The sequence below is a fragment of the Abramis brama genome (assembly GCF_963993115.1).
Source record: "Abramis brama genome assembly, chromosome: 24".
NCBI lineage: Eukaryota > Metazoa > Chordata > Actinopteri > Cypriniformes > Leuciscidae > Abramis > Abramis brama.
Genome location: NC_139986.1, coordinates 952,741 through 1,024,829, shown reverse-complemented (window position 1 = coordinate 1,024,829; position 72,089 = coordinate 952,741). Strand labels below are relative to the sequence as shown.

The 72,089-nt window shown below is 41.7% G+C and overlaps 1 protein-coding gene across 1 annotated transcript; it reads left to right on the top strand.

Moving 5' to 3' along the window:
* The first annotated feature begins 29,192 nt into the window (after window positions 1-29,192).
* vopp1b (VOPP1 WW domain binding protein b) lies at window positions 29,193-67,833 on the top strand. Its single transcript, XM_084102081.1, has 5 exons — window positions 29,193-29,455; window positions 42,297-42,355; window positions 55,792-55,869; window positions 56,482-56,615; window positions 65,315-67,833. The coding sequence occupies exons 1-5, from the start codon at window positions 29,393-29,395 to the stop codon at window positions 65,521-65,523; spliced, it is 543 nt and encodes a 180-aa protein (XP_083958207.1). The 5' UTR covers window positions 29,193-29,392; the 3' UTR covers window positions 65,524-67,833.
* The last annotated feature ends 4,256 nt before the right edge of the window (window positions 67,834-72,089 follow it).

Sequence of the window (72,089 nt, the reverse complement as noted above, 5' to 3'; positions counted from 1 at the left end):
TTATCCCCTTGTCATTCATGTATTTAAAGCCCTGTTTGTCTTGTGTTCTTTGTGGATCAATGTTTTATGTCACGCCGCTTCTGTTCCCGTGTTTCCTGCCTAGCCTGTTCACTGTTTTGTATTGAGTCCTGGATATTGAACCCTGCCTGTCTTGACTTCGCTTTTGGATTACCCTAATAAAACTCATCTTACTGCACTTTGGATTTCACCTGCTTTCATCCGTGTGCGGTTCGTGACAGGTATATCTACTGTAACTGATCTATGGACAACATTTTCTGTGCAGGATTCCTGTGTTTTTAAGAGCTGAATGTCCCCAGTCTTTTTAACAAATTAATTTGCATGACTTTTTCAGTCGTTCTTGTTTTACTGAATAAGAGTAATGTTTTTTTTGTCTCCAAAATTTCTACCCGCGAAAATATTTTAGAGTTTATATTCATTCTAAAAATGCCCATGAAGATTTTATTAATTTAGGGGGTGAATTAAAATAATAAATTGTGTGATTTTCAGTTGTTTTAGCTTATTTCCAAGCTCATTTTGTCTTAAATTAAATCCTGTACAGTCAGGTAATTCATATAAATTATAAATATAAATGATATAAATAGAGCACTGAGTTAATGTGGCCACTGGGTGGCGCTCTTCTCCATCAGTTAGTGCAGATTCTGTGCAGTGTGTGAGTGTGTGTCAGTGTGTGTCAGTAAACCTGTGGTCATTTCTGGCTGATATCTGACACTGATAACAACTTACAGTTGATACTGGATTAAGAGCATTACTGTCGCTAGTTTGATTAATGGTTTTTATATGGCTGAATCAGGCTATTGGTGTCACAGAGTCAAGAGTGTGAAGGAACCAGGTGAAGTAAACACCTCATTAATATCTGTTATTGTGAGAGTGACACACACACACACACACTCACTCACTCACTCACTCACACACACACACACACACACACACACACTCTCACTCACTCACTCACACACACACACACACACTGACGCACGCACACACACACACACGCTCACTCACTCACACACGCACACACACTCTTTTCTGTCCTCTAGGTGGCGCACTTACACTTGCTGTGGAAGTTAAAATTATATTTCATGCTGTAAACAATATTCTCTCAAAGGTTTATGATAATCCAGAGAGTATTACAATGCACTTGAAAAACATTTAATTTCATCAAGCATACTTGAATGTGAATCTACATAAAATTAAAATAGAGCACAATATTCTCCAAATAAGCCAATATTTAGTTTTAACAGTTTCTTGTTGAAGATTGTTGCTGATTTTTCGAGGGTTTGAGATCCCAGCATTTACAGCATGAGTATAACATGTGAATATTGTTGTAGACATTGTATTGCTGAGTGTGTGTGCGTGCGTGTGTGTGTGTGTGTGGTAATTTTAAGAGCTTTTATTTTTCCTTACTGATGTTTGTCATCATTGTTGAGGTTTCTGTGCATCTATAATGTTGTTTCAGGCAATATATTCTCTTTGCAGTTTTAAAAATGTTTTGAACAAGAAATGTTTAGTTTGCTGATCGAGACTTTTGCATTTAGTGAACAAATGAGATCAGCTAAATGAGTATTAATTTGATTAAGTTAAGACCAGTGTTGGGAGTAACGCGTTACAAAAGTAATGTATTACAGAAACTTATTACTTTTTGCTGTAACGCAGTAGTGTAAGGCATTACTAATCAATTTTCAGAAATATTTTACTCGGTACATGTTCAGTAACGCTTGTGTTACAACACACTTTTAGCCCAAAATTTAATTGTTAAAAATAAAAAATAAAAAAAACGGGGGAAAAAACAGCCAGACCGCGAGACATTAACGAATGAAAAATGCCTAAGTTATTACATGTTCGTGGTCAGTCAATAGCCGCGTGTGGTGTCCAAGTTTGTAAATAACGACTAAATGACAGCTTCTGATATATTTGTATGGCGATTTATTTCATTCATCTCCCTCTTGCTGGTGTACCTTTGTATTGTGTGACATAGTCCAGTAAAAGCGTGTGTAGGGCAGGTTTAGCAGGAGTGCCGCGAGGCCTGATTTCAGTCTCTGTGATCGCGCTGGCCAGTGGAAAAGCGGCTAATAATGAGAATATGGTAGAAGACATTTGCGGGATGGACGTATGCGCATTACTCTGTTTGTTCTGTGTTTTCTTTCTAACCAGAGAGCAGTATGTTTTCTTTCGTTTTGAATTGTTCTGTTTAAAAGTAGACATGTCTGACTGTGAGGCAAGTAGACTCTGAGTTTCGGTTCATTTATGAGACGCGCTTCAATTCACGCGCGGGCGCCTCCATGCCCTGATTATCTCGTCTACTATATTTACTTCTTATTTATTAAATCCAAGCAATTGGTTGATGAAACATTGATTAAAATTAAGATACAATTAATACAAAATGAAATTCACTTTAAAGAAAGGCTTTGTGCTTTCTGTTTGAGGTCTCTGTGAAAGTTTTAAAGCAGTCTTTTAGTGCCGCTTTCAGAGCGCTCACGTCCGTAACTGAGAACTGACACGACCATTGTTTTTTCCTCATAAATGCGAACACGAAAAATAAAATAAAATAAAATAAAATAAAATGAATATATTATGTTCTGTGGAGAGCCAACCCTTCTTCATCCGGTGGGTAGTATTAATTTTGGTTTGCTTAGCGTAATTCACAGAATTACTAAAAAATATTTTGCTACTGTAGTAGTTTCTTTTAATAACCTTTTATAACGTGCGTCGTGGCGAGTGAAAGGATGACAACAGGTAAGTTGTTTGCATTTTAATAACAGCAGCTGCGTTGACAACAGGCTCCAACAACAACCAACCTCACCTATCACCAACCCTCCGCCTCTAAGCGGGCACTATTTAACCTTAGTATATGTGCACGGCACTATATACTACATCCTCCTTTCTTATAATAAACAAAAACAAAAGTTTATCTTTAGCAGATAAGATGTAAAATGTAGCTTAGCTGAAACAATATTTCAATGTGTATCAATCAGGGATATATTAAACTTAAACTGAACATGTCATTGCATATCTACTGTTTCCCCTTTTTTTTAATTTTTTTTTTATAAACACAACATAAGCCCAATATTGTATGCACTTATTGGCTTAACACATAGTCTCTGAATCTAACTGGAGGCCTAATAACTCGGCCGCTTCTGGTTTGACCCACTTGTGGAGGAGGAGAAGGCTCCATGCATGCAGTCTCATCAGCACCGGTAGGAGCATCTGGGGTGCTGTCTTGCTCATCATCGAGACTGTCCGGTTCAGTATACACCTGAATGTTGCTGGGTGTCTTCCTCAGGTGTCTCCTGTTGCGCCTGTACTGCTGTCCAGATGATGTCACTATGTCATAGGACCGTGGTTCAGCGCGTGTCGCCATGACAACAGCAGGACGCCATCCTCGTTCAGTTTGCATGTGAACAGTCCCACCTGGAAGTTTCTTTGTGCCTCTGTTGTAATAAGCACGCTGTCTTCGCTGGAGATCCTGAAGAGTAGAATGTGCATTAGTTGGTACTGCAGGTTGCAGCACTGTGCTTGAGCTGGGTAAAGTGCTTCTCAGGACCCTGCCCATAAGCAGTTGTGCTGGAGAATAGCCCATACCTGTGACAGGTGTGTTCCTGAGAGTTAGAAGTGCCAGAAATGGGTCAGTGTTGGTTTGTTTGGCCTTCTTTAACAGGTACTTAACAGTCTTTACTGTTCTCTCGGCCAGGCCATTTGACTGCGCATAGCCTGGGCTGGAGTGAGTTAGCTTAATTCCCCATGCTGTGGCAAACTTTCTAATTTCTTGGCTTGCAAAAGGCACATGGTCGCACACAATCTCTTTAGGTATTCCCACTCTGGCAAATACCGATTTCATCTTGTTAATGACTGTGTGTGCTGTCTTGTCTCTTATGTTTAGTACTTCTGGGTATTTGGAGAAATAATCTACAACCAGAAGAAATGACTGACCACTGATTTCAAATATGTCAGCTCCTACTTTCAGCCAAGGAAGCTCTGGGATTTCATGAGAGATCATCGGCTCCCTCTGGTGACGAGGTTGGAACTGCTGGCAAGTTGCACATTCCTCAACCATTTTTTCAATGTCTCTTGTCATACCTGGCCAATACCAGTGTACTCTGGCCAGAGCTTTGGTGCGCTGCATACCTTGGTGTGCGACATGCAGCCTCTGTAACATGTCTGACCTCATTTTACTCGGTAGAATAATTCTGTCTCCTGCAAACATTATTCCTTCTCTTATTGACACTGAGTGCCTAATAGGCCAGTAATGTATCACCTTTTTGTCGACTTGTTTTCTGTGATGTGGCCAGCCCTGCCTGTGAATGTCCAGCAACGTTTGCAATATGACGTCGTTTTGTGTCTCAAACTTTAACTGTGCCAGAGTCTCTGGGCTTAGGGCCTCTGTTGGCTCAAGAGCATAGATCACTTTTTCTTCAAAAATGTCACACTGACTCTGTTGCTCATGTGTAGTTGCTCGTGAGAGTGTGTCTGCGATCAGTAACTCTTTACCTGGCGTGTAGATTACATTCAGGTCGTAGCGTTGCAGCTGAAGTAGCATCCGCTGTAGTCTGGACGGAGCTGTTCCCAGTGGCTTTCTCAGGATCGTTTCCAAAGGTTTGTGATCCGACTGCACATTAACCTTGACTCCATAGGCGTACTGGTGAAAGCGCTTCACTGAAAACACGATAGCCAGAAGCTCCTTCTCTATCTGTGCATAGTTTTTCTCTGTGTCAGTTAGAGCTCTGGATGCATAGGCGATGGGATGTCCATCTTGCATTAGACATGCGCCTAAACCGTCCTTGGATGCATCTGCTTGTATCACGACAGCTTTCTTTGGGTCAAAGAATTTGAGAACAGGGGCTGTTACAAGCGCATTTTTTAGACTCTTTACAGCTTCCTCATGTTCGTGTTGCCATTGCCAAGCACTGTCCTTTCTCAGCAGCTGTCTCAGTGGCGCTGTGGCTGTCGCTTCTCCAGGTATGTACTGTGAGAGATACTTGATCATCCCAAGCATGCGTTGCAGAGCCGGTCTGTCTGTGGGTGATGGCATGTCAACTATTGCCTTAACTTTTGCATCGTCTACTTTAACACCCTCTGAGGTCACAACATGACCCATGTATTTAACACTGTTCACCTTGTATTGGATCTTCTCTTTGTTGAATTTGACGTTAGCCTCCTTTGCTCTAGTCATCACTTTTTGCAGTATTTCGTCATGTTCCTTTTCTGTGGATGCAGCGATAATCATGTCATCAGCAATTATGTGAACACCCGTGATGTCCCCAAATGTCTCGCAGTTGCGTTGCTGAAAAACTTCACTCGCCGACTTGATTCCAAATGGTAGGCGCTTAAACCTATAGCGCCCCCATGACGACTCCTTGTCCAGCTTTATTTGCCAATAGCCGTCTTTCTCATCCAGCACTGTGAAGATTTTCTTACCAGCTAGTTTACACAGCACCTCCTCTGCTGTGGGAATTGAATAATGCTGTCTCAAAATAGCTTTATTTAAGTCAGTAGGGTCTAGGCAAACCCTCAGCTTCTTCTTGTCTTTCTTTTCTGTGACTACAAGGCTATTGACCCATGTCGTTGGCTCAGTCACTTGTTCAACAACGTCTGCTTTTAGCAGGTCATCAAGCGTGTCTCTCAGTCTGTCCATAACTGCCAGTGGTATTTTCCTGCAGCCATGTATGACAGGAGTGACTGTAGGGTCAATGTGGATGTGATGTTCACCTGAGAACTCACCAAGTCCTTCAAAGACACTCGCATGTTGTTTTAGCAGCTCCTCTTTTGTAGTTGGGAACTTGACTGCGAGCGTGTCAATGTCCATCCTCTTTATCAGACCTAACGCTTCACATGCATCCTTGCCTAGGATAGCTGTGTCTGAGTGGTTTGACACATAGAACAGCAGGTTGGATTTGGTTTGGGCATTGGAGCACTCCAGTGAGACTGTCTCTTCTGGTTTCAGCTTAACTCCACCGTACGCCACCAACACAGTCTTTGTCGGTTTTAGTTGCAAGTTTATTCGTTTTTCACGCCTGGCTTTTCTCTTCAATGTTTTGTACACAGCCTGCAGTAGTACATTTGTTTCTGCTCCTGTGTCTAACTTAAACTTAACAGACATGTCTCCAGCATCTATGTCTGCATACCATGAATTGTCTCTTTTAGTGCTTATTTGGTCAATATTCACTGTCCCAATGAAAAGTGTGTCTATTTCTGAGCTCAAATCATGCATTTTCATCTTATGTGTTGCTTTTGTAGTCTCACACATCTTTGCGTAATGATTGAGCTTACCACACTTTCGGCACGAGACTCCAAATGCTGGGCAAAGCCTTGGTTGATGTGACTTTCCACAATTTCCTGCACATTTGATCCTTTATTTTCCTGCTGTCACTCTGGACTTGTAGTTTTCGTCCCTGTTTCCATTGTTGGTTGTCTTTACCTTTGGTTCTGTTCACTGCATGTATTGCTCTTTCTTTTGTTGTAGTACTCATTGCTTGTATTTGTGCTTTGGCAGTCTCCGCTGCTCTGCAGATGTCAATCGCCCTCTCCAGCGTGAGATCTGACTCTCTTAACAGCCTTTCTTTGAGCCGTGGATCATTCAAACTGAACACAATCTTGTCTCTGATCATGTCATTTTCTGATGCACCAAATTCACAGTCCTTGCTTTTCTGTCTCAACTCAGTCACATATTTCTCAATGGTGACTGACTCTGACATGGGATGAGCCCAAAACTGATGTCTTTCAAACACTGTGTTTTTCTTTGGCTGGCAGTATGCTTTAAATGCATATAAAATATCATCCACTGTTAGCTCTGCTTCATCCGCTTGTACAACGTCTAGTGTGTTGTATACCTCGAGAGCATCTTCTCCGAGTGCATGCAGTAAGATAGCTACCTGTACTTTAGCTTCCTTTCCATCAGCACCACTTGCAGTCATGTATATTTGAAAGCGCTGTTCCCATCTTCTCCAGTTTTCACTTATATTGCCTGTTAGCACCAGCGGGGACGGTAGTTTGAACTGTTCCATCTCTTCTCCGCTCTCGAGCGTAGCTGCCTGCTCGCTCACGCTAGCTTAGCCCTTAGCAAAAGTCCGTGTCTAACTTCGGCAAAATAAAAATAAATAAATAAAAAAAATCGGCGCACTGGACCAGCTTCTGACACCATGTAGTAGTTTCTTTTAATAACCTTTTATAACGTGCGTCGTGGCGAGTGAAAGGATGACAACAGGTAAGTTGTTTGCATTTTAATAACAGCAGCTGCGTTGACAACAGGCTCCAACAACAACCAACCTCACCTATCACCAACCCTCCGCCTCTAAGCGGGCACTATTTAACCTTAGTATATGTGCACGGCACTATATACTACAGCTATCTGTTACGTTCAGGTGTGTGTTGGTTGAAGCACAGATGAAGCAAGATCCAGTTGCAGCACACTTTATTAATTAGATTCTTAACTAGAACAAACTAGGACAAGAACACAGGACTCAGGAACAGAACAACCGAACGACAGCGTAACTGTAGACACTAAACAGTCAAACAAGAACTCACAAAGACAGGGCTGAAACACAGGGCTTAAATACAGGGGTAAACGAGCTAGACAGGATAACAAGGGGGCGTGGTTAATGGGAAACACCTGGGATGACTAATAGACAGACAGGGAACCACTAAACATGACAGGACACAAAACCACATCGTGACATAGCCCCCTCCCCTATTGGCGGCTCTTGACGCCCATAAAAACAACAAAAAGTTCAGGAGGGCGGTGAAGCGGAGGCGGTCTTGGGGGAGGGAACGGAGGGTCAGGCCCGTACTGGGAACCGGAACCAGGACACAGGCAAGGCGGGCCTGGGCCGTGGAGCGAGGGCGACCAGGGCGGAGCGGAGCAGGATGTGCAGGCGGCCAAGGCGAAGACCCCTCGGGCGGCCACGGCGGAGCAGTGCAGGTTGCCAGGGCGGAGCAGGCAGTGCAGGCGGCCAGGGGGGAGATGAACCTTCAGGCGGCCAGGGCGGAGACGACCCTTCAGGCGGCCAGGGCGGAGACGACCCTTCAGGCGGCCAGGGAGGAGACGGCCCTTCAGGTGGCCAGGGAGGAGACGGCCCTTCAGGCGGCCAGGGAGGAGACGACCATCCCTCGGACGGCAAGCACGGAGACGACCGTCCATCAGGTGGCCATGGCTGTGCTGGGAACTGTATCGGCGATGAGGGCTCTGGGCCGGACGGGACCAACGGCGAAGAGGGCCTTGAGCCGGGCAGGACCAGCGGCGAAGAGGGCCTTGAGCCGGGCAGGACCAGCGGCGAAGAGGGCCTTGAGCCGGGCAGGACCAGCGGCGAAGAGGGCTCTGAGCTGGACGGAACCAGCGGCGAAGAGGGCCTTGAGCTGGGCAGGGCCAGCGGCGAAGAGGGCTCTGAGCTGGACGGAACCAGCGGCGAAGAGGGCCTTGAGCTGGGCAGGACCAGTGGCGAAGAGGGCTCTGAGCTGGACGGAACCAGCGGCGAAGAGGGCTCTGAGCTGGACGGAACCAGCGGCGAAGAGGGCTCTGAGCTGGACGGAACCAGCGGCGAAGAGGGCTCTGAGCTGGACGGAACCAGCGGCGAAGGCTCTGTGCTGGACGGGACCAGCGGTGAAGAGGGAGTTGATTCGACTGTGCAGATGATTGGCTCTGGTTCTGGCGGGCAGGCGACTGGCTCTGGCGGGCAGGCGACTGGCTCTGGCTCTGCTGGACTGGCGTGGAGCGCTGGATCGGGGGACGTGACGTGAACAGTCTCTGGATCGGCGGACGTGAAGTGAACAGTCTCTGGCTCGGCAGGACTGACTTGAAGCTCTGGCTCGGCAGGACTGACGTGAAGCTCTGGCTCGGCAGGACTGACGTGAAGCTCTGGCTCGGCAGATGTGACAGGAACGGTCTTCCTGGCAGCACGTGCAGACATTAACGGAGGATCGGCCACGCTGGAGATCGGTCCTGTACGGCCATAGACCGATCTGGTGGCTGGCTTGATTGCTGGCAAGACGTGGAGCGCGGTCTGAGGAGACACTGCGGGTTCAGGGAGCTTCTTCTCCTCCTCGTAAACAAGGAACCGCTCCACAACAGGGCCAGGTCAACGTACCTTTCTAAAGACCCATGCGGATCAGGTTCGGGCATCAGAGACCGGAGTGGTTCCGATAATCCCCCGCGGAAGAAGATCATCAAGCACTGGGTGCTCATTTGTGCAAGATGTGCCAGCTCGAGGAATTCTGCGACATAATCCTCGAAGGCGCGATTCTCTTGGCGAAGACGGATGATCTGGACATCAGGACTCCAGGTAGGCATGGCTGCTGGATCTAGGTTTGGTGAGTTCTTCTGTTACGTTCAGGTGTGTGTTGGTTGAAGCACAGATGAAGCAAGATCCAGTTGCAGCACACTTTATTAATTAGATTCTTAACTAGAACAAACTAGGACAAGAACACAGGACTCAGGAACAGAACAACCAAACGACAGCGTAACTGTAGACACTAAACAGTCAAACAAGAACTCACAAAGACAGGGCTGAAACACGGGGCTTAAATACAGGGGTAAACGAGCTAGACAGGATAACAAGGGGGCGTGGATAATGGGAAACACCTGGGATGACTAATAGACAGACAGGGAACCACTAAACATGACAGGACACAAAACCACATCGTGACACTACCTAAAAGTTAAAGATTTTTTTTTGTGTCACGCATGCACGCATGTCTATTTCCCTCATATTAAATATAAAATGCATGTGTGTAGATTGATATTTTTCTAATCTTTATTAAGGGAGTAGCCTATGGATATATAAACAGTCGTTTCAATATATTGGTATTAAATGCATTTTCTGAGAATTTATATTTCACGTTTTTACAGCAAATGTCAGGTCCACGCTGGAATTGCTCAATTTTAAAGAATTTATTCTCAACTAGTTTTGTGGTGTAGGTCCGTATTTTATAATGTTAATTTCAAATAATACTAATAGTAATTTAAAGATGTGGTAGCTTTGGATCTGGACGGGAAGGATAACTCTGGGAATTGGAAGGGGAAGTTCTGCCTTCTCACACCGCGCACCGTGACACAGGTTCGTGGATCTGAGTGTCGCGGTTTCATATCACATATCTTTACAGCCCTAGTCATTTTAGAATGTTAAGTTCTACTTTTGTAGTTATTTTGGTGAAAGTAACTCAAAAGTAATACAGGAGTAATGTAACGCATTACAATTCTGAGACAGTAATATTGTAAGGTAAAGAATTACTTTTAAATAACAGTAACAAGTAATGTATAATGTATTACAGTTTGGAAGTAACTTGCACAACACTGGTTAAGACTAAGGGAACATGTTGCCTGGATTTTTTATATTTCTTCATTATTGCTGTTGGTTTATTGTGTTCTGTGGCAGTGATCTGCTTATTCATGCAGACTGTTTTTCTGGAGAAGAGCATATTCTGTCAAAAAAAGGGATTTAACAGTGAGATCCAGGGGAGATGAATATAAAAATCAGCCATTATTGGAGCACTAGTGCAGGTGTAGACAGCTTTACGCCAGCTTAGACTTAGCAAACTTTAATGTCCCCGAGAGGCAGTTTGTTGTACAGTACAGGCATATTGTCACATAATCCACAACACAAACATTATCCACATGCACAATGTCATAAATAAATAAATAAAACTACTTCACATTACTTCACATATATTCTCCAGTCATACCCCTCCCCACACCTTATTTGACTGGGTTATTGCCATGGGAATGAATGAGTTTTTGCTCGGTTGGTTCTCACCTTAGGAAATCTATATCTGCGGCCAGAAGAGAGAGGCTTGAACTCCACTGAGAGTGGATGGGTTGTATCCATGCAAACCTTGTCTGCCTTCCGTGCCAATCTGGTCAGATATAGTTGGTACAGGTCTACCTGTTAGTTACCAATGATTTTTCCACAGGTTTTAACAATCTTCTAGCCTGGGAAAACCCAGACGAACTTCTGGCAAATTTAGATTTGCTCTGCAAGTCAGTCTGGCCAATCTTTCCGAATCTTGGCACCAATCACAAACGTTGAGGCGGGCTTTCCACGATGACGATCGCTCTGATTGGTTTTAGGTCTATCCAGTTGCGCCTAGAGGCATTTGAGTGACATCCGTTGGTGACGCCCCCTTTGGAAATGGGCTGTGAATGAAGCTTCCCCAGACCCACTCTCAGTTACGACTGGGGTCTGGTGTCAACCAGGCTAACAATCTTCCCCAATTTGTTCCTATGGGTGATTTTTGAATGTCCATACCAGCATACAATACAGTAGGAGAGAATACTCTCAATAAAAGTTAAAATAATTAAGTTTCCTAAGAAAATAGAAACGTTGTTAGCCCTTTTTAAAAACGGCATCAGCACACTGATCCCAGGATAATTTATGGTCAATGATAAGACAGAGATATTTGTACTCTGTCACCATCTCTGTCTCCTCTCCTTTTATCAGAGTCGGAGTGGGTGAGGGAGCCCGTGTCTAAAATCAGAGACCAACTCTTTGGTCTTGGACGTATTCAAATGCAACTGGGAGGCTTTACACCAGCCAGCAAATTCATGCAACACTGGACCATGTTCAGTTTCATCTCGCTCCAGTAAACTAATCACAGCAGTATCATCTGCAAGTTTAATTATATGACGTCCAGGGTAACTACTGCGACAACAGTCAGTGTACAATATATATAGTAGTGGTGACAAAACGCTCCCAGTTGAAATGAAGCGGACCCCAGATATGAGTTCCCCACCCTTACTCTTTGTGGCCGCCCACTCAGGAAGTCCAAGATCCATTTAATTAGTGTTGAGTTTAGCTGGAAGTTGTCTCTTAGTCTGTTTGCTAAAATTTGTGGGTGGATTGTATTGAATGCTGATGAAAAGTCTGCAAATAAAACGCGCATGTGTTTTGCAACCCTCCAGGTGTGTATACAGATCATTTAAAAGCACTACAATGGCATCGTCCGTCCCCCTCCCAAATCTGTAGGATTAAGGGCATGTCTACAGGAGTTCATGATGTGTGTTTTAATGATCCGCTCAAGTGATTTAACTAAAAGAGAGGTGAGGGCAATGGGCCTATAATCCTTGGATGAGGATGGGTGGGAGACTTTGGGAAGGGAGTCACAACTGCTGTTTTCCAGAGCAGTGGATCCACCTGGGTGTTCATTGAGCGTTGGAAGAGGGAACAGAAAATGCCACTTAATTGGGCCACACAGTGCTTCAGCACACCTCCGATGTTATCTGGCCCTGGGCTTTTCCGTACGTTAGTCCTCTCAAACACTCGCTGGACCATCTCCTCCTTGATGATCTCCTCTACATCCCAGCATCGTCCATCACAATCTGTTGCCAGTCAGAGACATTATCACTGTCATTTATTTCAAAGTGGGTAAAATGTTCATTTAAGTTGTTGGCCAGAGCAAAAGATGCTGTGTCATCCATAAAGTCAATTGTTTTCCCTGTCTTAAAGGGAGCATTGGCCATCAACTTTATACCAGTCCATGCAGCCCTTGAATTCCGTGCAGTCAGGGTACTCTTGTACTGACACCTGGCCTTATCAGTCTCCTTATTGACCTTCCTTTCAGAGCCGGCCCGAGGCATAAGCGAACTAAGCCGCCACTCGCCCAATCTTTCACTCAGATTTTATTTTATTTTATTTTTTTTACATATTAATTAACTTAAACAAGTGACATGAATGAATTAATGACTAATTCAAGACAAGAAAATTCTGATTTCATGATCAATATACCTGCCTACAACTGCTGCTGTGTCTGCCAGTGTTTGAGTCATGCGCATAACCTCGCGTGCATAGACAATTTGTGCGCAAAGTCACGGTAATGTTAAGCCATGTCACAAAAATTTTATTTGATCAATGATTGATGATTGACATTTAAATCAATGATTTATCCTTTAAATTTAAGAATATTCAGAACAGAACAAGAATTAAAAAAATAACTATAAACAAGCCAAAACGAAATAATTTAAAGCGAAAGTAAAAGTAAGCGGCGTTGGGCTCACGTATCTCTCTCATTAGAATCAAAATGTTTCAACATTCGCGATGTATTTGGATGGTAAACTATTCTTTATTATAGCCTTTGTACTTCACTCGTGTTCCAATATCGACGGAAAAAATCATCCTTTTCACACACGCAAAAAAGTGCTTGGAAACATCGCAGTGGAGCGGAGCTTACGCTGAATGGTACAAATTGTATTACTGACTATTTAAACAGAGCAGCATAATTTTTATATGTTAGGTTGACTATTTTATTACGGCTATAATGAACAGGCTGCGATGTCAAGATTACAATGCAGGAATATGTTGTATGTGTGTGTATGTGCGCGCGAGCGTGTGTGTGTGTGTGTAAGGCGCGGGCGCGATCGAACAGTGGAAACATAAAAACAAACTCCGTCATGTTCATACAAAACGTTGGAGGATATTTTGCAAATAATTTATTTAATGTGTTTTGTGACAGTTTGTTTTCAGAAGTTTCAAAGAGTAAAAGTAAAAGAGTAAAAAGTTAAAACTTTTTATTTAAGTAGGCCTATCTATTTTTTATTAAGTATTTATTTTGTATTAATACATAACCTCATTGTATTAATTTATAATGTATAACATTATATCGTGACATTTGTGTCAATAATCATCAAACAGGTGACTCCGCATAGTGGGAGGGGGCCCCCAAATCAAATTCTGCTTAGGGCCCCCAAAAGGCTCGGGCCGGCACTGCTTGCTTTGCATATCTTTTCTGTTTTGTAAGCTTCCTGAAGCGAAGACTCTCTTTATCTCATTTAGTATGTCCTTTAGTTCTTTCGTCACCCACGGTTTATGTTTGGGTACACCTTGATGGTCTTAGTTGGAATGACCGCACTCACACAAAAGTCTATGTAGCCCGAGATAGCCTCTGTCTGTTCGTGCAAGTCAGCTGAAGAGTCATCCTTTCAACGTCTCTACACTGTCCTCAACCCACACCTGGATCTGCTTTTCCACAGGCTTAACCCTTTTCAAAACCTGTTATAAGTGGGTCTTAGAATGACAGTGTTGTGATCTAGGCCACCTAGGGGGGCCCTGGCACTGGATGAGTATGCCTTGGGGATGGAGCCATAGCATAAGTCGATGATTTTATTTTTTCGTGTTGGACAGGTGACATACTGCAAGTTTTTTTGAAGGTACAGTTATTAAAGTCCCCCATTATAAACTTGGGTGCATCTGGTGAAATTTCATCCAGTTCTTGGGTGGTATTAAAAATAATGTCTGCTGCCTTGTTTATGTCTGCTATTGGATGTATATAGACAACAGTCAGAAATATTTGTGGGAATTCACGGGGAATATACGAGGGGCGCATAGAAACTGATAAAATTTCAATATCAGAAGTGCAGATCTTTTTTCTTACCACAGATGTTTTGCACCATCTGACGCACACGCCCCCTCCGTGTTCCTTGCCTGTAGCTTTGCTGCATCGGTCCAAGCGTACTATACTAAATCTGTCAGGACAAATTTCGGAGTCTGGCATGGTATCATTAAGCCAAGTTTCAGAGAAGGCTAAGACACAGGCTTCCCTATATTCATGCAGATAACAAGTGTTTGCTCGCAACTCGTCTGCTTTTCTTTTTATTGATTGGACGTTTGAGAGAATGATAGTTGGAAGTGGAACTTTTGTTTTCCTCTTCCTGAGTCTTTGGCGCACTCCTCGCCTCTTCCCTCGTTTTCTCTCGTGTTCCCTGTCATTGAAAGTTCTTGTTATCTCCGTGAGTATGTTAACATCGGTATGATTCCAATCGCTCGCGTAGGCGCTCAGTTGTAAGAGAAAGTCTCTGTTGTAGCGTACATGTTACTCCGCGTTGCTGGCCGGTTCACTTGCCACGCTGATAACAAACAGTATCGACCCGACTATTAAAGCCAGCTCACATACGCGACTCATAGTGACTTACAGTAACGGTCTGTAAGAACAAACAAAAGGACGAGACAGACCGCCTGTACTGCTGGTTGCCACTATGTACTGCTAGCTTTACACCTGCTGCTTTACACCAGCTTTACACCCGCTTTACGCCAGCTTTATGCCAAATTTACGCCAGATTTACGCCATTTACAACAGCTTTACGCTATTTACACCAGCTTTACACCAGCTTTACGCCAACTTTATGCCAAATTTACGCCAGATTTACGCCATTTACAACAGCTTTACACCAGCTTTACGCCAGCTTTATGACAGCTTTACACCAGCTTTACGCCAGTTTTACGCCAGGTTTAAGAAAGCTTTACACCAGCTTTACACCAGCTTTACGCCATTTAGACCAGCTTTACGCCAGCTTTATGCCTGCTTTACGCAGCCCGTTCTCATCCCAAGGCGTCATAGTACTGACGCTGTTGACATTTCGTCTGCATCAAACGCACATGGCACCCTTTATCGTCAATATGAGACGCAGATAGATATGAGCCAGAAGGCGCCTCCTAGCGGTCTAACCCTAAACCTACCCCAGAACTAAACCTACCCATATCCTGTGCGTGTCATATTGACGCTAAAGGGTGCCATGTGCGTTCGATGTAGACGAAATGTCACAAGGGTCAGTATGTGACGTCCAAGGATGAGAATGCGTTGGCTTTACGCCAGGTTTAAGCCAACTTTACACCAGCTTTACACCAGCTTTACACCAGCTTTACGCCATTTACGCCAGCTTTACGCCAGCTTTTACACCAGCTTTACACCAGCTTTTAAAGAGTATATAATATAAAAGTATAAATATAAAATATAAATATAAAGAAAAATAAAGAAAAATATGAGAAATGTGGGTATGTTCAATATTTACATTATTAGAGAATTGTTATGGTGAACATTTACATTATTTAGAATTATAACGGTGAACCAAAAAGGACTAGAGGAATATATAGCAGCAAAGAATATTGCACATTGATTATTAAAAAGATAATGTTGCACAGAAACAGAGATATTGTAAGTTTAAAAACTAACTATGTGTCCGTGTATCAGGCACTTAGAAGGAGGAGTTATAAAGCTTGATGGCCACAGGCAGAAATGACTTCCTGTGACGCTCTGTGGTGCATTTTGGCAGAATAAGTCTTGCACTGAAAGTGCTCCTGAGTTTGAGCAGCACATCATGGAGTGGGTGTGATACATTGTCCAAGATGACATGTAGTTTGGACAGCATCCTCCTCTCTGACACCACTTTACTCCAGCTTTATACCAGCTTTATGCCAGCTTTACGCCATTTACACCAGCTTTACTCCAGCTTTACTCCAGCTTTACACTAGCTTTATGCCAGCTTTATGCCTGCTTTACACCAGCTTTACTCCAGCTTTACACTAGCTTTATGCCAGCTTTACAGCAGTTTTACGCCAGCTTTATGCCTGCTTTACACCAGCTTTACGCCAGCTTTACTCCAGCTTTACACTAGCTTTATGCCAGCTTTATGCCTGCTTTACACCAGCTTTACTCCAGCTTTACACTAGCTTTATGCCAGTTTTACACCAGTTTTATGCCAGCTTTACACCAGCTTTATGCCTGCTTTACACCAGCTTTACACCAGCTTTACGCCATTTACACCAGCTTTACACCAGCTTTATGCCTGCTTTACATCAGCTTTATGCCTGCTTTACGCCAGCTTTACACCAGCTTTATGCCTGCTTTACACCAGCTTTACGCCAGCTTTATGCCTGCTTTACGCCATTTACACCAGCTTTACGCCATTTACACCAGCTTTACTCCAGCTTTATGCCAGCTTTACACCAGCTTCTCTTCTCTTCTCTTCTCTTCTCTTCTCTTCTCTTCTCTTCTCTTCTCTTCTCTTCTCTTCTCTCCTCTTCTCTTCTCTCTCTTCTCTCTTCTCTTCTCTCTCTTCTCTCCTCTTCTCTTCTCTCTCTTCTCTCTTCTCTTCTCTCTCTTCTCTCTCTCTTCTCTTCTCTCTTCTCTTCTCTTCTCTTCTCTTCTCTCCTCTTCTCTCTCTTCTCTCTTCTCTTCTCTCTCTTCTCTCTCTCTTCTCTTCTCTTCTCTCTCTTCTCTCTTCTCTTCTCTCTCTTCTCTCTCTCTTCTCTTCTCTTCTCTACTCTTCTCTTCTCTCTCTCTCTCTCTCTCTCTCTCTTCTCTTCTCTTCTCTCTCTTCTCTTCTCTCTCTTCTCTTCTCTTCTCTTCTCTTCTCTTTAGCTGATGTTCTTTGACTTTTGTAGCTCAATTCCATACAGTATGATATCATTCATACACTCGTATCAGTTCTGTGACATGAATGTTCTGTTTTATACAGAGCATAAAAGTGTTAATCTTTTTTATTTCATGAACACAATATTGGTTGATTTGGCATAATCAAATCATTGTCATGAAAGTGGACATTAATAATGTTTTAGTTAACATGAAATGAACAATTAGATTTTTACTAACATTAACAATAATTAATGAATGCATATATTAGCCAAAGATCCTGTATTTACATGTTGTGGTGTCTTTCTGAGGGGTAAATGCTCGTTCTCTCGACACAGTGAGCATTATAACAGCGATGAACATCCTCCTCATGTAAAGCCGGTAAAGTGAAGAGTTCAGGCTTTCATTCAAAACCCTCTGAAAACCCTGCGTTAGATCTCCATCATGCTGTGAAATTGACGGTTGTCAATTGATGAATGTTTTAACAAGAAAATCGAATTATGGAATGCATCCTGAATCTCCTCATTCAATCGCCATGACAACCGGAACAACAGCATGACGGTGATACCTATGAAGGCTTTGTGTGTGTGTGTGTGTGTGTGTGTGTGTGTGTGTGTGTTACTGTCCCTGTTGAAGCAGAGATCTGGAGGAATCTGCTGTTTACATCACAAACACTGCTTTTGCATCAGTTTATCTCTCTATGCTTGAAATGTTCAGTCTAGCCCTGAAATATTTATAATTAATAATACTTAAATTCTAAAAGTCCCCCTGTAGTCAGTAATTGTATCCTTTAAAACTCATCTTTGATCACCAAAATGACATATTTAAATGTTTTTCATTGAAAAAATATTCTTCATGCCTTAAAATATCTTGAATGTAACTCGACACCCTTGCCTCATTTAGTATGTGCGGTTCTATGAATATGCAAATGAGCCCCGCCTCCACTCACTCACTCAGCTCAGAGATCCACTGGTTGACGATCACACGTTGATCTGATTGGTTACAAGGTAGTTTGTGACGTCAGAAACACCAGCGATTTCAAAGCGTGTTTTTGAGACTGTCTTTGGTTCACTGCAGTTTTAAGGAGAAAATACTCAGCAATGGAGTCGACTTATGAATTTACACATGGTTTGTCTTAAAGCAGATTAAAAACACCACATAGACACATAAACAACATTAAAAGCTGGATTTTTACCACAGGAGAAATAATAATTTCATAATCAATTGAAATTTACACATGGTTTGTCTTAAAGCAAATTAAAAACACCAACAACAAAAAAAGAACAAAGAAAGAAACACCCTCTCACTATCAACTGCCCCCCCCCAGCAGATTTCATAACATGTCTAAATATTTGTATGAACATATAAAGATTCAACAACTGAGACATAACTGGTACAAATTTGACATTTGATGAACAGAAAAGGAATAATGAGTCTCTGAAGAGCATCAGTGTTTCCAGTGGCTTTCGTTCAGCGGGTTAGGGTTAAAGCTTTTGTAACATTATGATTTTTATCATTGCATCATCTGTGAGGATCTCCAGGTAAATCTCCCAGCATGCACTGGACCCTGATCTCTATTATGTGAATGTCAATGGTGTGTTAAACGTGCCACACACACACACACACACAGGGCTGTCACTTCATGGGCTGAAAGTCATTTATATTGAAGGTGCACATTAGTTCTCGCTGTGACGCATTTCATGAATTATGAAACATGTATAAATGAAGTGCATAATGTGGTGTGTTGTTGTTTAAAATCAAGTACTGAACAATTTCCTGTACATTTTGACAAAGAATGACATTTTTAACGTGTTATAAACATGGTGTTGCCATCAGTTTCACTGTGTTTGACTACAGTAAACAACACCATTACGATCATCATAGGACATGATTCATCACGAGTCAGACTATATAACGCCTGGCGCTCACAGAGTTGGCAATGAAAGAAAATATAGACAGATTACTTGCAGTGGAAGCGGGGGAAATGGTTTAAAAGGGAGATTTAGAGTCATTTCAAAATGCTTTTGCTTCAAAGTGTAGAGTCAGCCTTTTCTGTGCGTATGGAAATAGGCCTTTCCATTCTATATGACAAGTCGAATGCCTAAGCTGTCAGATTATACAGAAGTAATTGCTGAATCCAGTTGTTGTTTAAGCCACTAAAAACAGCCTTTCAGGAATCTGAAATCTTGAATGATCAGTGAACGTTCTTCCAGATCTGAGCATTATATTGTTGGGATTTTACTTTGACTCACTGACACTCACAGCGTTCTACAGTCAGAAATGTTTGTTTTATGGTATTATGAATATATGCTACATATAAATGTTTCTGTAAGCACTTTAAATGGTTCTATGTGTTACAATTTACTAAAAAAAAACAAATATGACAAATGATATGGGATAATGAAGTCAACCAAATATCAAATAACCAACATTCAGTTCTCCCTGGATGGCATATTTAATTTAATTTAATTTAATTTTATTTTATTTTATTTTATTTTATTTTATTTTATTTTATTTTATTTTATTTTATTTTTAATTTATTTTATTTATTATTTACAAAACAGCGAATGTTTAAAGTGATCTCTGAACGTATACTGACAGTGAAACATTTTCCCTGCTTTAGGCCTACTGTATTTTAATATTTATATTATTTTTAATATTTTTTTAAGTGAGAAAAATTTAATAATAAAGTCATAAAAAATATTTAATAACACAAATGTAAGAATAGGAGTATTTTAGTGACGAAGAAATGGACCATTTTGTATTTATATACATAAGAGTAATTTATGCACAAAACTAATTTCAAGCATTTAAGATTTTTTTTACAGGAAACATTAATTTAAGTGTGTCCAAATGTTTGATTGATATTTATATAAAAAATCAAACAATGAGTGTTTGAATCATACTTTCATTCCTGAATGAGTCATTAAAGGCATGAATGTGCGGCTGGTTCCCGTGTTTTGAACACATCTTCCCCATGAGGAACACGAGCACCCACAGCTTACGGGACAGCTGGTTCTCTCCCAGTGGACCAGGATTGGAAATAGATTTCTGTTTCCACTAATGACTTTTTAGTTGTGGCAGGAGTGTTTGCGTCAGCTTCTCCGAGGAGCCTGAGTCAGCAAACATCGGGAAAAGCTTCCGAGAGTGTCCGGCTCATTCCCTGTCCACAACAGAAGCGTGTGTGTGATTATACTGGTGGATATTACAACACTTTCTGGTGCTCGGCTTGTGCAGTGTCCAACGGCACACACACATTACATTATTAGATAATTCATTGAAGAGTAACACTAGATCATCTTGTGGATTGGTATTAGTAGATTTGTTGTATTATGTGCTTGTGAAGACATTAATAATGCTGTCATATTAAGTTAATGATCATTTATTATGATAAATCGGCAGTAATGACATTCTCATGACCATTATTTGTATTCCCAGACCTCTCTGTTGTTCTGGTCTGTGTTTCCTCTCATAAGGAATGAACTGGTCAATAACCGGTGTGTTAATGGTTTCGTTGTGCTTCATTAGATTGGGCTTTTTTTATTGATAATTTTCACCGATTATGCATCTGTGCTTCTGGGCTAATGTCGTTCGTTGTGAATGGCAGTTTTGTAATCATATGGCATCAGTTTTGGGATGGTGTTATTATAATACGTTGCTGTATTGCAGTGCCGGGATGCAGAAGTAGACTATCCATTCCCATTTAGCCACTGCAGAGCAACAGCTCATTTACTCGAACGTTAATAACATTACTAATTCAGCAAACATTAATCAGATTGTCTTCTCAACCATTCAAGTAGAGGCTGTACTGTTGCTCTTTTTCTGTGACTCCTTTTAAGATTTACAGTGAATAAATTCCTGTCCCATTTCTCAATTGTTATTTTGTGAAGTGAATGATGTTTGACATTTACACGAGTGGTACAACTTATAGTAACTGACTCATTCTAAGGAGGCACACATAGGAGAAATGCTAAAATACACTGTGCTAAAATTGCTCAGGAAAGTAAAATACTTGCTCGTTGGGTCTAGGTCTGTTTTATCAAAAACTCAATCCTTTACCCTGCTTATTGAAAACTGTCCGGGTAATATTTCCACTCATTCACACCAGAACTCCACATTCACAGTATGTCACGTGGGTTTACTGAGACTGATTAGTGTATTCATCTGCATACTGCACAATTACATGTAAACCATAAAGTCAGGTGCCATTATAAAGACTATATCTTTAATGTTTGCTCCTCACAGAAAAGTTGTCAACGACAAGCTTTGACTTCAGCCTGATGGCACTTCAGTGGCCAGCTCTCTCTACAGTAAACCAGGTATGTATGGGTGCATTCACGCCATGTTGTAATTACCATAATTATGAGATTCCAGCTTGTAAAGAAGTGCTCCCGTTCTCGTAGAACTCGTAAGTGCATCCTGTACACTGGGAATTTTCTGAGAGCTCCTACTTTTACCACATGACCAGTGTACCGCCCTTCTGCTGCTGATTCATTTAGCCGTGGATAGTGTTGCCTGTAAAATGCATAATTCCCAGTCAGAGAACATGAACGGCTCAGAGTACAACGTCACATTTTTTCATCTCAGAATTACATTAATACGACACGGTGTGAATGCAGCATAAGACTTTGAGTATCTGACAACAGAATCATCTGACGTGATAATGTATTTGTCCATCTTTTTCTTCCTCTGTCAGGATGCAGCTGACAAGGACTCATACAGACAAACTCCAGTGAGAATCCTCTGCGTTGATCCAGAAAGTCCTCAGCTAAACCCATCTAGAGTCAGGATCGATTCGGAAGGATGTGTGGTGATGGATGAACTGACCAACCTCAGGCCTTCTGTGTCCTTTCCTCGACTGATTTACGCCCTGGACTACCCTCACTGTATGAAAAACAAGTGAAATTGTATTCAGTAGGTAATGCTCAGCCTGAGAAAAGGTGAGCTGGCACCCAAATTTAAATTGTGAACTCATGAGTGTGAACAAACCATATAGTTTTGGTGCAATTTGTTGTGATTCTGAGATCTGACTGTTCATATGCTTAGCAATACGCTAATTTGTTAAAACAAACTAGTTTTTCTTCTCATGTTTTATGAGGAAAATGTTTTTAGGGCATGGAAAATTCATGTTTTGTTGTATTTCAAATGAAAATTTGGAATTGAATCGAAATAAAACAGAAAATTGTATGAATGTGCATTTATTTGCTTTTATCTTAATTTTCTAGTTTAACAAATTAAAAACAAATCAATATATCAATATATATGACATATATTTTACTTAGTCTATTGAACTTAAATATACTATGTGTAATAACTGCAAAGTAATTGATATTACAAAACATTTTAAGTTAAATGAACTTTAATTTTTAAGTTACCATTGCTTAATTTTTTTAGGGCAACCTGTTTGCTCCAAATTTTTTAAGTAGATTCAGCTTGTCCGGGCTAACACCATGACTGTTTAAGAGACTTGGATAGATTTCCCCTCTTCTGAAGGATATACCCATAACGCAGGACTCAAGCACTGTGATGCTCTGTGTGGAGAGGTTTATAGCAACCCAGCCTCAGTGGAAAAACATGCCTTTGGCAACATTTCTGCTAAATAATAATATGTTGCTTTGTTCATGTGTCACAACACTTTAAAAATGAAATGTGCAGTGAGAGGCACTGAAAAAATGATCAGTTTTATCTGAAACAGATGAACGTGAATGTTTTATTACACTAGTTATTGTTCATATCATGGCGATTCAGAAATGTAACATCCGGAGAGCGGTGCTAAAATTGTATTTTTGAATGACGTAACTCCTTTGAATGATGTAACTACACTTATAGTGGTAACAAAAGCAAATGTGAGATAAAAACTTACAACATTTGTTAAAGGTACACTGTGTAGTTTTTTAGTATTTTATTAGCTAAAATCAATGTCTTTATTCATAAATATGTCTTCATTGGTGTAAAATTACCTCTGCCAATGATCTGACTTATCCTCGTAAGCAAAGAATTTCTTAACTCTATTTACATTGAGGCTTCCATGTCGTTCCGCCATTTTGAAAAACTATAATAGTAGAGAGGGACAAAAAGCACTAGCCTACCTCAACCCGTTTCCGTTCAGAGCCAGCGTCACGTGACTGAAACCAGCTGACACAGACACGGAGATCAGAGGCGCTGGTCACTGCCCCGGGACATCTGGAAGGCTGCACTGCACGGTACTTCATAATGCAGGATCATACTTTTTTTAATTGCTTGGTTGGCGAATTCATTATATAGGCAGCATAACAGTAGAACATGTATAGTTAAACTTATAGTTAAGCTTCTTACATAACGGCTACCGTAGTTGCAACACGCATTTGTAAAAGCGAGGCGCTAGAGAGCACTATTCGTTTGAATGCAAAATACAATTTCACCGCTAGATGGGAGAAATTCCTACACTGTACCTTTAAAGTGACCATGTCATCTTAGCTTGCTTCTACAAGTATTTGAGCTATTATTGTTTCACAAGAGTTGTTCCCCAGCGTTCCTCATTTCAAGTGCAATAGTAACGCTGAGTGCTCCCAGAGATGAGTGAAGGCAGGATCCATGTGCAGGAGAACTTTATTAAAATAATAACAATAACCAAAAATATAAAAAGTAAACCAAAATAAACATGAGAAAACCAGGGAGCAGAACTGAGAACATCAAAGAAACATCACCAGGACAACACCAGACAAAGAACATGAGAAACACTGAGGAGTATATACACATATATAAGGGCAGCATCTCTTCTCTGATGACGAGGGCGGGGCAACCTGTCACTCACATAAGATCAGCCAATAGCAAACCACAACCAGCCAACCAGCCAATCAATTCCCCACAGACACAATCAAGCCCTTTTTTATTCTTCCATGGAACATAAAAGAAGATATTTTGAGGAATGCCTGAAATGTTTTCTTACATACAATGAAAGTCAATGGGGTCCAAAACAATACTGGATGTGGGTCCCTCTGGACTGAAAACACTGCAGTCCGGGAAACACCGGTTTGTGTTGGGAATGCCTCATTTATCACCCTCTCAGATCAGTGTTGGGTTTAGGCCAGTCTTTGCTTGTCTATCTGGATCACTGCCTCAATCCCGCTGTTTCCCAACGCTAGAACTTCCCAATGTCAAACACCTCTGGTTTTTTGTAGAGTTTGTGAGAAATATCCTTACAGCTTGATATATACAGGCTTAATATTTCATGATTAAACCATATCACATGATGAATTTGAGTATTTTGAAATTGAGTTAGTGTTTTTTTTTTAACACTTTACAATAAGGTCTTATTTATTAACATTAATTATTGCATTAACTAACATGAACTAGCAATGAGCAATATATTTGCTGCCGTATTTATTAATCTTTGTTAATTTTAGTTAATAAAAATACAGCTGTTCATTGTTTGTTCATGTTAGTTTACAGAAATTAACATCAACTAAGATTAATAAATGCTGTAGAAGTACTATTCATTTTTAGTTCACGGTAACTTAAGTAGTTAACTAATGTTAACAAATGAAACCTTATTGTAAAGTATTGCCTTTTTTCCTACAAATGAAAAAACTATGTTCTAAAAAACATTTAGATAAAATTCCCATTAAGTTATAAAAACACTATTTCTGAGTTTAAAAAACGTTTCTTGGTTCATTCTTGGTAACGTGAACGTTAAGGGAACATTTTATAATTTTGCAAACATTATAAAAACACTACTTTTGAATATTCTCTAAACGTTCTGAAACAAGTGGTGATATTAAAAAAAAACGTTCCAAAGAAACATTTCAGGGAAAAAACAACATAAAAAATGTTTTATTAACGTTACTGAACGACGAGAGATCCTTGCCAGAATGTGAGCTAATGTTATTTAACATTATTAGCTCTAATATTTGGGCTAGAGACATTTTTGAATTTGTATTAATGTAAATAGATAATTAAAATCAAACACATATAAATCAAATATAATAACATTTAACGGCAGTTTTTAATCATATTTTCGACAGTTCAGGGCTCTCCTGGGCCTTTTCTGAAAGATAGAATTGCACAAACCCATCCATGGTATTCCATCATCCCCTGTTCAGAGAACAACAGCAGGGAACTGAGATTGTGCTTCATGACACACTATGACAGACAGTGAGGACATTCATTCACACACAACTAATTGGATTCTCTCAGCTTCTCTTCAAAACTCATGGCAACAGAACAAGACATTAGAGGTGGACTTCAGTTCGTCAACTGATCTCAACTCATTAGAGTCTTATAGTCATTAGTCCAGCTCCCCAATTAGGAGAAAGAACAACACACACACACTCACACACACTCTCTTGCTCTCAGTCCTTATTGTTTTGATAAGATCGGTTGCCGTGGTAACGGACACAGGTAAACACACCGGGGAGGCCGAGAGCCTTCATTCATGATCACTGTGACACATGATGAAAATAATAGCATGAAAACTGCAAAAGGTTGAATTGTGGCTAGAAACCAAAGTGGCAAAGTAACGTAAGGCTCTGTAGGGATACAAAAGATATTAATAAAAACATAATATCTGTTATGCATACAATAAGATAAGACATAATCCAAAACCCAATGCAATGTGTAGCACAGTACACTGCTTTTACAGACTGCTGTTGAATGCTGTGTGCGTGTGTGTGTGTGTGTGTGTGAATTGCATTAAATTGTGAAATTGTGCTAGATCTTAACTTTTCTAAAACCTTTTTTGTTGTTGTTGCATTGACTTCTAACCAACTGGTTCCCAGGTGATTTTTAGTGAATGTATGTCAGTTCCACTGAAGTTCACACATATGTCATTTATCAATAAGTTTAACATTCAACTTTTGACTACTTTTAAAAATATATTCAATAGGCTTTAATTACATCACAGTTTAATAACATGCTTGTATAGTCAGATGCAGGTAGCATTAGAGGTCATTCTCATCCTAGAATTTGATTGGACAGAAATCTGTGTAGTGCAGGATGAGTCATCAATACTTTTGGTCCCGAAAGAGAAAGGCTGTGAAAGCATTTAAGTGAATTTAGCCAGTATTTATGAGAACATTAGCATATCCTGAATGTATATAATCCCAAAGTTAAAATAGAAAGCGCCTGAAGGAGGGAACGGAGACATAACGTCGATATGACAATGTAATTGGGATCACTTCAGGGAGCCCTATCATCTTTGAGTGTCTACAGAACGAGCCAATGACCGTTGGTGTGCGTGAATCGCGTCATGCCCGTTGTACGTGGATGCCCGTAGAATCGAGACATGAAAGTATGCGTCCTTCAGGTCGATCGCTGCAAACCAATCTTGGGGATGGATGCACTTGAAAATGCATTTCTGCGTAAGCATCTTGAACGACAGCCTGTGAAAGGACCGGTTCAGGACACGCAGATCCAAGATTGGTCATAACCCACCGCCTTTCTTGGGTACAATGAAGTACGGGCTGTAGAAGCCGGTCTTCATATGGGCTGGAGGGACCGGCTCTATCGCATCCTTCGCCAGTAGGACTGCGTTCTCTACCTTGAGCACAGGGGCACTGTCCGCCAGAACATGGTGGACATGGGTGAATTAAATGCCCCTGAAGGCTGGGGGACGCCGGGCGAACTGATTCGCATAGCCGAGTCTGATAGTACAGATGAGCCAGCAAGACGGGCTGGGAAGCGCTAGCCAGGCTCCCAGACACCGTGCAAGCGGGACCAACGGCACCACAGACGTACCCGGGCAGCACGGCGGAATTCAGGGATCCGACTCGGATGAGGCATAGCGGCCCAGAGTGGGGTCTGAGTGTGTGGTGCAACACGTACCTGCTTCCGTCGAAGGGCAGAGTGAGTGTGCAGAGGCGTCAGTGTGTCTGGGACACAGCCACTGCTGCTCGCTGGCGATGAAAGAGGGGCCTGAGGGTGAACAAAAACAAAAGGAAATAAAAGATTCTCCGCCCGGCCCTTTATCGGGGGAAGGAGCAGCGCGTTCACCATCTCCTGAAGAGCAGTCCGATCCACCTCTGGGTCGCCCGTCTTAGGGTCGTTTGCACCTGCGCTTGCCTCCTGGTTTGGCAGCGGCATGGACAGGCGGGGTCGACTTCCTGCGGCTTGCTCCACGCTGAGACCTAGGTGGTTGCTGCTGCCGAAGTTTCACGGGAGCGAAGGACGCTGCAGAAGGTCGACTCGACGGTAACGAGCAGACGGAGGGTCTGCGGACGGGTGGGGGCAGCAGTGGTCCTCCGGGGCAGGATGTGTCGGATGGCCTCCGTCTGCTTCTGGGCGGCCGAGAACTGCTGGGTAAAGCTCTCGACCGTGTTGCCGAACAACCCAACCTGGGACAGAGGGGCATCCAGGAATCGATATTTATCGGTGTCCCACATATCGGCCAGGTTGATCCAAAGGTGGTGCTCCTGGACCACCAAGGTGGACATCGCCTGACCGATGGAACGTGCGGTTTCTTTCGTCGCATAGAGGGCGAGGTCAGTTGCCGCACAGAGCTCCCGGAGGAGAGATTGCCTCAGTGGAGAAGCTCTCACGGTAATCCTCAGATCACCCCCCGGAGGAGCTCTGGGTCAGAACCACCCTTGTGCATGTCCATGAGCGCCTGGGCCTGGTGGACCTGCAACGCCATGGCATGCAGGTCAGAAGCAGCCTGTCCACAGGCTTTGTTAGCCTTCTCCGTGAGACCGGACGAAAACTTACAAGCCTTGGACGGGAGGCGTGGATTCCCTGGCCAAGAGGAAGCGGATGCTGGACACAGCTGCATTGCAACGGCACGCTCCACCGGCAGGAGATGCACATACTCCTTGGCTGCTCCGCCGTCCAGGTTGGTGAGGAGGGAGGAGCCCATAGGCCGTAGTCTGGCACTATACGGTGCCGACCATGACCTAGTGAGCTCCTGCACCTCCGGGAAGAAAGGCACCGGGGCGGGCTGTGCTGAGAACCAGCACAGCCCGCCCCGACAAACCAATCATCCAAACGAGAAGGTTCGGGATGTGGTGGAGGGTTCCACGCAAGCCCGACCTTCTCAGCGACCCGGGAAAGCATAGCCGCCCATTCTGGATCGGACTCGGGCAATGCTACACTCCCCGAAAGAGGTAACGCAGCCGAATCCTCATCTCCAGAGGAGTGAAGCTCCCCCTCCAATGCTGCGACCGACATCTTATTGTCAGGAGGAGCCCCAAAAGACACGACTGGTCGTTCATGAGAAGGACCAGCATGTTCTTTTGGAAGCTCCAGTGGTGGCCGCGTTTGTGAGGCGTGAGGGGCCCACGGAGATTGCCTCGGTGGGGAAGCCCTCACGGTAATTCTCAGATCACCCTGGCTAAGCGCTGAAGTAGGCCTACTCTGCGGTGCAGAATAGACACTAGATCGGGGGATAGACGAGGGGACTGACACCGAACCGACACAAGCTCTCGCTGTAAAAACAGCAGTTGTTGAACAAACAAATATTTGCGGCCACTCGCTGCACGCGCCGTCACACCAACACCGTTTAGAGAGTCTTCAACACACAGTAGCAGTCTGTAGAGTTCGGAGATGAACAGGAAGCTTGGCTCCGAAGTGAAAGACAATGTGTGCGTGCACCCGCTTCCTGTTTATACCCGCTCTGCGGGGCGGGGCACATGACGCGATTCACGCACGCCAACAGTCATTGGCTCGTTCTGTAGACACTCGAAGATGATAGGGCTCCCTGAAGTGATCCCAATTACGTTGTCACGTTGACGTTACGTCGAACGTGAGCGACTGAAAGGGAACTTTTATTTTGATTGCAGAGAGTCAGTATGAATAGATTTATTATTTATAAAACCAAGTGAGCTTCTTGTATTTAGTGTGCTTAAAATTAAAGCCATGTGGTTTTCACGTTGTTATGGTGCAGTGACATTCAAACGTCCTTTTACTTTCTTTGCATCTTCGAGGTAACATTATCCTACTTTGTAAATCAATATATATTTTTTTCAATTAAAGTAAGCAGAGTGGACTATAGTCTAATAAGCGGTGGATTCTCCCAATGAAAAGCTGTGTTAGTTTGAGGAGTATGAGACAGAAGCCTGCAGTGCTAATATCGTGTGTGTGTGTGTGTGTGTGTGTGTGTGTGTGTGTTCAGCAGCGGACTCGGTTGCTTGTCGCTCGAGCCGCAGCGGAGATACTGGCGCTGTTCTCTCTCTCTCCTCCGCGACATACACACACGGAGCGCGAGCGCGCATCATCACGCTCGTGCTTCTGCTGTGAACATCCACGGTTTACTGCTATGAATCCTCCGTCCTGACGGCATTAACACACACACTCCGACATGCAGGAGCGGGTGAAGAGCCTCGGAGCGGCCGCGCTTCTGACACTGTGCGCGATCCTCGAGGTGAGTCCAACACACACACACACACACACACACACAACACACACTGCTGATACTGTGCGCGAACCTCGAGGTGAGTCGCGTCGCGTCCGACGCACAACACGCACAACAAACGCTTCGCCATTTCAAATCGTTCTGTACGGATACACTTCATTATTTCTCTATTATCCGCTGTCTGTAGCGTTGTTTTACGGTGTTTTAAACACACCAGTAACGTTGAGCCTTTGTCTCTGTGTCCGCTCCTCCTACAGTAACACACACAGTGTGTGTGTGTATGTCATCATCATCATCATTCACAGATGCAGGAAATACTGTAAACATCACTGAGTTTGATCAGTTCACAGTCAATGCAGATCGGTGCTTTATACAACAACCATGCAGTGTGTTAGAACTATTTTTGGGATTGTTTTAGTCTATGGCTTAGTTTTTTCAGAGGCTAGATGAAATTAGAGTGTGTGTTATAATTGTATTCAGTTGATTACTATATTTGCGTTAGCCTCATATTAATTTTCACTGTTGGATCATCACATGCCTTTTACATAATACATTTGAGGGAAGTTATGGGTGGATGAGTGTAAAAATATGTATTTTTTATGTTCTGTACTTTCAGACAGTTCAAACGTCCCAATGCAATTTATTATTATGTGTATGTATACAGTATACTGTATGTGTGTGTCTTCAAATAACTTCCCCAACCTCTGATATGTACAGCATTTACATTTCAAAGACTTGCGTAGCTGAGGCATAAAGCATCATCAGACCTTCTTACTGTACAGCGGTACATGGCGTTTGCAGTTACAGTAATGGCATTTCACCTAATCTTTATACTGGCCTGTCAGAGAAGAGAGAGATACTTTGTCATTAGCACTTAGACGGGGATAAATCAATATGCCAGCTTATTCACTCATAAATTGTGTAACATCAGTTAAATGCAGAGAGGTTGATCATAAAGCTCTGATTCTTCATACTCATGCATGTAGTTTCTCAGTGCAATGATGTGTCTTTACAGCAGTATTGAGGGAACGACTCCAGAGATGAACATAACTTGAATATGCTGGTTTAATAGAGAGTTATGACACATCTGCACCTGCATCTGTTATGACTCATGTCCACTTGTGCCATATAATCAGTGGAAGGCATTATGGGTAGTGCTATTGAAGCATTTGTTGTTGTTTTAAAGGCGTATAATTGCAAGGAAGGAAAAAAAAATATATATATTTTAAAGGTGACATATTATGCCCCTTTTCACAAGTTGTAATATAAATCTATTACAACTAGGATGTGAGAGGATGCTGGCGCTGTTTATTCGCCGCTTCTCTGTCTGCTATTGCCCCTCTTGTTCCTGTTTATTTGTGTTTGCTGTACCCCTACCTCTGGTCAGCCTCTCTACCTCTGGACAGCCGCTCAGCTGGTTTCCGAAGCCGCTTGGGCTCCTCGACCGGACTGTCGCCTCGTCGGTTAGCCGCAACTGGCTGCCCTCGTTCATCCAATGCGTGGCGGCTAATCCTAGCTGCTACAGCGGCTAACCCGATTGCCTACCTCCTTCTCACAGGCAACCTCCACCAGATGCGAGCCGGTTTCGAGCCGTGGATCATTTTGGCACTCACATCAGTTATCCACCTCTGTGCCCCTAGTCCACGGCTAACTGCTATCACGGAGCTCTCAGTCCCTTCGCTCGGCATCATGTTCAAATATGCAACTCTGCAACTGGTCGAACTAATCAACTACTCCATTCCATCCTGCATCCCAGTCATCAAACAGCTCGGACTTCTACGTCGACCCCGTTACATCAGAAGCTTTTGCCGCAAGTTTGTTTACTTTCACCACGCACAATCCATTCCATCCATCTGGTCACCTGCATGCTCTGTCGCACCTCTCGCACGTCATCAGAATGCTTCCCCCGCTGGATCACATAGGGCCGAACGCACCGTCTGGCTGCACAGAAAACCCGTACTGGACTACAGTGCTATCCGCACTTCAGATACACCTATTCTCCAATCATTTGCAAATCCATTCACTGTCCCCCCTCAACTGCAATAGCCCCCTCCCCACCGTCCGAACGCACTGCTAACCGGGACAATCTCAGATCTTTCCAGCCTGCTCTCATCCCATCACCCTCTCACCATGCCAACTTTGCCCTCCTCAACACCCGATCGCTCAATAATAAAGCCCCTGCCCTCCATGAACTAATCCTCGACAACACTCTGGACTTCCTTCTGCTCACTGAAACCTGGCAACAACCTAATGACTTTTTCTCCCTCAATCAAGCAACCCCCCCTGGCTACAACTACATCTGCAAACCCCGCCCCTCCCGCCGTGGAGGTGGCCTCGCCGTTATTTTCAATCAGAACTTCCGGATCACAGAACTCACCCTCCCCTCAGTATCATCGTTTGAATATCTTGCCTTCAAAGCTCTTTCTTCCATGACAGTTATCCTCATTTACTGGCCACCTAAACAAAATCCCTCCTTCCTCTCTGATTTTACTGAACTCCTCACACTAGCCTCATCTCTTTCTCCACGTCTGCTGCTACTCGGTGACTTAAACATCCACATAGACTCCCCCACCTGCAAGCTGTCATCAGAATTCACCATTTTACTGGACAACTTCACTCTCACCCAACATGTCACATTCCCCACCCACGAAAAAGGACACATCCTTGATCTGGTATGCTCCACAAACCAACCGGTGCTCGACCTTCATCCATGCCTCTTTCCCCTCTCTGATCACAAACTGATACGTTTCACCATCCCTTCTCCAACCCCACGCCCCAGCCTCCTCAGAAAAATCACCTTCCGCAACCTTAAATCTATCGATCCACACCATCTCTCTGACCTGCTCTCCACCACTCTCCACCTGGACTCAACTCTCATATCACCTGATGATCTCACAAACCACCTCAACTACACCTTGTCTACCTCCCTCAACACTCTGGCCCCCCTCAAAACAAAAACCGTTACCTTTAACACATCTTCACCCTGGTATACACCTGCACTCCGGAAAATGAAACAAACTGGATGCCAACTTGAACATCTGACAAAAAAATCATCTCTCACAGGCCACCGTGAAGCCTATAAACTCCACCTCACTGCCTACAAAGATGCCCTCATTGCTGCCAAATCTGCCTACCTCTCCACCATCCTCACCAACCCCTGTCAAAACCCCAGAACCCTCTTCTCCACAATGAACAACCTCATCAAGCCTCGGAACAACACCCTCCCTACCTCTACTCCGGATCTCTGCAATTCATTCCTCCACTTTTTCACTGACAAAATCAACATCATTCACCAATCTCTATCCTCTGTATCTGACCTCCCAGTATCTACTCCAGCACCTACCACGGCCCCTCTTCTCCCCATCCCTCCTGACCTCCCTCCCCCTCCTCCCCACTGCCTCCTCTCCCAGTTTGACTTGGTCACCCCTCTTCCAAACCCACTACCTGCTCCCTTGACTCCCTCCCTACTCCACTCCTGAAGTCTTGCCTCCCCGTCATATGCCCCTACCTCACTAACCTCTTCAACCCCTCACTGTCCCTTGGAACGGTCCCTTCTGCCTTCAAAAATGCCGCTGTCACCCCAATCCTTAAAAAACCTGGTCTGGATCCCTCCTCCCTCAACAACTACCGCTCAATATCCAACCTCCCCTTTCTGTCTAAAATCCTGGAACGTATAGTCGCCTCACAACTACAATCCTATCTTCATGCCAATAACCAATTCAAACCTCTCCAATCTGGTTTTCGACCCCTCCACAGCACAGAAACTGCTCTCCTCAAAGTCCTCAACAACCTCCTCACATCCGCTGACACCGGTTCCCTCAACATCCTTATCCTCCTCGACCTGAGTGCAGCCTTCGATACCGTGAGCCATAAAATCCTGCTCACCAGACTCAAAGACCTCGGTATCGAAGGTACTGCACTCAGCTGGCTCTGCTCCTACCTTTCCAACAGATCCCACTTCATCTCTCTCCATAACCACACTTCTGCCACAGCCACAGTCACGGAAGGTGTTCCCCAAGGCTCCGTACTCGGCCCCCTCCTCTTCATCATCTACATCTTCCCTTAGTCAGATACTCCGCCACTTCAACCTGGACTTCCACTGTTATGCCGATGACACCCAGATCTACCTCAGCACTAAATCCCCCCATAATCCTCCCCTCTCCCACATCAACACCTGTCTGTCAGCTATTAAAACCTGGATGCAACACAACTTCCTCAAACTCAACAGCGATAAAACAGAATTCCTCCTCATAGGCTCTAAATCTACACTCAGCAAAATCAATATCCCCACTCTCATCATCGATGGCACTATTGTCTTCCCATCTCCCCAGGCCCGCAACCTTGGCGTGATCTTTGATTCCACCCTCTCCCTTGAGCCCCATATCCGTCATGTCATTAAAACCTCCTTCTTTCATCTCCGCAACATCGGCAAAATCAGACCCTCTCTCACACCCCCCGCTACTGAAAGAGTCATTCACGCCTTCATCTCCTCCCGACTGGACTACTGCAACTCACTACTCCTTGGCATCAGCTCTACCTACATCAAACGACTCCAACTGGTCCAGAACGCAGCTGCCCGACTCATCACCCGCTCCAAATCCTGGCTCCACATCACTCCAGTCCTAAAACAACTCCACTGGCTTCCTATCTCCCACCGGATCACCTACAAAATCCTGGTCCTCACCTACAAAGCCCTTCACCATCTGGCCCCATCATACCTCACTGACCTCCTCTCCCCCTACCAACCCTTGCAGTCCCTCAGATCCACCTCAGCCGGTCTCCTCTGCATCCACAAGTCCAACCTCCGCAGTTTTGGGGACAGAGCCTTCTCCAGGGCAGCTCCCAGACTCTGGAACTCCCTCCCCAAAGAGATCCGCACCTCTGAGTCCCTCACCATCTTTCAGTCCCGCCTCAAGACCCATCTCTTAGCCTATCCGTAGCCCTACGCCCCCTCCATTTTCATTTTCATTTGTGTTTGATTCTTGTTTTGTTTCGTTTTGTTTTGCATTGTTATTATTATCTACCTGCCCTGTAAAGCGACTTTGAGTTCGTGAAAAGCACTATACAAATTAAATTTATTATTATTATTATTATCTATGGTGTCCCCAGAATGTGTCTGTGAAATTTCAGCTCAAAATACCCCACAGATCATTTATTATAGATTGTCAAATTTGCCCCTTTTTGGGTGTGAGCAAAAACTCAACGTTTTTGTGTGTGTTCCTTTAAATGCAGATGAGCTGTTGCTCCGCCTCCGTTCAGAAGAGGGCGGAGTCTTTACACAAGCTTCAGAAACTCCAGCAATAACAAAACAGGCCAATCTCACTCATCCAGAATCCCAGAATAACCAGTAGCGAGTGCAGCCTTACGGAGAGACTCAGAAAGAGTTTCTGAATGATAGCGGAGACATTTCTGTAGTTGTTGTGGAGTTACATTGATCATCTCATCATCATGTTTAACTTCTCCACAAGTGTCCACAGTTCCTGAGGTCTTTATAAGACAGCGGTGACATGTTCTGGTCAATAGTGTTCAGTGCTCGCCTGTGCTCAACCACAGAACAGCTTCAGGCTTTGTTGGATCTTTATCATTGCGTTAGAACTGGTCTCTGTTGTCGCTTGTGAAACCAAATGTCGGCTGGTGTGTGTAAACGTGCAGATTAAGGGCCGGTAATATTATAATAAGATCCTCTTCAGATTTTCATGGTATGAAAATGACAAAGAACCAAGAAACCAAAGACAGTCTCAAAAACACGCTTTGAAATCGCTGGTGTTTCTGACGTCACAAACTACCTTGTAACCAATCAGATCAACGTGTGATCGTCAACGAGTGGATCTCTGAGCTGAGTGAGTGAGTGGAGACGGGGCATATTATTTGCATGTTCATAGAACTGCACATACTAAATGAGGCAAGGGTGTCGAGTTACATTCGAGATATTTTAAGGCATGAAGAATATTTTTTCAAGGAAAAACTTTTAAATATGTCATTTTGGTGATCAAAGATGAGTTTTAAGGGATAAAATGATTGACTACAGGGGGACTTTAACTCAACATAATACGTATTTAAAATGATTTCATCAACTTGTATAGTTGAACTTTCGGTCAAAGATTTCAACCATCTGATAAAAGCATTGTTTTATACTGTAGTCACTGTCGTTTCGCTCAAGTATCCGCGTGCGGTTGTGGTTCTGGCTCTGTTGAGGAACATCGATTCCCAGACGCTTTCTGTGAGTTTAAGGAAAGGCTTTTAGGCTGTGGGATCAGTCAGAAGTGGACAGACAGCAGGAGTTTGATTCAGGCTTGTTGCATTGAATCTATATTTACCAGAGACAGGTTTCAGCCTGTAATGCTTGGGTTAAAGCTCAGTCCACACACATCTCCTCTCCTTCACTGAGGGTTCACTGAAGACTGTGTGTCTGAGCCAGATCAACAGCGAAGGTCTGCGGGAGTAAACAACTCCGTAAACAACCATTAACATTCAACCTGGAAAACTCTCTAAACTTTTCTGCTTACGTCTCTATAATTTTAGGTTTGTTTTTGAAAGCGATGACGTTACTGAAGGATGATGTTGGCGTACAAACATAAACAGTTTCTTGAAAAGGCGTGGAATTTACAGTATAGTTTATTTGAATGTTTTTTTTTTTCTTTTCTTTTTTTACTGTACAATAATATCCCATTAGTTATCATCAGTTAATGCATTGGCTATGACTTACAATACATTTTTAAAGCATTTATTAATTTTTGTTAATATAAGTACAAATAGAATTGTTCATTTTTTGTTAATGTTAATTAATCAATGTTTACAAATGAAGAGTTCCAATGCAAAACCTCTAAGTCCATCTGACAGGTTTTCTTTTAAATGAGCATTTTCTATCAGGCTCCTTTGTTTAGGTTCAGTAATGTCACTTTAATGTCAATGAAAAGGTTATTATTCAGTTATTGAAATGCCTTATTCTCAAAAAATAGAATTTAAATAATTTATTGATTTTTGTTAATAGATTTGTTAATTTTTTGTTCATGTTAATGAATTAATGAATTAATGTTTGCAAAAACAACTTTTGATTTAAAAATGTATTAGTAAATGTTGAAATTAACATTGACATATTAAGAAATGCTGTAGAAGTATTTTCACTGTTAGTTGATGTTAACCAATGAGACCTTATTTTGTAAAATGTTAGTGTTTTGTTTATTATCTTCTCTGTGCTTCATATCTAGGATGTAAAAACACTGTATTGTTTCCAGTTGGACTTGCATAAGGGTCAATGAGTCAATGACACTGTGTCCGTGGTAAGAAAAGAAAACTTTCATATAAGTTTCATGTGGCTTTGAATTTTTTTTGAAAAGTTGAAATGTAATGTCCGTCATGTGGTGTAACCATCAAGTAAAACTCAGTAAAATAATTTAATTTATATCTAGAACACATGTGAACGTCCACAACTTAATAATTATTTTCAAAAGAAAAAGTTTAAAATATATTTTACAGGTTAAAATGTGTTTTACTCAAATATCATGAATTATTAATGCATAAATATCATTATGACATTTTACATCCTGAACTAACCTTGCCATATGAAAAGGTCAAATTATCCGATTATTACCTTATGCGACTTTGTTTGGTCGCACCACATGAATTTAATTTAGCAGTTTACTGACTTGCATCCTCCTGTACACACACGCATATACAGCGAAATATACTCTCAACTTGATTATTTATACCGTTGCAAAATGTACCTATATTATCGCCAGCTTTAATCTGCTTAATGCAACTATAATGCACAAAGATATTATAAAAAGTTAACATGATTTTCTGTCAAGCTGCTTTGAAACAATGTGAGTTGCAAAAAGTGCCATACAAATGTGTATTCGTAATTGATATTCAGAAATGTTATTAATTTGACTGCACTGACAGCATCGAATGAGAACAAAACTTGAGATGATGATGACACTATTCCATAGCAGTATTCTACAGCGGCTTTAACTGAACCTGATTCACAACTGATGAACTTTACACAGTCATTGAACTGAACTGAATCAACACTGATATGAACTGATATGCACTGAATAATGACTCTATTCCATAGAGCTGCTTATAGTTGAATCGAATTTGTTTCAAAATTGACAAATTTTCCAATATCGACACGGTTATTGAACCGAATCAACAGTGAACTGAATTGAGTTGAATAATGAGCAGAAATTTTTAATTTGTCTCTTATTTTATGAAGTTTGTATCATTATATCATTTTATTTTCCTGTTAATTTTTAAGAACCAGCTTTGAAACAGTCTGTAGGTCTATTGTATAAAGCGCTGTAGAAATAAAGCTGACTTAACTTGACAAAAATGCCCAAATTAATTTTAATTCGTAATTTTAAAACCTGATAATCGTAGAAGAGCTGCATTCAAGTCATTGTGTGTATGAAATGTATGCATTTTTAATGAAAAAAATAGTATATGGGACCAAAAATTTGAGTTTTGCCATTGGTCAAAAAGTCAGCCAATCAGCGAGCAGCTTGATTTCTCTGTAGAATATGCATGAGCCGGTCGGTGAACAGACGTCCCTGTTCTGTGAGGAATTCCCAACCTCCACTTTAACTGGAACCATTTCTAATGCTTTAATGCAGCAGAGAGGAGTCGGCATTATGAGGTGCAGTGGGATTGGGACATAACCACCATTATCTCCTAAACCAGTAACCAAGATCCCATGGGATCCGCATCCCGACTGGCCTCGCTCATGAATCTGCTGTTTCCCTCGCCAGGAGCAATTAGAGCATTTGCAATTCCTTGCATGTATTGTGTTTATTCCGCAGCAGTGAATGAGAAGCCTGGCATGAGTCCCTTTGACATTGTTTCTCTGAACAAAATACACGACTCCAGCTCTGAACACACACACACTCGCTCGGGGAACACACACACTTGCTCGGGAAACACACCGAGACAATCATTCTACTCTCCCGCCAGATTTCCCTGGTGAGACGGACTTGAGCTTTGATTGGATTTAGCCTTAAAGCTAGGATCATTATGTGGTCGTGCTAAAGGACTTATCGCTTGATGACGCCCTAAATAGTGAACTTTCAGATCTTGAACAGAAATTTCTCCGAATTACAGACTGTTGAGATTAGCCGTTTTTCATTCAGTGGAATAATGTGTAGCATTATTTTATTTTATTTTCTCTGAGAGAATCAGACGGTGTACCAATGCATATTTAAATACTGAAAGTAGCAATGGTACCAACTTAACCTTTATTTAGTAGCATTCCAGTATCTCATATGCACTCCAACCTAATCAATCAAAACTCACAGCCAATCAGAAGAGAGTGTGGGCGGAGTCTCTCTGCAGGCGCACTGCACTCCAACCAAATCAATCAAAACTCACAGCCAATCAGAAGAGAGTGTGGGCGGAGTATCTCTGCAAGAGCACTCACAACCAAATCAATCAAAACTCACAGCCAATCAGAAGAGAGTGTGGGCGGAGTCTCTCTGCAAGAGCACTCACAACCAAATCAATCAAAACTCACAGCCAATCAGAAGTGAGTGTGGGCGGAGTCTCTCTGCAAGAGCATTCACAACCAAATCAATCAAAACTCACAGCCAATCAGAAGAGAGTGTGGGCGGAGTCTCTCTGCAAGAGCACTCACAACCAAATCAATCAAAACTCACAGCCAATCAGAAGAGAGTGAGGGCGGAGTCTCTCTTCAAGCGCACTACACTCAGATAAGCATATAGTCAAATTCATAAATATTACGACTGAAATAATATTTGTCATAGAATATGTTTGTTGACAGTTTGAATGTTCTTCTTTCCTTTGTTTATTTTCCAAATCTGAGGTGATTATCCACTGTTGCTTTCAGTACAGCTATAAATGATAATCAAAATCGCATTCAATTAGATAATCAGGACCTGAGGTTCTCATTGCCACAGTTTGTATGTTGTGTTTCCAGCCACGACGTCACAGAAATAGAAACGGTCTGTGTAATAGATCTGGTCAGGACGTAAACTCTGATTAGCATGCTAACGAAACCGTGTGGTGGCGTCGGGTTAAATCTGTCCTGCTGTATCAGCATCATACTTCGTTTTTAAGATGGATTTCTAAGGTGTATGCAACATTTCTCGTCCATTATTCATCATTACGTAAGTTCCCAGTAAAGCGATGTTGTTGTTGAAGTGAAAGGTCTCGTCTGACCCTGGGTTAATTACCCATCTGTGACCTTTCTCTCTCGCTTCACTAATGCAGAGATGTTGGGTTTCTGCACACACACACACACACACACACACACACACGCATTGATCCCTCGGGCAAATCAAGCCATTACTCTGATTGGTAAATCTTTTGTCTTCCCTGAAACCAAAAGCAATCTTACGGTTGTATAAAACATCTGATCTATCAGCATAAAGTCTGGTCCACTGTGCAGTTTCCTCTGGCCAGGATCTGCTCTCGGAGACCCGAGGAGACATCCGGCAGCTTATACATCATGTCAGTGTGAAGCTAATGTCATCAACTGAGTGCTTATCAGGACAGAAACACCACAAATCAGTGGAGCGCAGCAATGCAGGGTTTCAGGACTCGTATTTATTACGCTACTGTTGCAAACAACCTGTTCTCAGAAGTGCACGGGTATTGATCCTGGGTAAGAGTGTAGATGTCATCATTATCTGAGCTCCGTCTGAAGAGCGTAGGATTGAGGTAAAGCGTACGATTGCTGTTGATCGCGTCTCCAGGCTTCAGATATGGCATTCGTCACCGTTTGCTTGTCTAATGCATATTCATTAGGTGGAACTGCTGGCAAACACTGTAAACCGTCTGTGAACTTTGACCCCGCTACTCTCCACAGTGTTAGTCACTGCATGACTAATGCGAAAGTGTTCACGCCCGCGGGGGAAACTCTTCCTGGTGTTCGTTGACGGGCACTGCCCACAGATACAGTAAAGCAGGCCTGAGCTCTGTTCTCGGCATCTCTAGCGGAACAGGGCGTTTCCAGCGGAATTTATTTTTCTTCATTTTAAATCAGGTTTGTCATTTTTTGGGCCCTTTTTTCATAGAGTTTAACCTAAATTTGTGCGATTGTTCAATAAACATCAACATTATATGTTATTATATATAAAATGTTTGTCATAATCACAGCTTTTATAATTTGTAAATATTAAAACAATTATCTAAAAAACAAATTTAGCCTAGTTACGGATAGCTATTGACTAACTATAACTAATTATTATTAACTTATTTTCCATAAAATGTATATATATATATTTTGATTTATTCTTTTATTATTACAATAACTTAAGTGTTTTACATTTACTCCTGACACTCTTTGGTCATGCTAAAGTGAAGGCAGGTTTGTTTAATTATAACAGGACTGAATCATTGAATTTGATGAATACAGCTACTACAATTTATTATAAAATGCGATCATTTACTTGTAGGGACCAAACGATGCTGAACATTTATTAGGTTATAATTAAAATAATGATGGTCAATATTATGGTATTTTGTATGATTTTAATTGTGGGATGCAGTTGAGAAAGTCAAGACTTTTTATAGGCCAAAATCATAATTTTAAAGGGAAACAGACATTTGAAAGAGTTTAAAACTAGCTGATTATATGTTATATATGTACACCAAAGTGTACCTTATTTATCCAGTCTTCAGTGTCACATGATCCTTCAGAAATCATTCTAATAGGATGATTTGATGCTCAAGAAACATTTATTATCAATGTTGAAAACAGTTGCTATTTTTGTAGAAACGATGAGACATTTTTCATGAATCTGATGGACAAAAAGTTCAAAAGAACAGCTTTTTTTGTCACAAAGTGTTTATTTCTTTAAAAAAAATGATGATCCCAAACTTTTAAATAGTGGTATATAGTTTGGTATTTTATATTATTATATATTTTTAATTATATATTATGTATTTTTGTATGTATTTCATATTTTTGCCTTCATTCTTCTATAACAGTGTTGAAATGATGATGATGCTGATAGAAAAACATGTTCAGAAGAATGTAAAAGGTGCTGATCATTTTCTGCCTGGGTTATTTCCTTCAGTCCATAATGCAGTGCATAATTCAAAATACAGCAATGAAAAACCGGCACAGAAGATGCATATTTTCCCGGCACACTGAGGCCTGTGTTTGTGGATGAGTGTAGGAGTGAGAGACGGCGTGAGATCCTGACCCGCGTCTGTTCAGTCTGTGCTGCTTTTCCTTCAGGAATGTGAATTATACATTTGTCCATTATAACTTTTAAATGCTGACATTCTGGTTATGCATTTCAGGAAGGTTTGATCATCACAAGTTTTTGCAGTGTTGAACACCTCTTCTAGACTTTCATATTGTCTTTGCAAAATGTCTCTCAACATTTATTTTGGGGAATCAATGCACAAAAAAGTTTAAACCAGTGCAATATTCTACATTGATACAAATAGGAGTTGTTTATTCGCACTTGGAGTTATTTTCCTGCTTGAATGTTGATTATTCTCCTCATATTCTCCATTGTTGCGGCTCCTCTCTTCCCAGTCTGTCAGTAACGCTCTGTTTACTTCCTGTCTCTATGAAGCCCCTCCTTCTGAAAAGCACACTGTGCTCTGATTGGTCGGCTGGAGCAGTGTGTTGTGATTGGTCAAGTCTAATAATCAAATCGCATAATTCCCCACTATATAGTAGTATAGGCAAAAAACAGTATGTGACAATAGAAGTATGTCCGTATAATAAAAGTATGTACACAATCTAATTGATTTACCCAGGATGTGGTAGATTTTTAAAAATAATAATTTTGTAACATTTTCCGAACACTGTCTATATATTATTTATAATAGTCAATTATATGAATCTTAATTTTTATTATTTTCTTGTCTTTTTTTGCAGTGCATAGAAGCAAAGAAGTATTGCTGGTATTTTGAAGGAGGATACCCCATCTATTTCATGTAAGTACTATCACTTTTATTCTCAAACTCTCTTACCTGTCTTGTAACCAATCAGATCAACGTGTGATCGTCAACCAGTGGATCTCTGAGCCGAGTGAGTGAGTGGAGGCGGGGCTCATTTGCATATTCATAGAGCCGCGCATACCAAATGAGGCAAGTTTTAAGGGATAAAATGATTGGTTATAGCAAACCAGTGGTTTTGTTCATCTCTCGTATTTTATTAACATTCACTCAGCACTCCACAATCACCATGCATCAACTCCACAGATCTCATTATGCCAGAACATCTGACATTCGCTCCACTTAATCCTGCCATCTGTCAAGCGTAGTGCACTAACACCACAGTCCCTGTCACTCGGCGGCCATCTTTGAGACGGCCGTTTCGGTCCTGCATCAGAACGGCAGATTCTCCAAAGCTGTTCACCAAGACTACGATTCAATATCTGAAATTACCAATGAAATCCAACAGCGGCTGTCTCATAAATGTTCTTTCTAAATCCTCAAAAGATGACGAAAACCTGCGTTTCTCAGGCTAGAGCAGCAGCTGATGTGATGCGATGACTCCAGCAGTCAGCGATTGGCTCTTTTATTTAGGAGGCGGGGCTTATTCCACTTTTAGTTTTAGTAATTTTTAGAACTTCAACTTATTTTATTTAAAATAGTGACATTTCTAATTCTTCTTTTTGTTTTTGTTATCTATATTTTATTTCAGTTTTAATTAACATAAATGATTTTGGTAACACTGTAGAGTAATTTGTTATCTTTCTACACTGAGAAAGAACAATACCAGGGCAAACGGTGAACCTTCACATCTGCTGCGTTCACACAAAATCCCAATTCTGTCTTTAATACATCATGTCGTCCCAAACTCTATATGAATTTCTATTTTGTCTGGAATGCAAAAGAAGAAACTCTGAATTACATCCAGTTACAATAAATGATGAACAAAGTTTTTAAGCTTCACACTGGATTTATGCTCTTTTTGAAGCTCCAAAGCTCTAGTTCTGTTTATTGTAATTGCATGTAAAAGAGCAACAGGAGATTTTCATTTTGTGTTCGACAGAAGAGAGAGTCACATGACAGAGAGAGAGAGAGTCACATGACAGAGAGAGAGAGTGAGTCACGTGACAGAGAGAAAGAGAGTCACATGACAGAGAGAGAGAGTCACATGACAGAGAGAGAGCGAGTCACGTGACAGAGAGAGAGAGCCACATGACAGAGAGAGAGAGTCACATGACAGAGAGAAAGAGAGTCACATGACAGAGAGAGAGTCACATGACAGAGAGAGAGTGTCACATGATAAAGTCACATGACAAAGTGATGCGTGTGTGATTTGTATAAAGGCTCAGGACTGATGAAGCGTCCGCTAGGGTTTGCCAACCGCCATAAAACTCCATTAGAAGAAGAAGCGTTCGCTAGGAGTGTGTAAGGAGGAGTGTGTGAGGAGTGTGTAAGGAGTGTGTAAGGAGTGTGTAAGGAGTGTGTGAGGAGTGTATCTGCAGCCTCCAGATATAATGCTGCATGTTTGGTTCTGCTCGGAGGATTTGCTCCTGTTGTCCTGCTGTAATCTCTCTGTGTGTGTGTGTGTGTGTGTGTGTGTGTGTAAGAACCTCAGGAGCAGCTGGAAATAATCAGATCCTGCCTCCATCAGGTTGAGGACGTGGAGTCTGTAAACTGTGATCAGGAAGAGAGTCTACTCACACACACACACACACACACACACACACACACTCACACACACACATTATATATATGTATTTTTTTTATTTACCATGCTGTTAATTTCCTATAAGGTATTTGATTGGCTTAGAGTGATAAAAATTGTTCCACTGTTTCCAGTTCCACTGATTGCTGTCTATTTAAGTGGTGGTTTTAATTTTGGTTTGACTGTAGAAAACACAGAATCAAAAACAAGAAGGACGAGGAAGCCCGACTGGACAGAGGAACAGTGTTTACTGTTAGCCCAGTTAGTGGATGAACACAAGGCCATCCCGGGAGTCACAGCGCGGGGATGCAGACGTGGGAGCTGATAGCGCACATTATTAACGGTTCATTCCCCCTGACTGTGCGCACCAGGGAAGCTATATTCATACATGCAGTTTTTTGACCTGCAAGGTGGGAATGTCCAGTGGAAGCGAAATGAAGTGCGACACAGTAAGAGGTTCTGGAAGTGCTGTAATTGTGTGTGTGATCTGCTTCCAGAAGGCTGTCAGACCCAGATCATCACTGCTGCATTCTTGCATTTTCCCAGTGGCCAAATATCTTAATGTAGTGATTACTTTAATTTCTGGCACTACGGCATTTCTGTCAGAGATTTTAGCGTGTCTCTAATAAGATCATTCACAAACATGATCTCTATCTATAGCGTGTTATTAACTCACTGTCATCCATTGTCTGCAACACATTTCTCCTCCTTCGTCTTTCTGCCATGTTCTCCTCCGCTAAAGAAACTCTTCAGCCTCTTAAAGGTCCTCGTCCGTACAGTTCTGACCTTAAGACCTCTTTTAAGGGTTAAGATGCTTTCTGAATTACTTTTTTCTTTACCATGATTTTTATTTAATTTTAAGAGTAAACGCCCACATTTCTTAGAATTTTGTCACTAGGAGCTACTCTTTGTATTAAGTGTTATTTGTATTGGTGTAGTTTTACACATTTCCTTTGGAAAACCTCTTGTTTTGCTAGTGTAGTTGGTCGACACAAAATGCTGACCTTTACATGTGACACTTTGATATTAGGTTTTACAGTGTGAGAAATGATCCTCGTTGAGCGTGTGTGTGTGTGTGTGTGTGTGAGAGAGATCGCTCGTATCTCGATATCATCGCCAGACTTCACTGACTGGAGCCCTCTCCGGACGGGAATTGTTTCTCATGGGGTCGTACGGTATTATCATCGTTTACCGGGTTAGTCAGTAAAATTCCATGAATATCGACTCAAATTAAATACGTTCGGTCTCATCGGATTTTATCTTGATCGATATACGGCTTATGCGATAAACGCTGATGGAAACGTTATTTGCCGAATATCGTCGGGCATTTACGTGCATCTGCATCATCATAGCAATGTGTTGATAGCCTCGTTGTTTTCTTATTATAGCTTGATATGTCGCTATCAGCTGGCACATAAGCACTATTACAACTTGTGCAATATTGATCATTTGTTGGTAGATGGCGCGATCCATTTTGTCTAGCAAAACTTTGTTCGCAAATGTTTGGTTGAATGTTGTGCGATTCAGTGCGAAAATGAATGGAAAAACCTTAAAATGTCTCAAATCGATTCGATATACCAATTTGATCGCAAAACAGCATGTGACATCATTACGCCCAGTGTGCCTGTATCTTTCTCTATTGCTGTTCTATTACAAGATAGAAAGTCTAAGGCCTTCAATAGCCGTACAGCAAACCTAACTAATCTGGTGCCTATTACACGTCAAACTAAGATTGATGTGGGGACAAAAAGTAAGACTGTTAAGTTAGCACTTTTAAACATTCGCTCACTTAAAAATAAATCGCTTCTAGTCAACGACTTGATAACCACAAACAACCTGGATTTTATGCTTCTAAATGAAACCTGTCTAGAAGACACAACAGTCCTCGATGAAACATCCCCTCCTAACTTTACTTTTATGAGTGTCTGCAGAGCTGTTAAGAGAGGTGGGGGTCTAGATGCTCTTTTTAAAGATATCTATCAATGTAAGCAAATATCATTTGGGAATTACCCTTCTTTCGAATATCTGGGTACTGTGTTAAAAGGTGCTCCACGCATTTTACTTATCATTATTTACAGGCCTCCAAAATACTCTCCAGCCTTTGCTGAGGACTTTACAGAACTGTTATCAACAATTACCTCAGAGTTTGACTGTTTTGCCATTGCTGGAGATTTTAACATTCACATAGATAATGCGGAAAACAATATGGCAAAAGAAATCAAAACTGTTTTAAAAACTTTTGATCTGACTCAGCATATACATGGACCCACACACAATCGTGGACACACTCTAGATTTACTTATCAGTAAGGGTCTAAACATTTCACTGATTGTTATTAAGGATGTAGCACTGTCTGATCATTTCTGTATTTTCTTTGATATATTGATCTCTCCTGCCACTGAAGCTAGATCTGTGTCTGTTAAGAAGAGATGCTTAAATGAGAACACTAGTGTACTATTTATGAAGGCTATATCCTTAACACCAAGCATATCTGCAGACTCTGTTGATTTTCTCCTTGATTCCTTTAACTCAAAAGTTAAAAGTGTATTTGATGATATTGCTCCTGTGAAAGTCAGGAAGAAGAGTGGCAGACAAAAAGCACCTTGGAGAAACTCAACAGCAGTGCAAAATATGAAAAGACAATGCAGAAAAGCAGAGCGCATGTGGCGGAAGACAAAACTTGTAGTCCATTATAACATCTACAAAGACAGCATCCATGCTTTCAATATGGAACTAGGCAAAGCTAGACAGACTTTCTTCTCAAATATTATAAACAGAAATTTAAACAACACACGCACTCTTTTTGCTACTGTAGAGAGACTGACAAACCCCCCAAGCCAGATTCCCAGTGAAATGCTCTCAGAGAACAAGTGCAGTGAGTTTGCTTCTTTCTTCTCTGAGAAAATCAATAATATCAGAAAGGTGATCAGCACATCCTTGAGTTGCCCTGGGGTCAGACAGATCAGACCACCTGAGAAAGTAGTTACTATGTCTGATTTCAAAGAAATTGATGGCAAAATTTTGGAAGAAACCGTACAGCACCTTAAAACATCAACCTGTGCTCTTGACACACTTCCCACATCTTTTTTCAAAAGTGTGTTAAACTGTTTAGAAGCAGATCTTCTAGAAGTGGTAAATGCTTCACTTCCCTCTGGGAGTTTTCCAAACTCCCTGAAAACTGCAGTTGTCAAGCCCCTCCTGAAAAAGAACAATCTGGATAAGACCATATTAAGCAACTATAGGCCGATCTCAAATCTTCCTTTCATAGGCAAGATCATTGAAAAAGTTGTCTTCAATCAGCTGAACAAATTCTTAAGCTCGAATGGATACTTTGACAATTTAGATAATAAACGATATTCGCTTAAATACTGATACAGGCAAATTATCAGTGCTGGTACTTCTCGACCTCAGTGCTGCATTTGACACTGTCGATCATAACATACTTCTGGACAGGCTGTAAAACTGGGAGGGGCTTTCTGGGATAGTCCTAAAATGGTTCAGGTCATACTTAGATGGGAGAGGTTATTATGTGAGTATAGGAGACCATAAGTCTGAGTGGACATCCATGACATGCGGAGTCCCTCAAGGCTCAATTCTTGCACCACTCCTGTTCAACCTGTATATGCTCCCAATGAGCCAAATAATGAGAAAGAACCAAATTGCTTACCACAGCTATGCAGACGGCACACAGCTCTACTTAGCCCTATCCCCTAACGATTACAGCCCCATTGACTCCCTGTGCCAATGCATCGATGAAGTCAACAGTTGGATGTGTCAAAACTTTCTTCAGTTAAACAAAGACAAAACTGAAGTCATTGCATTTGGAAACAAAGATGAAGTTCTCAAGGTGAACGTATACCTTCACTCTAGGGGTCAAACAACTAAAAATCAAGTCAGGAATCTTGGTGTGACACTAGAGTCAGACCTTAGTTTCAGTAGTCATGTCAAAGCAATAACTAAATCAGCATACTATCATCTGAAAAATATTGCAAGAATTAGATGCTTTGTTTCCAGACAAGACTTAGAGAAACTTGTGCATGCTTTCATCACCAGCAGGGTGGATTATTGTAATGGACTCCTCACTGGCCTTCCCAAAAAGACCATAAGACAGTTGCAGCTCATGCAGAACGCTGCCGCCAGGATTCTGAGCAGAACCAGAAAATATGAACATATCACACCAGTCCTCAGGTCTTTACACTGGCTCCCAGTTAGATTTAGGATTGATTTTAAAGTATTATTACTGGTATATAAATCATTCAATGGCCTAGGACCTCAATATATTGCAGATATGCTCACTGAATATAAACCCAACAGATCACTCAGATCATTAGGATCATATCAGCTAGAAATACCAAGGGCTCACTCTGCTTTTAGCTATTTAGCACTGTTCGTCCGACTGTTTGTACTGTACTGTATTTTATTTTATTTTTCTAAACCGTTTTAATTATTCTTATTTCTTTTTATTATTTAAATTTCTTCTATGTAAAGCACTTTGAATTGCCATTGTGTATGAAATGTGCTATATAAATAAACTTGCCTTGCCTAGATTGACAAGTGGATGGAAACTTGATTATATTCCCGTCCGAATCCAGAATGTCAGTGTTTTTCTCCCACCACCCGCGTAAAAATCCCCGGCCGAATCTCCGACTGTTTTTTGACGAACACTAACGTCTGAATCCACATCTCTGAGTTTACAAGAAGAGATCACTTAAAAATTCACTGTTTAAATCATTTTTTATGCCATTAATGTCATAATCATTTGTTAACAAACAAGTATTCATTAGCACAATGAGCTCATTGTTTCTGCATTGAATTATTACATTGTTTAACCTGTTAACCGTTGCCAGAGCGCGGACGCACTGAAGCGGTTTTATTTATATATAGTTCAAAGTTACTATCAGATTTAATGTTATACCTTGACAAACTATACATCATTAAAAAGATATAAGACTCAAGTTTCAGAATTTGACCACTATTGTATTCTGAGAAACTTATAGCGACAGTTATTTCTTAATTTGTTTCAGGAGTTATGAAATGAAAAAATTAGTCGATACCTTTGATATGAATTATGCGCGTCAGCCGCTTTCATTCATAAAAAAACTCCCGTGCCGTCGTCATGACAGCGATACACAAAACAACGTGCCTCAGGGCTTTAGCTCAAAAATGTGCAGATTTGGAGAAATATTGATATATTCTCATAGGTTTACATCAGATTTCTATAGACAGGAATAATATTTATTGAATTTATACCCAAATGCGTCGATGTAATCATTATGAGCGTTTGCATAACTCTGATACTGTGTTTTGAATTCATACCAATAGCCTGAGGGCGCCCTCGCCGCCCTGTGCACAGTATTAGAACATGAAGAAGTGCCATAATCATGTGACAATCCAGGAAGCCTCGAACACACACATAGCTAACGAGATCGCGCTGTAACTATGGCTGTAACATGCAGTTTTGAAGACAATAAACATGTTTGCTATGATATTTGAGTTACCTGTGTTTTTCAATCCATGCCAGGTATTTCCATAATAATAGATTATATTTATAATGTAATGCTAATCTATATAGAATCGTTGTGCAGAACACTATCCAATAGTATATTTTCTGTCTGATTTTTTATCTGAAGCCAAATTAGATCACAAAAAATTATTTAAAATACTCGATTTGCTTCATAAAGTAAGTTTATAAGCACAAACATGGTTTTAATCTCATAAATTGTCGTGTATTGATGGTGTGCTAAGCTAACATGCTAGCTAGCCCTAGGTGCACCTGCCACCTAGAAGTTATATTTTTATTATTTTTTGAATGCTTACTGAAATGTTTCTTTATTCAAGAAATGCATTTGATACAGTTTAAAATGTAAGGGTGAACTTTAAGAAAAGAAATTAGTGACTGAAACCCTATGAATAGCCTGTGAATAGCCAGTCGTTAGTAACTATAATGCAGACAAAAGAAATGCATATTTAGAGCCATAACTAGGCTGGAGAGGTGTGAATGTGTGCAGGGGGAGACTGAGACTGAATGGGGCTCGTTTGCACCACAAAACAATAAAGACAATATACTGGATAGATGGTTAGAAGATGACAATAAACATCAGTAGCATTTTAGCGTCAAATCAAAATAAAGTCACATGACATGGTCTTGAAAAACATTTCACTAAATACAGAGTTTTGGACTTATTATCTTAAGATTTTAAACATAAAATGTTTAGACATGTGGCATTAGCTGTAGTGCATTTCTAGATTGCTCCAGTGCCAACTTCAATTTTTTTTTCATGAGGATGTTTCATAAAAAATAATTTCTAATAACTTTACAAAACTTTGAAGCTATTTATAACAATTTTTGTCATTATGACAATAATTAATTCTACATTTACAATAAACTGCCAGGTGTCAGCTTTCAAATGAGATCATACTTGTGCTTTTAGTACAAAGGGTTCATGAACTGTATCTGTTTCAGTTTGGGTATGTCATTTCTTGGGATTTTTCAAAAGTGGGGTTACAGCTTAACAGGTTAAAATAAATTTTTAGCTAACTGTGATTTCTGAAATGCATAACTCAGACAGTGTCCTCTGATAATAACAGATCACTGTAAACTGTAATATGGACTCGTGTATTTTCTGTAAAGCTGCTTTGAAACGATGAGTGTTGTGAAAAGCGCTATACAAATAAATGTGAATTGAATTTAACTGAATTTGATCCCTGCCGAGCACCGTACGTGCGATAACTATTGTGCTTCACTGTAATTTACATGCATTATTTTAAAGATGTACACTTTTATACCGAAATGCTTTAAAGTGTTTACAAGAACAATATGATCAGGGCTTCACCTCAGCGAACAAAAAGGAGACAGAGGAAAAACAATATGTTTACTGTTGTTTCATCATTGAACAACTATGATACAATTTTAAAATATGTAGGCTATTATGCACAACATTAAAAATACAAACAAAGCAGCTTTATTTTTACCTCATGTAAAGGAGACGCTGCACATTAACTTGTTTCTGATAATTTCCATATTTTTTAAATTACATCCTTTTGAGATAAAATGCAACCATTTTGAATATAGCGTACGCGCGTCTAGCTTCCTATTTCTATTATTTATTTATTTTTATTATAAATTGAACATTTCCTATTATAAAATTAAATACATATGTATTCGTATTATTCCAAGCATATGACATTTTATTCACAGCAGACATGAGCGTTCTGGAGATTCAGAGTGTGTTTTCCTCCAGAGGGTTTGTCTCGTCTTCATGCTGTTAAAGAGCTTTATTCAGCGCTGTTCGTGTTCGATTGGTCAGATCAAGGCTTTGACCCAGACTTTATCTGTGGGATTTCTTTGCATTTTCTGCACTGATTGTAGAGGGAAAAATCTGCAGAAGGGATTCAAACTAAACTGAGAGCTATGAAGTCATTGGCTGAAACTATTTTTAAAGTAGTAACTTCATGAATGACAGATGTTCCAGTTCAGCAGAAATCTGCGGTGCGTGTGAATTACTGATGAATACGGAGAGATCGCAGAGATTAATCTTCACTGCGCTCCAGCTTATGCTCCTGCTGGGGTTTCTCTGATGAAGAGAAGTGTCAGAACAGAGAAAGATGAGAGATGAGAGAAAATACAGCAGAGAAACTGCAGTGTCCCGCTTTCCAGTAAATATACATGAGTGAATAAATGATTTGATGGCAACATATAAATCAAGATTATAAAGATACGCTTTAGCTGGATCAACCTAGAAATATTGCAGACGATTTAGGTTTGAGAGAATGGATTATTATTCTAGTCTTCAGTGTCACATGATCCTTCAGAAATCTACTGATTTGCTTTTATTTTATGTTTGTTTTTTTTGTATTCCTGTTTGTTGCCACTGGAGGTGTGATTGTGATTGTTGTACATCACTGGTGTAATGGTGATGATCATGCGCTCTAGCCTCTGGTTCTCTCATCAACGGCCCATTAGTTATGCTAATATAATGAAGTCGCTCTAATGGGGCTCATTCATTTCCTCCGACCTCGCGACTCGACTCAATATGTGGCACAGCATTTCATTTTCTCGTCCTGCGCCGCGTTGTTTAAATAGCGAATGCATTAGCGCCCATCTGTGGCCCATGGGCTGCTGGTCTGAGAATGAGTGTGTGTTCCGGCGCATTGATGGAGCGTTGATATTTTGAGGAACTGAAATAGACTGAGCCGTTGACCGACTGAAACCGGCTCTAAAGTCAATGGCGCAGTATTGTTTTGTTATTTAAAGGGGTCATCGGATGCAAAATTTACTTTTATATGGTGTTTGCATATGAATGTGTGTTTGCAGTGTGTGGACACAACCACCATATAATGAAAAAAATCCATTCACTCCTTTTTAATCCTCAAAAAGTCTAAACACTCTCAATAATCAAGCGTTTGGATTTTCTGAGCAATATGATGTCACGACCACAAACCCGTCCACGACCACTGACGGACTGTCCCGTATTAGCATATTTCCTCTATTAGCATATTTCCCATATTAGCATATTTCCCGTATTAGCATATTTCCGCCCTCAGCCAGTTGAGTCCGGCAAGGCAGCGCTTTACGTGTCTTTTGTCGACACGGGAGCAGTAGCTCATTATCATTTAAAGAGACATGCACTGAAACGGGTCGCTGTGAACAGAGCTGTTTTTGAGGAGGTAAAAAGGGTGTTGTTTTACACAACCATTGAGGAATTTTAACCAAAGTATGTTACAAACTTTACATGAACATCCTAAAGAATCATACCAACTTGTGGACAATGGGCATCCGATGACCCCTTTGAAGGGTGCATTAGTAATATGAGCCTATAGGCGGGTCCACAACGCGCTACACTTTGTCCCGTAGATGGTCTGCTTGAGCTTTAACCTCACACACACACACACACACACACACAGACACACACACACACAGCTTTAACCTCGCACACGAGCAGATCCATTTCCCCGCTAGAGAAGCGTTCAGTTTTTACGCTTGCTAATTCTGGCATGTAAATAGCGAATCCGCCATGGCGGACGAGACTCTGAATGGTTTATTACACGTTACGCCCAAAACACACCCATTACTCATTACAAGAATAGAGACAAAACACACCCATTACTCATTACAAGAATAGAGACAAAACACACCCATTACTCATTACGAGAAGAGACGACCCTTTTAGACCATGCGCCGGGAGCGCCGACATGTTCTCAGATCGTTAAAATAGGGCCCTCTGTCTCTCACTTCACATGCAGTTTCAGATTGCTCTGGAACGACTCTATATTCAGCCGGAAGGTGTGTGTTGTGCTCTTTAGAAAAGCTCAGTCACTTGTAATAAAATACTGCTAGTTTCAGCCGGACAACAAAAGAAATAGGCTCATCAAAATTGATGTCACAGATCAACTGGTCTAAATTTGTGTTGGGTAAAACATGAGAACTGAGCAAATATTTTCAGGAGGACACTGAAAGTTAAAGTAAACTACAGTAAAATATACAGTAAACGACCGGCGTCAGCGGCAGTGCTCATTGTGTAAATCCTCATGAGAACAGATTTAAGAGTTAATCCACCGTTCTTACTCGAGTACCCCAGCGACAGTCACTATATCTCAGTGTGTTAAAGATTCACATTCCTCTATTTCTACAGGCCGTACCAGTGCTGGGTTTGTTCCCGATCACAGATGCTCAAGGCAGTTTGGACATGGGTTAATTGAGAGAATCTGAATAATTAATGCTTCTTGGCCTATTTCATATTTCAGGTAATATCTGCAATGCAACGGCAGCACATTCTTGAATAAATAATGCTCTGGTGCGTCGGGAAGACAACAGAAATTCAGATTAGCATTCAGTTAACATGAAGGAATAAAAGAGCAGCGGCAAGGGGGAAAATAGCGTTAGCCGGTCAGTCTTCATTGTTGGTTGTTGGTTTCATCAACTAGCTAGTCAAATTTGCTCGGACTGGGGGATATGTGTGTGTCCCTTTAAATGCAAATGAGCTTTAGCTCCGCCTCCGTCCAGAAGAGGGCGGAGTCTTTACACGAGCTTCAGAAACTCCGGCAATAACAGAACAGGCCAATCTCCCTCATCCAGAATCCCAGAATCACCAGTAGCGAGTGCAGCCTTACGGAGAGACTCAGGAAGAGCTTCTGAATGTTAGTGGAGACATTTCTGTAGTTGTTGTGGAGTTACACTGATCATCTCATCGTCATGTTTAACTTCTCCACAAGTGTCCACAGTTCCTGAGGTCTTTATAAGACAGCGGTGACATGTTCTGGTCAATAGTGTTCAGTGCTCGTCTGTGCTCAACCACAGAACAGCTTCAGGCTTTGCTGGATCTTCATCAGTGCGTTAGAACTGGTCTCTGTTGTCGCTTGCGAAACCAAATGTCGGCTGGTGTGTGTAAACGTGCAGATTAAGGGCCGGTAATAGTTGTTTAAAGTGCAGTACGCCACAGAAAATAACTCATATTCGCTGTTCAAACACTGACAAGCAGCTTTCTTTGCGCGGCTAGACGAATCTAAGTATTCATGTAAAGATATATGTCTTGAGTAAAGATAAACATGGAAGAAACAGTAAAGTGACAGCAGCCTAATAAACATGTCTGTCATTAATGTTAATCTAACAACAGAAAATCACTCACTGCTCTCGACTGAATCACTTTTGTAGCTTTAATAAATATCAGCGAAGACTATGCAGTGTTTTATTTTACATCTGATTACTTTATTCAATTTCTGTATTATTTCTTACTTCAGTTAGACAGACCTGAAAAACTTATCACTCTATTTAATTTCAGTCTTTGTTCTCTTGTATTTATTTGTCATCTGTTAGTATTTTAGTACTAACTGTTTTCTTGTCTTCAATAATTGCTTGAGAAGGTTTTACTTGCATTAGTTAGCCTAGTATTAGTTTTTGCTGTGCTATTAAACTGGTATTGAGAATTGTGTAATTTCACTGGTATCACTTGATAATCGTAACAACCTTTCCAGGAAAAACAAAACCAAAAAACATGATCAATTGTGTTACTGTGAAAATGACTCATATTGTGATATTAGATTTTGGTCATATCGTCCATCCCGACTCCTTGCTATAGCAGGAAAAGTTCCCACAGTTTGCTCGTGAGAACCCTTCTGAAACCTGACATTTAAGTTATTTTTCCCACACAGTATTTGCTATTTTATTTTGATCCATTTCAGCTGAGGTATTTATATCCCCTGTAGGAGATAAATCATGGTTATTGGTCATTATCTGTGGTCATTGCTCATTATCTGATATTATGTTGTTATTGCCACTAATAACATTCGCTCAGCAAAACATGAACTGATTAACATAAACTCATTTTTAATCACCCCTCATTATAACACATTTACAAAATGAGAATCCCTGTTCAACACTTGAGTCTCTTCATCTGTCATTCCTTCACTTCCCAGTGCATATCCATGCTTTTATTAATGAAGAATTGTGGTGTCAATCAGGAGACAACTACATCATGTATGTAATACAGCAGGAGATGTGGAAGAGAAACTTTACACGAATGCTTCCATCATTAGTTCAAATCCCACAAGCACATCTGATGTTCTTTGATGGTTCATCTTATATTAGTAATCTGTGTGTCAGTGGATGTATTTTCATTCCAGTTCCCGCTGCTTCGTTCATCACTGTTCATGTTTTCCGTGAGGAAGATCACTAGTGAAGTGGAATGGAAATGATCCGATGTGTGTTTTGACGTGTGTATGTTCTGGTCCACAGATGCCGCTCGTATGAAGACTGCTGTGGGACTCGCTGTTGCGTTCGGGCTCTGTCCATACAGAGGCTCTGGTACTTCTGGTGAGAACGCCCTTTTGCTCTGCTTTTCTGCAGTTTAAATTGTAATTTCACTCTTTAAAATAAAGGTTATATATCGGCATCGATAGTTCCACGAAGAACCTTTAACATCCATGGAATCTTTCCATTCCACAAAAGATTCTTCAGATTATTAAAATGTTCTTCACACTAAGAAAAAAAAGCCTTTTAAGAACAGTTCACCGAAAGGTTCTTTGGAGAATACATTAAAAAGGTAATTAGTCACAATTTATCTCACAGTGACATTTATTCTCACAATTGGACTTTATAACTCCAATTGTTATATAACTCACAATTTATAACTCCAATTTGGACTTTATAACTCACAATTGAAAGTTTATATCTCACAATATTGAGAAAAAAATTCAGTGGCGAAAACGAGCTTTAAAAATATAATTCTGACTTTATATCACGCAATTCTGAGATAATAGTCAGAATTGTGAGATAAAAAGTCGCAATTACCTTTTTTATTTTTTATTTTGTGGCGAAAACAAGCTTCCACAGTTATCTGTTGCAACATGAAGCGAATTATTGTTGTCACACGTTTGCTTGATGAGGGCTGTGATTGGCAGATCGTGTTGTTCTCGTCTCTGATAGGCTGCTGCTGATGATGGGCGTGCTCTTCTGCTGCGGCGCGGGATTCTTCGTTCGCCGGCGGATGTATCCGTCTCCGCTCAGCGAAGATCCGGCCTTTAACGTGTCCTTCACCAGACAGCCGGTCAGCACTCCAGGTGAGAACTCAGCTCATGCCAAACATCTCAACACCTGAAGGTTTCATTCATCAACTGAGCAGAAATCAGCATGTGTGACCCTGGACCACAAAACCAGTCAGTTGAAATTAAAATTTATACATCACCTGAAAGCTGACTAAATAAGCTTTCCATTGATGTGTGGTTTGTTAGGATAGGACAATATTTGGTCGAGACACAACTATTGAAAATCTGGAATCTGAGGGTGCGAAAAAATCGAAACATTGAGAAAATCGCCTTTAAAGTTGTTCATTTATGTTGGCGATTGTGCTGCATTCACTCACAAAAATAAATGTTTTATATATTTACAGTAGGAAATTTACAAAATATCTTCATGGAACATGATCTTTACTTAATATCCTAATGATTTTTGGCATAAAAGAAAAATCTATAATTTTGACCCATGCAATGTATTGTTGGCTATTGCCACAAATATACCCGTGCGACTCGAGACTGGTTTTGTGGTCCAGGGTCACATATCTTTTACTTCCCCAAACTCTGTCAAAGGCATCAGTCACTGATTGACAGCTCCTAAATCTCCTGAGATGACTACCTAGACAAAACTTCTGTGTATTTGTGCTGTTTTTTGTGTTTATATGTGTAGTGTTTCACATCAGTCTCTGTGAGGTTAGGACGCGTGAACAGCTCAGTAGGTTTTGGAACAGAGCCTGAGTGTGTTATATTCGGAAACTACGACAGGACAAATCTCGTCCTTATTGATTATGATTATGATGCTGCTGCTAAAAAATATGTCCCTCATCTCACAATATGGCCTTTTTCTGAGCCAAACCCGGTTTGTAAGCGCAGCTCCCGAATCCTCCCTCTCTATTAGTGTTGGTAAAGGCAGATATTACGAGTCGGCTCCTGCTTACAGCCAAGGCTGGCACTCCAACACACACTTGATTTATTTCCTCATCTCTGAGCCAAACCAGCAGAAAACTGCAAATGAGTCATTCTGTGTGTGAGCAGATCCGAGCCAACATACGCCACACACACGCCACACACACACCACACACACTGTCTGGACTGGCTGTTTCGTCAGCGAGTGCTTTGTTAGTCTCTAACTGTTTTCAAGTGTTCACTGTCATATCAAATGTTGCTTCATTTGGCAGTGAAACAAGAGTGTAATTTGGATCTTCAAAGGAATATTCAAAGTTATTTTCTCTTTCTGTTCTCTGCGTCTGTGTCATGTTGGCATGAAAGCTTGTTTCTGCCACGGAATACAAAAAGGTTTATATCTTACAATTCTGACTTTATTTCTCGTAAGTCCAAGTTTATAACTCGGAATTGTGAGGAAAAAAAGTCAGAATTGCGAGTTAAAAGGATAGTTCGCCCAAACTTGAAAATTATTTCATTAATTACTCACCACTAACCGATTTTTCTCAGAATTGCAAGGAAAACGTCTAAATTGTGAGATATAAAGTCGCAATTACTTTTTTTTTTTTAACTCTATGGTAAAAACAAGATTCCTGGAATTGGTGAAGTTATTGAAATGTTTCAGCTCATCCGTCAGTTTACAGTAACGCACTCATAATGAAACCCTAGAAGGAAAGCGATCCGCAGGGGCTGAGAGCAGGAATGCCGAGCTCAGACTTCTGTGGAAGGACTTACAGAAGAAAAAGAGGTTTGGTACTTGAGCTGAAAGTGGCCTAAATTGTCTGTTTTGGGTGGATTTTGATCAGTTTTTTTCTCAGCTCAGTGTAAAGAGTGCTAAAAAAAAGCCTTTCGTGTCTGTTCCTGGTGAAAGTAAGCAGGTTTTATCTGGTTAAGACACGAGTTGATAGTCAAATCAAATCAAATTTGGTTCATAAAGCACATTTAAAATCATCCTTGGTTGGCCAAAGCGCTGTACAGGAAAGAGAAAAACAAAACAGGGCAAGAAACATGAAAGTTACGGTAGATTAAAAGCACAAGAGAAAAATGCGTTTTTAGCAAGTATTTATATCCAGCTAATGTGGAAGCTGTTTAGACATGTAGGGGTCGGTTGCTCCACCACTGCGAAAGCTCGATCACCCCTGCACTGTAAGCGAGATCGTGGGACAGACAAGACATGTTGATCTCTTGATCTATGTGAATCTGGATGGATTGTGAAGGACAATTAAGTCAGAAAGGTATTTGGGGGCTTGGTTGCTGAGAGATTTATAAACAAATAATAACATTTTAAAATCAGTTCTGTATCGGACTGGTAACCAATGCAGAGAACGTAGGATTGGGGTGATGTGATCTCGTTCTCGGCTGGCAGTGAGCAGACGGGTTCTGGACCATCTGGAGACGAGAGATGGAAGAGAGAGGTAACCTGACATATTACAGTTGTCGAGTCGTGTTGAAATAAAACCTTTCCTGGAGCTCAAACAGCAGAGCGCTGGCGCTTGCAACGCCAAGGTCATGGGTTCGATTCCCAGGGAAAGCAAGAATTGATAAGAATGTAAAAATGTGTACCTTGAAATGCAATAAGTCGCTTTGGATAAAAGCATTTACAAATATGTAAATGTAAATGTATAAATGGCTTGACTTTGGCTAACTGGCGTAGGTGGTAAAAACTGGCACTGACTGTGGCATTGAATTGTTTGTTCACTTCGGAAGTGAGGTGTGGTGTGAGGGTGCCAAGATCGGTACACTTTCTATCAGAGAGCTCATTTGGACCAAATTGGATAATTTGGGTTTTATCATCAAGCAACATGAAATTGTTAATGAGCTACAGTTTGAGTTCGTGAAGACAGTCTTGTAATCTCTTATATGTAGGGTTATCTTTATGTTTTATAGGTATGTATAGTTGGGTGTCATCCGCATAACAGTGGTGCGACACACCAAATCTACTCATACTGTAATTGATCCTGAGGGTAGCATGTACAATGAGAATAGTAGAGGTGCCAGGATCGAACCCTGGGGTACCCCACAACTGAGGTGAGTCGCAGATGATGAATGAGTACCGAATCTAACAGAAAAACTTCTGTTTGATAGGAAAGACTGGAACCATTTGAGTACCATGCCTGAGATACCAATCGAACGTTCCAGCTGAGATATAATTATCTTATGATCTACAAAGTCAAAAGCTGAACTCAAGTCAAATAGCACTAAAGCCATTGTGTCGCCAGCATCTGTCTTTATGTTTTTAAAAGAGCAGACTCAGTGCTGTGAAAGGGGTTTGAAGCCAGACTGAAATATATCAGGAATAGAATGAGTGTGCAGTTCTGCGGCCGTATAAAGATTGATTTTTCAAAAATTCGAGTGACGGTTTCTTGAGGACGGGAGTCGCAGTAGCGAGTTTAAAGCAAGCAGGGACAGTCCCAGTCAAGAGACGGATATTACTGATACGCAAAATATCTGAACCAACAGTGTCAAATGCCTGTTTTATAAAACGAGAAGAAAGAGTATCTGGAGGAGAAAAGGTGGATTTTAGTTTTGAAGTGATTTCCTTTCATGTCTGAAGGGAGACCATTCCAAATTGGCTCCACTGTGAGCAGGAGAAGGTCGGATCAGGCACATGCTGTCCTGAGGTAAGAACTTGTGCTCGAGTAGTATTCATTTTGCCTGAGAAGAAATGAAGTTTTCACACTCAGTGGAGGAGATCATAGAAAAGGACTTAACAGAGTTAAGGAACAGTTCTGGAACAGTGCAGATTTTTTACAATGATGTCGGATATGAATTTATTCTTAGCTGCCCTGGCGGTCTTTTGGAAATTATTTAGTGAAACAGTCAGCATCTCGAAGGAAATTTGGAGCCTGTCTTTCTTCCATTTTCATTCAAGCCGTCGACATTGTTGACGTAATAGGCGAATATCGCTATTTATCCATGGCTGGGGCTTGTTTTGTGGATAGATAAGCTTTCGAGGTGCAATGGAGTCTAAGATGTTGGAGCATTTGTTATTAAAAGCTTGTATCTGCTCATCGACATCAAGATAAGAGTAAAGGAGTCAGAGATGAGAGAATTATCGGCCTCCGAGTACATTTCAGAAAACACATGAGAATGCGAGGTTAACGAGCGTGGAGTGGTACAGTTGTGGGTGGTGCTGGAGGGAATGTTGAAAAGAGCAAGGGTTTGTGGTCAGAGAGTGGAGTATCACCAATTTCAATATCAGCCACAGACAGACCATATGACAGTATTAAATCTAATGTATGACCATGGCAATGAGTGGGACCATTCACCCACTGAACAATATTTAAAGAAGTTTAAAAAGTCCTTGGCTAAAGCATTAGCAGAACAGCATACATGAATATTAAAATCACCAACTATTAAAATATGGTCATATCTAGTCTAGACAATCCCCAAGAGATCTGCAAACTCATTTATGAAGTTACTGGATGAAGGTGGACGGTAGAGTGGACGGTAGAGTGGACGGTAGAGTGAAAGTAAAACTGGATAGGAAGAGTTTAGTTGAATTTCCTGCAGTTCAAAACTAGTGAAAGTGGAAGTTGACAGTTGGCGACACCGAACCCGGTTTTACAAATAGTCACAAGTCCGGTTAACCGGCAGTGTTAAAGAAGTCAAACTCCGGGGGAACCAATTCAGAAAAAGCACTGAGATCACCTGTTTTTATCCATGTTTCAGTCACGAAGAAATAATTCAAATTGTTAGAAGAGATGAAGTCATTGCAGATAAAAGTTTTATTTAGAAAGGATCGAATGTTGGCAAGAGCCATCCCAAGCTGTGGTGGATCCTGTAGGAAGTCGAAAGCTCTACGAAGTGATTGCAGATTATGATGGTTGACAGACCTGTGTCGGAACCGTGGAGAGGTCCGTCGAGTGAGCCCGGAAGGTGAACATGGGGCGATCGGATGAATCCACCGATTTTGCTCCGCGGCACCTCGAGAGAGCTGAGAGTGGCAAGCCAAGTCCGACAGGGCAGAGATCGACGCAGAGGTGGAAGAGGAGCCCAGTGCCCAGGCCAACCTCAACCGAACGGCGACGCCACCTCGCCTTCCGCGTCTCCTCCCGCGTCTCCTCCCGCGTCTCCTCCCGTGTCTCCTCGCGTCTCCTCGCGTGTCTCCTCCCGCGTCTCCTGCCGCGTCTCCTCCCGCGCCTCCTCCCACGCCTCCTCCCGCGTCTCCTCGCGTCTCCTGCCGCGTCTCTTCCCGCGTCTCCAGCCGTGTCTCCTCGCATCTCCTCGCGTCTCCTCGCGTCTCCTGCCGCGTCTCCTCCCGCGTCTCCTGCCGCGTCTCCTTCCGCGTCTCCTGCCGCGTCTCCTGCCGCGTCTACTGCCGCGTCTCCTCCCGCGCCTCCTCCCGCGCCTCCTGCCGCGTCTCCTCCCGCGCCTCCTCCCGCGTCTCCTCCCGCGTCTCCTCCCGCGTCTCCTGCCGCGTCTCCTCCCGCGTCTCCTCCCATGTCTCCTCCCGCGTCTCCTCCCGCGTCTCCTGTGTCGGAACCGTGGAGAGGTCCGTCGAGTGAGCCCGGAAGGTGAACATGGGGCGATCGGATGAATCCACCGATTTTGCTCCGCGGCACCTCGAGAGAGCTGAGAGTGGCAAGCCAAGTCCGACAGGGCAGAGATCGACGCAGAGGTGGAAGAGGAGCCCAGTGCCCAGCCCAACCTCAACCGAACGGCGACGCCACCCCGCCTTCCGCGTCTCCTCTCGCGTCTCCTCCCGCCTCTCCTTCCGCGTCTCCTCCCGCGCCTCCTCCCGCGTCTCCTGCCGCGTCTCCTCCCGCGCCTCCTCCCGCGTCTCCTCCCATGTCTCCTCCCGCGTCTCCTGCCGCGTCTCCTCCCGCGTGCGCCATCTGGCCACACACACTGGCGCCATCTTTGATAATACTTTGATAGTATTTGATACAGAGGGCTGATAAATGATCTGTTACTCCAGATTCATGCAGCATGTGTAATACTTTAATATTGTGGTCATGTTTTCAAAACAATGTAATAGTTGAGCATGTTAAACATTTATATACAGTGCTGCACACGGCCCTACAAGACTTTTACTATGAAATGTGTTTCACATTCATTTTTACACATTGAGGAATGAGTCAAAATGATCAGAAAAATGTGCAGAGAACTGATTATATAGACTGAGAATAAAACAATGCTTTACAATTGGCAATGTTCATAGTTTTCCCAACCACTAAAACACATATTAGGAAAAGAGGTCACTTTTGTATGACTTTAATAAGTTTGTATCTGTTCTGAGGGAAAATGAACTGAGTCATTATATTTGCTACTTGAGTGGAAAAATGAATTGAAAATCTGATTAAGGCTGCAATTCCTTGAGTTTTATTGCTAAGGCTTTTATTTTTCAAAGGACAAAAAAGGAAAAAGGAAAAGCACTCTCTGCTTTATCTAGTTAAATGGAACAACTAAATAAAAAGGGTCGCTTGAGCTCCAGTTTAAGCAAACGAAGCTTGACACGCATCAATGAGTCTGAAGCTAAATCCATAGAGCTGCTAGAAGTCCAGTTTCTTGCAGTAAATCTGAAGGATATCTTGCATTCGGAAACAAATAGCTCTAAAAAAATAGGTAGGCTTCATAAAACACCATAATTATACATCAGCCTACAGCACTTTAACTCTTTTACAGCACACAGGATTGATGCGGTTCAGCTCTGATGTTTCCCTCCTCTGCACTTCTACATTCCCTTCAGCTCATATCTGATGGAGCTGTCAACAATATTCATAGTTTGCATGTCAGGTACATAAACAGGAGTTTGTGCATTCACTGATAATGGTAAGTGCTTGCAGAAGTGCTTCTGCTTGAATGTTTTGATGGTTTCAGGAGAGCTGGAAGAGGTTGGCAGATCATCTCACCAGAGAGGAACGGAGAGAGTGAAGGTTTTGGAAAAAAAGCAATTATATATATATATACTGCTGCTTGAAAGTTTGTGAACCCCTTGCAGAATCTGTGAAAATGTGAATAATTTAAAAAAAAATAAGAGGGATCATACAACATGCATGTTATGTTTTATTTACTACTGTCCTGAATAAGATGTTTTACATAAAATCTGTTTACATTTAGTCCACAAGACAAAAAAAAAAAAAAAAAGATGTACCCTTGATTCTTAATACTGTGTGGTTACTGGATGATCCATGGCTGTGTTTGTGTTCTGTGATGGTTGTCCTTGAGTCCCTTGTTTGCCCTGAGCAGTTAAACTGCACAATGTTCTTCAGAAAAAATCTCCAGGGCCCGAAAAATCTTCAGTTTTCCAGCATCTTTTTCATATTTGAACTCTTTCCAGCAGTGACTGTGTGATTTTGAGATCCATCTTTTCACACTGAGGATGACTGAAGGACTCAAACACAACTATTAAAATGGGTTCAGACATTCACTGATGCTCCAGAAGGAAACATAATGCATTAAAGGAGTGGTTGACTATGATTTCCCTTTTCTAACTTTAGTTTAGTTTAGAATGTTCAGTGCATGTCTGTGTGAGGTAATCGAAGCTGCTAAGAACTAGCTCTTGAAGCTCCGCCCTCTGTGCCGGGAGCAGCAGCTCATTTGCATTTAAAGGGACAGACACAAAAACGGTGTGTTTTTGCTCACCCCCAAAAAGTGACAATTTAAACATGCTATATAAAAATATATGTGGGTTATTTTGAGCTAAAACTTCACATACACACTCTGGGGACATCTGAGACTTATTTTACATCTTGTGAAAAGGGCATTATACCACCCCTTTAAGAGTCGGGGGGTGAAAACTTGTGATGTCATGGCAGGAGGCTATAAAGCGCACCCAGACCAAACATCAGCTTCTGTGTCTTCAGCAAGCGCTCTGTGTGAAACCGTCTCTGTCTACTTGTTGTTGTTTGTCCACAAGCATATTATATATCTAGACACGAGTATAATGGCGAGCAAATAGCATTTTGGATCGTGTGTTCCTCTCTGCCCTCGCTTCATTACAAATGGGGATACACATGGTTTGAGTTGTTTGTTTGGGAGTGGCGTGCCTGTGACCGACCTATCAGAAGGTGACGATGTTTGGTCTGGGTGCGCCCTGACGTCACCCGCCTATACGCCATTGGACTGATTTCACAAGTGCTTCATGACGCAGTCACGCAGAGCGTTCCCACAGCGCCAACCTCGACGCAACGTCTCAGTCCCTCTTCAGGGAACCGAGGTTACAGACGTAACCAAGACGTTTTCCTAACCAACTTCCAGCTTGGCACAGCAGTATATTTCACATCCAAAATGCACTAAAACTAGCGAAACACTTCATGTCTCAGATCAGCTCATTCATACAGAACACTAGCAGAGGATTCACTCAACAAACACACTTCATCACTCATAAAACACAGACCTGAAAACACTAACACGAGCATTATACAATCATATCTTTTGTAAAAATGTATTTTATAATTCACTTCAGTTTGTTACATGATCCATGTTTACTTTACTATACAAAAAATATTCCTAAGTTTTTTATTCCCCCTTTTGAATGGATGGTAATAAAACTGAAAAACACTTTTGTGTACATCTAATTGTTTTGATAGCATTTACTTTTTTTTCTGTAGAAATGTAGCAAACTGCTGTCTTATTCAATGTTGAATCATGTTAGGTTTCGAACTTCAGTTGAACAGTTTTATAAGGAGTATGTAAACATGTGGAACATAACGGTATGAGAGCAACTTTTATTATTTTTAGTCCCTCAGTATGACGGCAGCTTTATATCAGAGACAGTGTCCACTCTTCCAGTGGCAGATGCTGACATTTTATAGCGCCAGTAAACCTTGACATTAATTCAACCCATGTTTCTCCAACAGTCTCTCAGCAGCCGGGCATGCAAGGCTACGTTGACCCCTGTGTCGCCATGACGACGACCCTAGCCCCTGCCTACCCCGGGCCGACCCCGGCAACGCACGTGATGAGCTCCTTCCCTCCGCCACCGTCCTACTGTAACCAGCCGCCGCCCTCGTACGAGCAGGTGTTCAGCGGCGCCGAGAAGAAGAGCCACACACAACCCTCGCAGTGAGGCGCCGCACACACACACTTTTCCTTTTGCTTGCTTGTTTTCAGGACGCCTCTTTCTTGCCCGTCCCCAGTCGCGTCGTCTGATCGGAGGGGCAACAAAGAGAACAGAGTCCTGATGGGATGAAGAAGAAATGGACTTCTCTACCCGACAGAGCCTGTCAGGATGGGAAGCGCAGAAGACAGTGGGAGTGTCAGATGTGTTTGCGAGTGCGCGCGCGTCACAATGATCCGAGATGGAAGCGACCCTTGACCTTCAGGAGAACAGGTGCTCCCGAACCATCCCGATGCCCAACCGTACTCAAGAACCCCAAAAGCAGGGACTTTCGTACTGTAGACATTCTGATCCACATCATGCATTTGAGCTGTTTCTTTGTTCCAATCTACACGCTTTCATGGGTCAAGAACCTCTTTAATGGGCAGAAGTTTGAAATAGATGATGAACTCGCATGGAGTGAGTCTATTGAAGCCATGCTCACAGAGCGAAAGGGAATCTGTTCACATCTGTTCTGGTTCACTTCACCCATAATGCCCTGTTTCTGTGGACGGGCTAAGGCTCGTTTCAGGTTAAACGTCTCCTTTCGTTAGAGTTCGTTCTCTGGCCCTCTGCTGATTCCTTATTATCATTGAAACATGTGCAGGAGAACCAGAAGGCTTGACCCCCAATGAGAAATATAGCTGACGTTTATAGTGTTATTTGGAGGGAGTGATGCATTTACTGCTTGAAAACATTCTAGCCTCTTCCTTAGCATGAACACGGATAACACGACACCGTACTTTAACATTACATTCATGCATTTACGAGAGACTTTTATTCAAAGCGACTTACAAGAAAAGAACAAAAGCCATTTTTTGGAGCCAACAATATTTGTAATATCCAGTGCCCGATTTATTTCACTGATCAAGCTTTCTATATTTTCCAGTAGTTATTTTACATGCAGACAGATGAATCTCTTGAAAACTCTCACATTTAAAAACCTCAGTTAAATTAAATAGAATTAAAAACAAGAAATGATAGTTTGCATGAATAAATGAAGCCTATTTTTAGGACAATTTAGGAACTTTTATTTGTTGATGACAGTTAAGCGCATTAACACTCTGCTGCTGTTCGCTCATTTTTGACAGAACAATTTTACTCAAGTTTTTTAGAATTTTGGTAAAGGTTTTGGCACTTGCTGTGTGAACTCACAAAAACATCATGGACACGATTGGAAAAGGTTAAATGGTCCTGGAAAAAATTGTCAGACTTTTTCTTTTTGTGCTCAAAAATTAGCCAATTAGAAACGAATGGGAGTTGAATTTCCTCCAGTGGAAGCGTTTGGTACTGCGCCCAAACAAACTCTTACTGAAAGCTCATTTTTGAGATATCAACCTCAAATTAAATATAAAAAAAAAAACAAAAAAAACATTTCGGTCATCTTTGACAGCCATGTGAGCACTAGAGGGTTAATAATAATTTGGTGAAATGTGGTTAATCATCAAAAATGTCAATGCAAATTTCCCACATTTTCAAATATAATTTCTTAATTTTGGGGGGGGGGGGGGTGAATTACAACCCAGACATGTTCCTGGTAAGATTCACCCACGTATACTTACTTAATGATCATTGTTTGGAAAAGTATATCAAATTTGGAGTCTAGTTCCAGAACCCTAGAAGTGAAATGTCAATGTGGTTTTTATTTAAAATGTACTTAATATTAATTCAACATGTGAGTTATTCGACAGAGCATATGTGAAAAAAAAAAAACTGACTGTAAAGTTGCACATTCTGCATACTTATGATTAATATTTTGAATGCCGGCTGGTTAATATTCTTGATGTTGTGACCGTGAACAGAACAGGAATGCCGACGTTATGGACTCACACGTATCCGAGAATGACCACAGGTTGATCTATTCACCTGAACATATTTTCAGTGCATAAATTGCATTATTTATCACTTTTCTCCCTATTATTGACTGGAAAACTGCCCATCATTAATAGGTCCTGGTGTATTTCAAGATATGTTTGGAAAGTGTTGTTTTTGTAGTCGTGGTTTCATTGTTAATGTTTTATTTTTCATATGCTTGAAGTTTTAACTATGCAAAGGAGGGATGTTTGTAAGAGGTTGTTTTGTTTAAATCTCAAGAAGTCGTGATGAAGAGATGTTCAAGGACAGCTGTGACGTGACGTGTCCTCAGTTGATGAACCTGTGACGAAGCGGAGTGTTTCCTACAGTCATCGACACACCAGCAACCATCAGTCAACCCTCTCAGTGTCAGATGAGCTGCTGTAATAAAGTTCCCTCTCTTTGAGACGTTTGCTACACCTTTCACACATGTCGGGTTGCTTTAATGTGTTAAACACACTCATCTCATGTTGAAATGTAAACACGATATCGTAATATACTCACAAAGGGAAGTTATTTCATGAGAAAATGACCACGACTGGCAATCAATGCTGTCCTGCTTCATTCAGCTGAATTCAGAAAGACATAAACGTCAACAGCCTTTTACTGATTATCAAATATTAATCTTCATCTCTGATTGGTTTGGTTCAAGGTTTTGAACTCTGAATATTTTTACTGGGAAAATGAATGTGAAAATACTTCCAACCACAAAACCAAGACTTTTGTAAAAGTGGGCGGATGATGATGCGCTGTAAGCCACACCCACAACTTCTGATTGGCTCGGATCGGCCAAACAAAGGTTTTTGTCAGGAGGGTTTCTAGGTGATTCACCACAGAGTGTGTGTGTGTGTGTACTAGTACCTAACACACAACTATGGAAGCTTGCTTCTGCCAAGGAATATATAAAGAAAAAAGGTAATTGCGACTCACAATTGTGAAATAGTTGCGATGACGTGGCGTAAACAAGCTTCACTAGCTGTCTGTGTGTGTGTGTGTGAATAACTCCTCAAACACTCACACAGCGAACGATCATGTGACTCACGGACCGGTCAGTCCCTCGCCCACTCGACTCAGCACTGAAGGGCCGGTGGGAAATATCACATTACAGTGTGTGACAATCGTTTCATAGAGGATAAAGCTGCGTTCATTCGCGGTCACTATTACCATAATTATGAGATTCCAACTTGTAAAATATGTTCACATCCTTGTAGAACTCACAACTACAACTTGTAACCTGGAAATTTTCTTACAGCTCCTGCTTATAACACCAGATTTATTTAGGCCTTGATAGAACGTCACGTTGTTGAGAGACAGAGAGAGAGAGAGAGAGAGAGAGAGAGAGAGAGAGAGAGAGACAGAGAGAGAGAGAGAGAGAGAGAGAGACAGAGAGACAGAGAGAGAGAGAGACAGAGAGAGAGAGAGAGAGACAGAGAGAGAGAGAGAGAGAGAGAGAGACAGAGAGAGAGAGAGAGAGAGAGACAGAGAGAGAGAGAGAGAGAGACAGAGAGAGACAGAGACAGAGAGAGAGAGACAGAGAGAGAGAGAGAGAGACAGAGAGAGAGAGAGAGACAGAGAGACAGAGAGAGACAGAGAGAGACAGAGAGAGAGAGAGACAGAGAGAGAGAGAGAGAGAGACAGAGAGAGAGAGAGAGAGAGAGAGAGAGAGAGAGAGAGAGAGAGAGACAGAGAGAGAGAGAGAGAGACAGAGAGAGAGAGAGAGACAGAGAGACAGAGAGAGAGAGAGAGAGAGAGAGACCTTTACACCAAACACCTTTTTCATGAAACCTTAAAGCTGCAGTCTAGTTTTTCCTCTTTGTCTCCATCTCTGTTTGAATTCTGCAACTGCAGTTATTCGAGGAATGATCAGCTTTACGTGGGTTGTGCATTGGTAATCTGATGTTTTGAGGAGAACGTGCGGCTGTCAGTCGGTGTGGATCCTGGCGTTCACAATCACAGATTCTGCTTTTTGGAAGTATGACCAACATAAGAATTCTCACCGGAACTAAGGGGAAAAAAGCATTGCAGTAAATCACGCTGATTAATTAATCATATCACGTCAAACCGTGCAAATTATACTTTGTTCCCAAATTGTTAATGTTAACAACATCAGCATTGCGTGACTACATTTAATCTCCTTCCGATATTATCCTTGTTTTCGCATGGGCCAGTTGCAGTCTCTTTTTTTCTCCGAAGTCCGAAGTCTTCTGCATTTTACAGCGGGTGATTCTCCAGCTGGTGATTGTCGTTTGAACCTTTCTGGATCCGCCATCAAATTGAAGAGTTTAATTATATCAAGTGCTGTGAGAAAAGGCTATAAATCTCCGACATCCTCACACTCATCGCCGACTAGCCGAGACTCGTCTTTATGTGGACAGATGTGACGGAATGATGCAAAGACATGCTCGAATTTCCAGCGGAAATCCACCAGTACCACTGGAGTTAAAAACACTATCACAAGCTCACCGTTGTGAACCGAGCTCAGGCAAGCAGAGAGTTCTGGCTGGTTCTGTACTTGCTCAAACATTTATTTTGGATCATTTTATCCCCAAAAAGTTACGGACTGCAGCTTTAAGATATTCATTCTAACTGTTGTCTTTCATTATTGATTAAAAGTGTAAAAGTCTTCATGTGTACTGTAGCATCTGCTCTCTGGAACAGGATCTGATGAAAGTGTTGCATTTCTCACGTGATTTGGGAAGATCTGTCCATCATGTGAATGAGCCTCGTTTAGCAAACATGCGAACGCACAGGTGTGATCTTAGATGGTGTGTAGAACGCACAGGTGTGATCTTAGACAGGTGTGATCTTAGATGGTGTGTAGAACGCACAGGTGTGATCTTAGATGGTGTGTAGAACGCACAGGTGTGATCTTAGATAGTGTGTAGAACGCACAGGTGTGATCTTAGATGGTGTGTAGAACGCACAGGTGTGATCTTAGACAGGTGTGATCTTAGATGGTGTGTAGAACGCACAGGTGTGATCTTAGATGGTGTGTAGAACGCACAGGTGTGATCTTAGATAGTGTGTAGAACGCACAGGTGTGATCTTAGATGGTGTGTAGAACGCACAGGTGTGATCTTAGATGGTGTGTAGAACGCACAGGTGTGATCTTAGATGGTGTGTAGAACGCACAGGTGTGATCTTAGACAGGTGTGATCTTAGATGGTGTGTAGAACGCACAGGTGTGATCTTAGATAGTGTGTAGAACGCACAGGTGTGATCTTAGTGTGTAGAACGCACAGGTGTGATCTTAGATGGTGTGTAGAACGCACAGGTGTGATCTTAGATGGTGTGTAGAACGCACAGGTGTGATCTTAGATAGTGTGTAGAACACACAGTTGTGATCTTAGTGTGTAGAACGAACAGGTGTGATCTTAGATGGTGTGTAGACACAGGTGTGATCTTAGATAGTGTGTAGACACAGGTGTGATCTTAGATAGTGTGTAGACACAGGTGTGATCTTAGATAGTGTGTAGAACGCACAGGTGTGATCTTAGATGGTGTGTAGAATGCACAGGTGTGATCTTAGATAGTGTGTAGACACAGGTGTGATCTTAGATGGTGTGTAGAACGCACAGGTGTGATCTTAGATAGTGTGTAGACACAGGTGTGATCTTAGATAGTGTGTAGAACGCACAGGTGTGATCTTAGATAGTGTGTAGAACGCACAGGTGTGATCTTAGATGGTGTGTAGACACAGGTGTGATCTTAGATAGTGTGTAGAACGCACAGGTGTGATCTTAGATGGTGTGTAGACACAGGTGTGATCTTAGATGGTGTGTAGAACGCACAGGTGTGATCTTAGATAGTGTGTAGACACAGGTGTGATCTTAGATAGTGTGTAGAACGCACAGGTGTGATCTTAGACAGGTGTGATCTTAGATAGTGTGTAGAACGCACAGGTGTGATCTTAGATGGTGTGTAGAACGCACAGGTGTGATCTTAGACAGGTGTGATCTTAGATAGTGTGTAGAACGCACAGGTGTGATCTTAGATGGTGTGTAGACACAGGTGTGATCTTAGATAGTGTGTAGAACGCACAGGTGTGATCTTAGACAGGTGTGATCTTAGATAGTGTGTAGAACGCACAGGTGTGATCTTAGATGGTGTGTAGACACAGGTGTGATCTTAGATGGTGTGTAGAACGCACAGGTGTGATCTTAGATAGTGTGTAGACACAGGTGTGATCTTAGATAGTGTGTAGAACGCACAGGTGTGATCTTAGATGGTGTGTAGACACAGGTGTGATCTTAGATAGTGTGTAGAACGCACAGGTGTGATCTTAGATAGTGTGTAGAACGCACAGGTGTGATCTTAGATGGTGTGTAGACACAGGTGTGATCTTAGATAGTGTGTAGAACGCACAGGTGTGATCTTAGATGGTGTGTAGACACAGGTGTGATCTTAGATGGTGTGTAGAACGCACAGGTGTGATCTTAGATAGTGTGTAGAGACAGGTGTGATCTTAGATAGTGTGTAGAACGCACAGGTGTGATCTTAGACAGGTGTGATCTTAGATAGTGTGTAGAACGCACAGGTGTGATCTTAGATAGTGTGTAGAACGCACAGGTGTGATCTTAGACAGGTGTGATCTTAGATAGTGTGTAGAACGCACAGGTGTGATCTTAGATGGTGTGTAGACACAGGTGTGATCTTAGATAGTGTGTAGAACGCACAGGTGT

Bases quoted from the DNA above. Each gene is read 5' to 3' on its own strand.
- vopp1b (XM_084102081.1), top strand. From the start codon at position 29,393: ATGCAGGAGCGGGTGAAGAGCCTCGGAGCGGCCGCGCTTCTGACACTG. The intron at 29,456-42,296 runs GTGAGTCCAACA...CTTTTTTTGCAG, and splicing joins CACTGTGCGCGATCCTCGAG to TGCATAGAAGCAAAGAAGTA. The intron at 56,616-65,314 runs GTGAGAACTCAG...TTTCTCCAACAG, and splicing joins ACAGCCGGTCAGCACTCCAG to TCTCTCAGCAGCCGGGCATG.